Consider the following 70,389-nt stretch of genomic DNA (forward strand, 5'->3'; position numbering starts at 1 on the left):
AAGCCAAATAAAAACAAACTACTAATTTTTGGGAAGCAACTCTCAGATAATCATCACCAAATCAGATATCAGATCAAATCATCTCCCCCACCAAAATAAAGATCTACAAATTGTACCATTAATTCAAATACATTTTTTTTTTTTTTTTTAAGATTGGCAACTTAGTAGTCCCATAAATTCTTCATGCCACTCCATGCTGCTATTGGTTAGCCAAACTTCAAATGTTGCTTTCCCTTCCCCACACACCACCCCCCCCCCCCCCCCCCCCCCGGCCCCCGCGGGGCGAAACCGCCTATAATTTTTGTTTAAATTAGCAATATTCCAGTGTATAAAGACGTAAAGTAATACAAGAGATAGAAACTGCAATTGCAGACAACTCTCAAGTCTGGTTCTCATAAGGTACGTGCATATTGAAAGTTTAAATAGCCATTGATATTTCTTGAAAATAATTAAAAGTGAAGCAAGTTTAACATTCTTTGTGACCTAGGAAGCAACAACTCCATCAGCATATAATATAGCATGCCAACCACACAAGTCCCATAAGAAAGGGAAAAAAAAAAAAAAAAAAAGATTAAACATTAATATACATAGAGTTAAAATTCTGCAAGATTATTACATTACAAGGTCGATCAAGGCTTACCGTATAGAAAAATGCTCGCACTTTCCAGCATCACTATTATCCTTAGCAGTGCCGAGATCTATTGATATAGAGTCAATTTGAATAAAAGATCCCTCAGCCTTGGAGAGTACAGTATTAGAATTGCTCTTATAAAGGTTCTCCTCCTCCACAATACTCCTCTCCATGTTAGTGAATAACCACAGCACGCAAATACACGATTTCCTATGCAAAATAATAATAATAACTGAATGGCATCAATCAATATAATATGCTGAAAGTAATCCTTATCAAACTCCAAAATTAAGATATAGGGTTAATATAAGTGATTGAAACACAAAGACTTCAAATTTCTAAGGTACATATCACAGGATCTGAAGTAGAGTCCCAAACCAACAGATTAGGGTTTTGCACACCCACTAAGAAATCAACAGTAGACAAAAAAATTCCATGTCGAAATGGTTATAGAATGAGTGAGAAGCTAAAAACACTATATGCAGTGATCATTTGGCGCAAAAGATAACAACTTCTGGAAATATATACAAGTATATGACATATTCGGGTAAGAAATTAATAAATTTTAAACCCTAGTTTTCCTATCCATAAAAATAAAAAAAACCATAAAGATGTATGTAGTCTCTAATTTCGCGCTTCTCCGAAAATTAACGAATCAAGTAGTTAACCCATCCACACAAGGTTCAAAGCAAAACATAAGCCAATACCCATAAGACAATTAAAGCACGCATTAGGGTTTTGTCTTTGTGAATTTCAGACATATCTCCCAACATCAAGAAAAGCTGCGTCGATGTACCAAGATAGGTAGGAATTTCCACAAACCCACCTTTAGTTTCTACAAATCAAACAACAAAACCATTTACAAAAACTCAGCAATTAATATTTTTTGTATTTAATTGCTTACCCATTTCACCGTTAGGGAACAGCTAGCGTAACTTATTATCCAGAAAATCAATCAAAATAAACATAAACTATCACAAAAGTGCTCAGATTCATCCCCAAACAAAACCCAGATAAGAAAACAAAAAGTAAAGGCCGGACTTAACGTCCTACACACAGTGAAATGACCTAAATATCTCAGACAACCCATCTCGACCTCAGCTAAAACTCGTGCCGATCAAAACCAAACCAAACAGCGACTTGCAAACCAGATCAGTAAAGAGAAATTGAGGCATCAAACCCACCTTTAACTCAATCGACAACTAGCAAGGACGATACCCCATCTGTCTTGCTCCGAATATTCTCCACGGCGCATCGAAGAAATGGTACTAAAAGATAGAGCATTTGAAGAAGAAGAAGAGGGACTCAGCTTCGCGATGGGATTCGAAGCTCGCTGAGTAGAATTTGACCGCGAACTTTGGAGAAACCCTAGAGAGAGCAACAGAGGTTTTCGATTCTTTAGCGCGAGAGAGAGAGAGAGAGAGAGTGTGTGTTTTTATCCTTTGCCCTTGAACTGAGGTTTGTTGTATTAAAATCATCCATGCCTTGACATGTCACAGCGACACATACATACATATAAACATAATAAATAAATAAATAAATAACAAAGTTAAATTCGAGAGAGACTGAGAAGGAAAGTGAGGAGAGAGACTGTTTCCAACCAATGGGAGATCTACATGTGGTGAGAAGGTGCGGTTCTTATCACAAACCATTATATAATATTGTTGTGATACAGGAAAGGAAACCCTAGAGAGGAACACTGTTAAAAAAGAATACAGTGTACTTCAAAAAAAAAAAACAACCATAAAAAAAAAAAGTAAGTACTATGTACTGTTCCTCCACCTACGCGTTGTTTACACGCTCTGTTAGGAGGACAGTCATTTCTTTATTTGTGCCTGTCGTGTCAAGTAGGGCTGAAGATGCCCATGCCTTTGCACATAAACTAGTTGTGATTGGTGCGTGTGATGCACATGCCTTACAGGAGTTCGTAGTAGATTGCCTTGTTTGAAACCCTAGGTTTCTCTGATGTGTAATGAAGATGGTATCTAACCCTAGCAAATTATAAATGTTTAACCCTAATACTACTGAGAGTAATCCCTCTGTTTAATTACTTATAGAAGTCCCAGTTCAGAAAAAGCTGTTAAAAATTAATAGGCTGAAGAAGAGGAAAGAAGAGTGATATAAACTTTAACATACAAATTTTTGGAACAGTTAGGGCATATATATAAATAATATTTATAATAATTGGTAAGTCATGTAATAATATATATATGTAAATAATACACATGCAAGTTATTAATGTTGAGGTTGTCTGGTTTAAATTTTTAATGTTGTTGTTCCCTATATATAGCTTGTTGCAAGATGACCACAAAAAATTAAAATCCCTGCAGGCCACCACTATCTTATAAATTAAAGACCACAAATTCATAAGAAGATCATTTAATATGGATTGAGTACATGAATCTGCATGAAGCAGCCGTTCATGGCGCCCAGGGAACCACAAATTCGAGGGATATTCTAAAATAATCAATAAAAGTTAACAAATTAAGCAGTCCAGTGTATAGTAAATAGAAACCCTAGCTATAAAGCATGCATATATAAGGCCGGGACCTTATAATTCCCTGCGGCCACTTTTGTTTAATTTCGACGTTACATGGTGATCATCGATCCATGGGTACTGATCATGAGTTTACCCAATGGGATCTTTGTACGCAATTGCCAATTGGTTTTCTTTTCTTTTCTTTTCTTTTTTATTCCAGGCCGGATTTAAACAGAGATCGATCTGTACGTGTTGAATTTTTACACTGAAATAAGATCACACGAATCTTCAGAATATTTAAAAATCTCAAGCTAGGCTGAAATGGGATCGATACTAATTCAGTAGTACCCCTCTCATTGAGAGGGCCCGTACTCATGACGCTTCAGAATTTCTTTAGTCAAGCATCTATATAGATCCAAAAGATCTCTTAAGGAATTGTACGTGAGTGAGGTATTTATCAATTAAAGTGCTTCCATGACGACCCCTATATATATATAGATATAGATATCCCTGTCACCCAGTAGAGATCACGTTTCTAAGGTTGATATGCTTACAGCTTAGAGATACATATATAATCTGCACACACGTACGCATGATCGATACACACGACACACACACATGTATTATATGTATGTAATTACCCATCACGTACGAGCTAGCTAGCTATAGCTAGGATAAAATACACTGAGCATATTGCATATTAATTAATACAATTTTATCCTAGTATTTAGCAATTGTAAATTAGGTGATTATTTCAATGATGTATCAGCTTCAAGTCAAATACAAAATATTAGCAGTGCAGTTAATTGCTAGCTAGCTAATGATTCAGAAACTTTTTATCTTCTACAAAGTTGCAAATTAAACATGTAAAGCACGCATGCATCACCGCCTACGTACTTTATATATTAAAAAATTGCCGCCCCCCACCCAGAACTCCCAGATTTTTATTTAATTAATTTCTAATATGACTGATCGAAACTCGAAGTAATTATTAATTAAAGGATATTTCTAGAGTTTCTTGAACATGACTTTCTAGTACTGTATCTCCCCGCGCGTCCAGGTAAGTGATTTGCCTGCCAGCTTTGAGATTCAAGCAAGCAGATCGAATGCGTTTTCTTATTCAAAGTTCGTGAATTTAAACAATCAACTCAATCCAAAAAATATTTGATTTCCAACTAGGACTTGGAGTACTACGTACGTTGTTGGCCAATTAATTGCCTGGTTATCTCCACCTCAGACGTCCTCCCGCTTGCTCTAATATTATACGTACCCAGATAATCTAATTTGCTAGCTGAAATATCTGCATATATATATATATATAATATATACATGGCATCTTGTTTTTTAATTGCCCAGGCTCATTTTCTTCGTAGAATTAATTCATGAACTGATCACTCATGTTAATTAGCAGTACTCGATCGATGCATACCTACATACGTGCATGGGCCCCCAAGAATCTTTTGTGCAGAAATTAATGGCCCTAGCTTACTGCATGCGTATTATGCATATATATATATATATATATGTAATTGATGGATACGTACGTTTTGCATGCACTTAATTAATTTGTTAGTAAAGGTTTCCTTTCACATATATAGTGCATTCCTCAAAATCTCAAAAGGGAACATATATATATATATACATGATTGCGAATGCATGTATATGATACTGAGTTTAACAAAGATAAATTAAGTACATGTCATGTTGCGATATATCGTACGTGGAACATCTGCGCCTGCACTAGGCCAGAGGCCCAGACCCTATATATTTTCATGTACTTATCGATGCCCTATATATTCATATTCAAAGACCCTATCATATTCGATTACAAATGGATAAATGGATTTAAAGTTTTTTGTCATATATATATATATATATATATATATAATATCATAAATTTCCTTTGCAAATGGATCAAGTACTTAATTATCAGGCTAGGCCCTTTTCCCATTGTTCACGAGTTGAATGGATAAAGATATTTTATGACAGAATTAAAAAAAAAAAAAAAAAAAAACAATATGACCTGATCTAGCACCAAACTATAGTCTATATATAGCTGAAATGGCAATGATTAGCCATCATTAATTTGCTTTGCATTTTTAGAATATACGAGTGGTAGGTGCCCCTTCCATTGGATCGAGACACACTTTGCAAAGTAAGAGGCCGGGATCAGTTTGAGCAACGTACCCAACAAATTGAATGAAATAAAGCCATGTGGGAGCTAGCTTATTAATATAAGACAAAGAAAGATAGCTAATCAAGAAACGAACCCGGTAATTTCACCAATATTCTTTGGGCAACCAACCCCCGAAATATTAATATATACAGATCATCGACATAACATTAATATAGAACAACATGAAAATAGTGAACATCCATACATATATATAGAAGAAATTCATATTATATATATATATATATATATATATGTCTTGTACTCGATCCTAGTAGCACTGCAAATTAATTAAAGACGTACAGTTTATGATCATCAGGCAGATCTATTAATTGTGCATTTCTTTATTTAATTTAGTAGTAATGGCACGTTTTGGATGCCCAAGATCATGGCCTTGATCTATATATAGAGAAGAATAATGGCACAGATCTATAGTACCCTATTCATGCCTAACGTATATAGTACATGCTCTATGCATGCATGATGCATGCATATATAATATTAACTGTTTCGAATCATGTACATGTCTAAGGTTAATCATAACCTACATGTGTTTTTCACGAATAATATAGGACATGGACCCGCGTCATTCAAGGCTTTTTGGCTATTTGTAAAACTCCTTATCATGTGCTGGCCGGTAGCTTTTGAAACTCATCCATCGAGATTCAGACTTTTGGACCCTTACAAATTGAATTTTTCGTACATGTGTTTGGACGTAACTGGTTGATCATATCGCCAGTACTGCATTCGATCGAGGAAATGATCGATACTCTGTAATGGATGATGTAAATGATGTAGATTTTTTTTTTTTTCCCCTTAAATCCGCTATTAATTTTTTCCTCAACCACCGACAATTTTGGCCTTGTTGTTGTTTTTTTTTTTTTTTTTTTTCCTTGTTTGCGCTGCGAAAATCCAATTATTTATTTATCCTGCTGGCCTCATGCTTTTCATTATTTTCGATCTTTTCCAGCTTTGGCCAAACTTTTTGTTCCAAAGACTCTACTAGTAGTCTTTCAGTGGTCTTATTAGTTTCATCAGCAGTTCCGAAGTATGCATTGTTAATTTCAACCATTAATGGAATGATCAGGATCGATTTAATTAATTATTTTACGAAGGGAAAGATCATCACACTACAAGAAAAACGTATTCGTTTTCTTCGGAAATAGTCATTTTGATTGTAAAATTTTAATCGCAAAAATTCGTTTTTCTTGTAGTGTCATATATAGGCCGACTATGAAACTTTGAAAAGTAAAATAATCGTGAACTGATTAATTTTGTAATAATGAGTGGTAAAGACCTTGGGTTTAGGGGTATGCTTTCCTAAGTCTAAGGTTCAAATCATTCCCTTAAGTGCAAACAATTTTTAAAATCATCGGATTGAATAATTTTTTTCTTGAATTACCTAATGTGTACTTGTGAAAAACTCCTAATCAAGAACTTGTGCACCCTCGAAATTAGTTAATATGTTGTTTCTAAATACCCATTGCTAATAAAAAATATAGTCAATATTAAAAGATCAAGTAATTGATACAAGGACTGATACTTTCTTTTTTCCCCTGTATGTTCTTTTCTTTTTAGTTTGGTTCGTATCGTTGATCTAGGGGTAATTATATATAAAATGAGACTGAGAAAAATTCAATAGAATTGATCATGAAGAAACTAATTCAAAAAAATAAGTACTAATTAACGCGTCCGGCCATGTTTTATTTTCCTGGCATATAATCTCATGCATGCGTTCATTAATAGCTAAAAAATATTAAAAATAATTAGGTTTAAATTACGTATAAGATATTGAGAATTGATACTTTATTATTATATTGATATAAAAAAAATATTGGGTTTTACGCACACGTAGAACAAAATATTGAGCAGTACTACTACTACGTACGTACGTGCGTATTAATTAAGATCGTGTTATTTACACATATATACTCATTATATATATATATATATATATATATATCAGCAAAAGATAATTACTTAATTTTTTGTTTGATATATTTAACGTATGGGCTCTACCAAGTTCGATTAATTTAGTCTTAAAAAAATACAATGGTGTTTTTCAAAGAGAAAAATATATCAATGAGGCAAAATTTAAAAAGTTTCATCATCAATTGATCATCAGTTAGTAGTTGGTCATGATCAGAATTTATTAATTAAGAAGTATATATATATAAACATCAGTAGAACCGATATTGCTGATCCCCGAGGTGGGCCAGTCAACATGAAAGATATCCTCGCCCGATTCCGCCATGTACATTTATAACAAATTAATAATAGGTCCCTAGCTAGTTACATGTTTTTATCTTCTCTGTAACTTTTCCCAATACTGGCAATACGTTAAAGCTGATCACCTCTGATCTACCTAACATGTTATATGGTACAGATCATCATCATCAATATTATTCTCTTATGCCAACTACTTTCATCATTGATTTCAATATTAATATTAATTAAGGTTTCTTGCATGTATATATCATGTGTTTTCAGATAACTTATAGCTAGGCTTTAGCAATATTGACTATTCTTTCTTCACAATATCCCTAGCTATATATATATATATATATTCCACAAAATAATATTTCTGGAATTTTCTTATCGGTAGTACTGATCTCTCTCTCTCTCTCTCTCTCTCTCTCTCTCTCTCTCTCTCTCTCTCTCTCTCTCTATATATATATATATATATATATTCAGCATGCCTTATTCGGAATAGAGACCCTGATAATAATGTTGATAAGATCATGATCAGGAAATATTCACTAAATATTTTGGGAAAGCAGATCGATCGGAATGAGTGAATGAGATTTGATCATGTGAAGGAAGCAGTACATCATGCAAAGGGCATGCCATGCATGGTGCGTCAGACGCGGAGGCAGACCATATTATATATATATATATATATATGATAATCACTTGTAAACGTAACATTCTTGATCATGATCTACTTCACCGCAAATATATATAATTAATTAATATAAGTAATACTATTTCCACAAAGAAACAATTAACATGATTATCATGCTGCATGCTAGCTAGCTAGTAACGATAAGTACTATTAATATACTTAATTTTGGTCATGATGATGATTGACTTCTGTCAAAGTTCCTCGATTGACAAAAACACAGGCCATTAGCAACATGAAGCTGCTAGCTAGCTAGCTAGGTTTTTAATCACAAAATTAATTTAAAACAATAAAACATAAATACGAAATCTACGTAAAAATAAAATTAATTTTTTAATAATAAATTTTACTATTTTTCAAAACAAACTCAATATTACTCGGCGCACATAATCATATATATATATATATATATATACCGCCTGTGGGAGCTGTGGGGTACGTAATGATATATAGATGAGCATGGCAGCATGGTACTTCAACAAATTAATATATAATTTGCTTCTTAATTTGAGAGCCAGGAGCAGAGAGGCGGCCGTACGTTGGTGCGTTGGATTGCGACCAGGCATAAACGAAAATAGTTGAGGATATATACCATGCATATATAGATGAAGAGGCATTAATAGCACTGCTTCGAGACGAATCTATTTCAAAGAAGTACTTAAATGTGTTGTTCATTTCATTTTATACATATAAATACATATTTATATATATATAGTACGCAGCTAGCTAGCCTGCGACGCGTTGGCCGGAATAATGAGATATTGGATATATAGTTTTGGTGTTAGTGGTTGTGAACAAGGAGGGCATATGTATTGGGGGAGATAATAGATAGTTGTGTTTGTGAACTGGGAAGAGTTATTACAATTATGTTTATAATCATATTTATAGTGGAGGTTGCGGGGAACAATTAGAAGGTTTGGGAAAATAGCAAGCCCAGGGGTTTTTGAGCTTATAATTTGTTTGCATACTCTTTTTTAAAAAGTGAGTAAATCTACCATCCACATGAAAAAATTATTTTTTATATTTTTAAATAGAGCACACGAAAAGTGCACACTTTAAGACTATAATTTATATGTAACATTACCATATATATATATATATATATGTGTGTGTGTGTGTGTCTATTGATCACCATGATTTACTCCATCATCTATTGAAAAAGATAAAACCCTACTTTATATATGGGAAAGGACAAGCATGAGTAGTGGCCTGAAAATAGCAAAACGCACATTATGTTTAGTTGGACTAAAGATATATAATGTGTCTTGCTCGCTATGATGACCACTTAAAAAGAAATTGGTTAATTATATATATATATATATATATATATATATTATATTCGATCAATAAAATTAAATTTGAAAAGAAATTTGTCAACTATGAAAGCAGTTCATCCAATCCATATGGATAGATACTTTAATACTAATATTTTCGGGAAAAAAGTTTAGAATATTCTTAAAAGAATTTATTCCGACATTGAAGAAATAGTCTTAAATTCAATGATAGAACATATATAGTTTTTGTCATATATATATATTCGTTAAGTTCCACTATCCAATCATACGAGTAGATCGAAGAGCTGTCTTCTTATATAATGTTATAATGTCGTACGTACTGATCATTCACTCATGAGAAAAACAATTTTTTTACCTCATCCGCATTTTAATAGTTAAAATATATGAGAGATGCGCGCATGACTTGAGTCAATTTTAAGATGTATATGTAATCTAATATCTCTTATTTAATGGATCCACTTTTTAACTTCTCCATAATTTCCGATCGAGTTTGGATTCTTATATCGAGAGTACTTGAGAATAATTAATTTTTTTCAATTAAAATCAAAGGAAGGCGTGGCGTGTTCTCTCAAAATCTCAATAAATTGATTACAAGTTAATTTATAAGACTTTTTATAAATTAAAGATTAAAAAAAATTAATTTGACCTTTTTATTTATAATTTTACTCCATAGTTTTATATTTATTTATGAATAATAATCGGTTTATTACTCTCTTACCACTTTTTTATTACTTTTTTTTTATTTTTTTTTGTTTACTTAATAGTTAAGAAAATGATTATTAATAAAAATGTATATTTTTTTAATTTTTATCTAATGATTAAAAATATTTAAAAATAATAATAATTAAAAAAATTAAAATCACAAATATACCAGAATAATAAAAGAGTGATAAAAATAATAATAGGTGTATCATCTTTTATTTATTCCGTCCATTCAAGAGATAGTCAAAGTTCTTGGTCGAGTCAAACACTTCCAAATTCCAATTCGTTCAAAATTGTCATTATTTCTGTTTTATTTGAAGACCTAGCGTCCATCAAAAACTGCCTTGTCTAATCACCTATTTTATTTGGTATTTATACTTTCCGTCAATTCACAACCCGAGTCAAGTCAGAATCCATTCCAACCGTACACGTGTACAACTAACTATAACCCACAGCCCTCTCGGGCTCCATTACGGCGTTACCGCCAAATTCCTTCCTGTCCCGTTCCTGGGAAAAAAAGCCTCCATCTCTAAAATCCAACGGCTACCGACTCCTCGTCTCTCTTTTATGAAATATCAGCCGTCAACGAATTGTTTTAGTTTCATCCGTCTGATCGCCCACTCTTGCTATCGTACCGTATAATATTATCTAAATTCAATTTTTCAAAACCTCGAGAGGGAGAGAAAGCAGGCTGCGAAGCAAAAAGCCTAGCTGCTGCGGAACTGGTGCATCTTTCTCTCCCCGTTTACATCCGTACAATTCCACGTTTTCCGATCGAATCCGTCAAATTCCGTCGGCGTGCCTCAGATTTGGCACTATCAGTATCAGGAACTTCCGGAACGACTCTGTTTTCCTACCAGTCCATTCGAAAGACGCTTCCGGTGACGCATGTTGGTTCCCGGCAACTATTTGACAAGAGGACGGCCGCGTTTGATCGTTTTAATGTTGTTCTCTGACTTATAAAACTTACCTGCGTATATAAATGGAGGTGAATTGTCTATTTGATTTAAAAGATTTGGATTTATATTCGTTCTGTTTATGTGTGCTTAGTTTTATCATTTTTACTGGTTTTACTTAAAAAAGAAAGTGGAGCAGGGAGAACAGAATTCGGATTCCGGATCAAAAAAACTGGCGAGACAATTGGATTTCACGGACGCTTTTAGGGGCTCGATGAATGTATCTTCGCCGGAATGCCAAGATTCGCAGAAACTGTTGGAATCTAAGTCACTGTCGCAATTGCATTTGCAGTTACAGTCACGTTTGCATCCGCAATCGCAAATGAAACCACAGTCACATTCGCAGCCGCAACTACAACTACAACTACAACAGCCTCACTCACCGGCTCAATTGCACCTGCAGTTGAAATTACAGCCAATGCCGCCGCAATTGCCCCGGCCTCAGCTGGGGCCTATGGTACAACGGTCCCACCCAGTGCATAAACTTCCGACACCGCCAATGCAAGTCGCGTAAGTGTTTTCGCGGAATATTTATATTCTGTGTAGTAGTTTTTCTTTTAGTTACTATATAAAGATTTGGTTTGCTAGGTGAAAATTTTCTGGTTTAGAAAAATCAGTCAGTTTGAGAGCTAAATCTATCGTTTAAGCTCAAGATTCTAATGTCTACGGCTTTGTTGATAAATTGACGGCATGTACTAACGACAGTGTTGTCGTTGAAGAAGGTACGTTGTGCCACCTTAAGTTCGAACATGTAGATGTTGATTTTTCAGCCAAATTTTTATTTTTTTTAAACGAAAATATCAAATAGGTATGGTATGTTTATATGGTAATGATGATCGCTAAGGAGTATTTGTAGCACATTCATAAATATAGTATTTAAAGCTACAAAAAATATATATTATTTAAAGTGTTAAATACATTAACAAGGTGAATTACAACAATTAACAATTTGGAAAAGCTTATTACGAGTTTTCATTAACAGTTGCAGAAAATGTTGAGATACTGCGGAAGAAAATGGAAGATTTTCATCAATAACGATGCAGTTGTATTATCTTGTTTTTTAACCTTCATCCTTGTGTTTGCCTTCAGGAAGCAAGAGTCCCCTAGATCAAGAGCACGGGCTAACAGCGAGGCAAAAGATGGGACTCCAAAGAAACAAAAGCAATGTAATTGCAAAAGTTCTCGATGCTTGAAGCTGTAAGTACCTTGAATTCTTTTGATGCATTTTCATATTTTTAGCTTTGCTTTTGTGATTTTGCAACCCTTGCTTCCCTTGAAAAGTTCCTTTAGATTTTATTCCAGGCACAGACACCTCAATTCCTCATCTATAAGAGGAGGATATCTTAAACTCTTGTCCAGAGGATGAAGCTGAAATTGGTGTACTTTTTATAACTTTTGCTATATTGGACTATTGCGTGTCTCATAGATACAATGAATCATTTAAACTAGAAAAACAATCACACCATTTGTCTTTGTTTTAACTTGTTTCCTCAAAGAGGGATAGTTGCCAAATTGCTCGACAGTGGGGTCACATAGGATAGAGAATGTATATAAAATGTTTATATGAGTTTTTCCCTTTATGGAAGTATCATATACATGAGCAATGAGTTTTGCAGGATTTCCCCCCATCAATGGCCTCCATCTCTCCTCTACTTGTCTCTTCTCTTCATTTTCTCCATTAAACCTTACACCCTTTTGTTTTTGTTCATTATGATTGATCTTTTTTCAGCCCATCAACATGTGAAATGAAAAGATACATGCCAAGTCTTCTTGGATGGGCTCATAATGAGCCATGAAATAATTCTCAGAGAACACCGTGTAGTTGTAATCAATTCCTCCCTTTAACTTCTGGGCGGAAAGTCACCTTTATTCCTCATCTTTATATGATCTTTTATTGCAACTTTGTCTCGGAATGGGTTTACTTGGTTAAATTAGTGGTGACATTGCCGAATTCACTTCCAATACTACTTAATGTAATTTGTGCATGACTGCTCGGTCTTTTAGTAGTTTTTTTCGATTACTTATTGGCCTCATTCTTTCCATATTACTTTATAATTTAATTTGTGGGGTGGTTCCCCCATCGTAAAAAAAAAAAAAACAAAAAATAATCTAATCAGAGTGTAGCTACTTGAACTTCTATTAGTTTATTGCCGATAACTTATTGAGTTCATGCTTTACATATGTGATGCATCATATTTTCTTCCTACTTATATTAGAGCTTTAAGAAACAAAAGTTTTCAATTGTTAGGTATTGTGAGTGCTTCGCAGCTGGAATTTATTGTGAAAGTTGCAACTGCATTAATTGTCAGAATAATGTGGAGAACGAGGCTGCTAGGCAGGAGGCAGTTGGAGCAACCTTAGAGCGCAATCCAAACGCTTTCAGGCCAAAGATCGCTAGTAGCTCACGTGAATCTCGGGATAGGATGGTACATAGTCTGGCTTCAACTTATGCAACCAGATCACTTGCTCAGTGCTCATCCATTGACATTAACTGAACTAAATGTTGACAACATTATTCTTCTTATGTAGTTTGATATATGCTTGACAGGTCATTTATGTGGATTTGTGCATAGATTTTGCATTTCAGATTTTTAGTAATGTTTTCATTATAGCTTTTAGTGGTCTGGTCGGTCCTCTGTTACATTTTGCAAACTGTTTTAGTTATCTTGTTTACTTCAATCAAGCAGATCAAGTGCAGATATTATTGAAGATATCCATCTTAAATTTTCTTGCACTCCAAGGTGAGGGAGGGTCTATCTAAAATTATGCTTGAGGCTGCATGGTTTTAAAATATGCCAGACTAGTGCTCTGTTTAGTCTTCTCACATAAAGACGTGAAAAATGAATTCTTGTAATGAAGATCTCTACTTCTTACAAATGCAATCTTCATCCATTGTCACTACTTTTCTATGCCTAAGAGCTGCAACCTTACAACGATCTACAAGCCTACAATAATTCCGACACTAATCTAATAATATGTCTTCACTTATGTTCAGGAGGCCTTGTTTCCTTTAACCAAAGGCATTTAGCTTAGGTGATGCTTTGTTCTGCGGTTGTGTGACTAAAAACATAACTTTTTATAATCTACAGCATAAACTTGAAAATACAAGGTCAACTAAAATTTGAACAGCTTTAATTAGTCAGATAGACCAATGTTTCCGTTCTACAGCTGATGGTTTGGATTGATTTATGAAAGCTTTGTCACATCACTTCTGTTAGTGCCCTTCAAATTTGAATACTTCTAAGAATCTGGTTTGATTATTGATGTGGATGCTTTTGGTAGAGGAGGAAAAAGGAAGGGCAAGTGTTGATTCCTTGTGCAAAGAAAACTTGCCAAAATTTTATTTAGAATTTTTATGTTTTAGGATCAAGCATATTATCTTTTGTAGCTATACTTGGCATGCAATGATTATGTCTTCAAAAATTTCCAGGAAGATGCAGCAGAAGCTCAAGTGGTGGGAAAGCACAGCAAAGGATGTCACTGCAAGAAGTCAGGGTGCCTAAAGAAGTATTGTGAGTGCTTCCAAGCCAATGTGTTGTGCTCTGAAAACTGTAAATGCATGGACTGCAAAAATTTTGAAGGAAACAAAGAAAGAAGGGCTCTGTTTCAGGAAGACCGTAATGCAATAGTCTATGTCCAAAATGCAGCTAATGTAGCCATTAGTGGGGCCATTGGGTCCTCTGGGTATGGGACCCCACTGGTATCCAAGAAGAGAAAGAGGAAGGAATATTTTTTTGGGATAGCAGCCAAGGACCAGTCCAATCAAAAGATCACACCATGTCAACAGGTACTCTTTCTTAGGATCCTAGAATACAAGAGTATCTATGCATTTGTTATTTGTATGTATTTCTTAATCTATAAAGTTGATCCTTTTTACTGTGAAATGTGTATTTGTTTTTTCATGTCTTCAATCATTTGATGACTCTGGATCAGTAGCCTTTTTTTTTTGTATCCCCGCCAATGCTCAAGGGACACAAGTTATTTGAATTCTTTTACCCTCCTGTCAAGTAATTCTAGTTCCTGTGAGGCATGTTTTAGTCATCCAAATTTAAATATGATTTACTAAAATTGTGCCCCCGTTTTGCACATTTTACTTCTTGCAGTTTATCAAAAAGATGGGAAAAAAGGAACTCTTAATTTACAGCGAACTCTCTAATCTCATTTTGCTATTAAGAGTCCTAGTTTTGCCCTCTCCCCCTCCCTCCCCCCCCCCCCCCCCCCCCCCCCTTTCTCATATTTCGTGCAACTTCCAAGGGAACAAAATGCTATTAAGATTCCTAGTTTTTTTTTCTTCCTTTTGCTTTTTCCTCAATTTTCTGAGTGAGCAAAATGGAGTAATTATTTTTAAAAAAAAAAAAAAAACTTCATTCAGGACAATCATCCAAAAGCTTCTGTGACCTCTTCTCTGTCATCCATCCCTGTTTCATGCACTATGAATGCTGCAATATCAGGATCTTCAAAATTGAAGTACAGGTAGGCATATTTTGTCATGATTTTGCCCATAGTTAATGACATGTTTTCTTTTCTCTCTCGCTTTTGACAAACTAATTGTCATAACTGCTCATGATTGAAGATCTCCATTGGCCGACATCCTCCAACTACAGGATGTGAAGGATCTTTGCTCACTTTTGGTCATTCTTTCAGAAGAAGCTACAAAAACACTTGCAGGTTGCAAATAATATACAGAATTGGATAGACTTTTGCTGATACTTTATGTTCGGGACTACTTGAATTTTAGCTTATTATTTGACTGGAATGGCTATGATGACTATATCGTTATATGTTTCTATGCCTACTTTTCTATTTGATTATCAGTAGTAATGTATAAAGTAGTTTTCCTTGACATTATTGGTAGATTTCAAAATTCCTCTTTACGATATTATTTTATTCCTTGCTGATATTTTAAAATCATGTTTACTCGTGCATTGGAAATGGAAGTCTCTCATTAAATATAGAATTACGTAAGATTTTGTGATTTGTTATATGGTTGTTTCACCCTCTTCGGCTTGCAAAAAATATGAAGGTTAAATGTATGCTTAGATGTGGTTATTAAATGATTGGACAAAGGGAGATGAGAGAGAGTTTTAGACAGAAGGGAAGTGGAGAATGGTTGGACTGAGGATAGAAGAGTACATATGGAGGGAGGAAAGTCCCTGGATACTTGAGCCAAAAGCTTTGGAATTTCTTCCTTAAAAATTACTTGGAGTGTGTGAAACACATCTATAACAAATTCTCAATCTGTTACTTACGGACTTTTTAACCCAAATTGAAGTATATTTCCTCATCATACCATTGAATGAAAAGATATAGTCGTCATAACCATTTCAGATAAATAATAAAAGATCTTCCAGTTTGAGTTGTACTTTCTGTGCAGAAGAAACCCTACAGTGGACTGGTAGGAAACTTGATCAAGATAAGCATTTAAAAGATCTAATTCTAAGCATTCCTTATGTTTGTGTTTGTAGATAAGAAGTAGATTATACTGAAAAGAGATATATCACTCTGCCCGCACCCCACCCTCCAAATCAAATATGATTTGCTTCTAAATCTGCAATTTAACATTTCCAGAAAAAGGAGGCAAAATGGATGGGCATACGGAGAGGGGGAATGTTGAAACTTTTGTTGGTTTATCCACTCAAGAGAGAAAAGAGAGTAGAAAAGGACATGATAGTCAGAACACTACTCCTGATGGCAGTTTCGGCAGGAATCAAGTGGATAGAGTTGGAAGCAATGATTCTGGATCTGATGGAGTTGATATGGATAATGGTAGGCCAATATCTCCCGGAACACTTGCATTGATGTGTGATGAACAAGACTTTATGGCAGCTGGGTCACCAGAAAGGGTGGTAAGCCATGGTGAGAACATCAATCAGAAGTCATTGGATGGTCATGGCTTTACGGAACTTTTTGCAGAGCAGGAAAGGCTTGTCCTGACAAGGCTCTGGGATTTTCTTAACCGGCTCATAACTTGCGGGAGCATAAGGGGTAAGTTTCTTGATTTTATATTTCCAAACTTTCAGTTTTTTCAATATAATGTGAGAACTTCTGTATGGTTTTTCTTCACTGCAAAAGAACCATCATACAAGAGGTTCAGTTCCATCATGTAATCAGTTGGAAGTCTTGTGAATTAAGAACACCCGATAGCCAAGCTTATTTGGCTTTGTAATAAAGAAGGCCACGCACTATAGCTCATTGTCTCAACTGAATCTTCCCCTAAAATGCTATTGAAGTCCAGTATCAACATCCTTGTGCACAGATCGAATGAATGCATGGAAAGTAGGCCTCCGTATAGCCATAGGTCAGAACATTTAGCCATTGAAACTTTGTTGTAACTTGAATACGAAAACAAAAGATCAGGAATTTCGTTGTATTAGAAGTTGAGGCTTAACAGAGGGGGAAACCTTTCTTGAACAGTGAGCCATTTTGAGCTATGATAAAACTGTAACCTAGAAACTTATAGTTATTACCTATCTTGTATAAACTGTTTCATTTATATCACTTTGCAGAAACCATGCCCTCACCATTAGCCGAAAACGATACAGGAAGCGAACAAAAACCTTCGGAGAATGGCAATGGCATTATAAAATCTGGAAGTGAAATGGGAAGTCACAAGGAAGCATACGGCAATGGCATTATAAACTCTCCTGTTCCGGAAGCGTCTCCAGGAGCCACTGCAGTCACTTCTTGCAATGAAGACTTGTCTTTAAAGGTTGGGTTGCCTAATGGCAACGGGGAGATAAAATCACATATCGACAGAGAGTGGAAGCTAGATAGGAAATAGTTAAGAGTGGAAGTTTTAACCTAGCTCCTCTAGTTAGATGATATGTTCTTGTTTGAAGCTTTTATATTCCTGCTTTTCCGTCACATAACAATTGTTATAGCTATATTTTTCTTACTTTACGTGCAAATAGAAAGTTGCTTAAAATATAATATATGAATTTGTGCGATGGGAGATGATAAAATTAAAATTAAGAATAATATTTTTTTTATTGTTTTTAACTCTTTAACCATGGAAGGATCTTGAGACAATGCTAATTTGAGTAAAATCTGTACTGATGATAAGAGTTCCTTTGGAGCTTCGTTGCACCTTCCTTTCTTGTTATTCAATTTTATTGTATCTGTTTATGGGTGCTTTCCTTCCACCTTCGTTTCTTGGTCATTTTACATGCAAACAAAACTTGTTTCGATTGACAGTTGGCCCAATCTGGATCTCATATTAGACGTAAAGAGCCCTCTTCTCCTTTACATCCTGACTGACTGGTTAATTAATAATTATTTTCAAGAAAGTCATTTCAATATGAGACTTTTTATTAAAAATAAAAGAGAAATGATTGACACACAACATATTTTATAATAATTTACACAACAAATATTATAAAATTGTGTAAATTATTATAAAATAAGGGTATTTTCATAAAGTAATGTTAATTTTATAAGGTAATTTATAAAAATAACCCTCCTTTTAAACATTATTGTGTAAAATGTAATGTGTTTATCATTTTCCAAAGTAAAATGATAGATCTCTTCGATTCTTATATTGTATTGCGTTACAAATAAATATTTAGAGAAAATATTAATTTTTTTTAACTGTACGCATTGGTTTAATTAGTTAATAAATTATAAATACGTGGCACAGAGATGTATTATTGGCAGTGCAAGTTAAAGCGCACGTGCCACGTTGCCGCAGATGGTTAGAAAATAACGTAACATATATATCTAATATGTTTTTTCGTCAAAATAAAAAAGAGAAATAATATTTATAATTGTGATTATATAAATAATACGTATTTATTTAAAAAAAAATAAATTAATATAAAATTTACATAAAAAAAAAATTAATTTTTTAATCATAAACTTAAACGATAAATAGTCCCCACTCCTACGGGCACAGTCCATCCCAGTTGGTTTCCGTTTATCAGTTTAAAAAGGAGCGAATGTTGTCAGTCAATGTTCATCGGCTTCCACATCGAACACCATCATCCCTTCTGGCCCATCTCTCGCACGTGCGTGTTGCACTTTTCCTCACGTGTGTTCGCCACGCTCCTCGCTTACGATCCTACCTGCCACGATCCAGCCTCTTTGGCTATAAATGTCAGTCCCTGATCATTACCTCAGCTATCGCTGGCAGTGCAGCAAGCAGAATGGAAGAATCCATCGATGTGGAGAAGCTCCGGTTGCATTTCCTCCAAGTTCTCCGTAGCAGACGATCCACTGAAGGTAAAACCAATGCTGGTTTTAGAGTTTTAGTGAAATTTTTCTTTCAATGGTATGAGATTTCAAGTTATTGGTAATTTGAGGTTCAGTGTTACGTTCCTGGTCAACGTTGGGATTTAATTGGTTGCTGAGGAATTGTAGCCAAAAAGTCAAAATTTTAAATTGGGAATTTGTGTTGTTGATTCTCTTTTTTTGCTGGTAAATATTTCCAGTTCCGCTATCGGTGGAACTTGCAAAACCTGTGGCTAATCCTCTGTATCAAGATGCTACCCCACCTCGATTCAGTGAGGTTGAAATCTCTATCATTTTCTTGAAGTATATGTTGGTCCATGTTCTGTTGGAAATTTCTGATTATACTCGTGTACTTAATGCCAGGCGATGGAGTGTTGCCCAAAGGCAGACATTGATGGGTTCAAGGACTTACTGAGAGAGGAAAACCTGTACTTGATTACCGAGGTAATTGGAGCTAAAAACGGGCTTTCAAATTGAACTGATTCTGAAGTTCCATTTTAGTTGTGGAAATTGTGGTTCTTGACTTTTCTTAGTAGAAGGACCAAGTATTGTGACAAATTGAAGTTAAGCGGTGCCATAAACAGACGTGATCCATGTTAATTGAAAGTGAAATAATTTTCCTGAAACCAACTTCGCGCTTTGTGAAGATCTTCAAGTTCGATTAAGTTCCACCTCACCAAAGTTCACGTCTTATTTATTGTGGAATTTTGTCTATTTCTTTTTTTTTTTTTCCATCCCCTTACATTAGGAAGCGGGGGCCACCAAGGTGGACATTATTTACTTTAGTTCTTATGGCATCCCATTTGCTCATTTCTAGCGTCAAAGGAACTTATTGTGAATGATCATTTTTAGGCAGGAGACCAAGGGCGCTTGCCTGTGTTGATTTTAAGCATGAAGGAAAGCAATCCTCAAAGAAGGCCTGCTGTTGTTTTTCTTCATAGTACACATAAGTGCAAGGAGTGGTTGCGGCCATTGCTTGAGGTAGCTACTCTAATGGTCGTTTTCTTGGTTTGTAGTCTTATTTTCTTTTGCATTATCATAATTTGGCATTGGTCAACTTTTTATGCTTGTCTCAGGCATATGCTTCTCGAGGATATATAGCCATCGCCATAGATTCTCGATACCATGGTGAACGTGCCAGCAGTAAAACCACGTACCGAGATGTGCGCATTTTTACCCCTTTATTTTGTTTTTCTTGGACCCAGTTCAATTATTTTCACCAAATTTTCTGAATATGCACAACATCCGTTTCTCTTTTGTACGGCCTTTGGGCTTCTGAAGACAAGCTTATGACCATAACATTTTAAGTCTGTCTCTTTCTCATAAGTTGGAGAATTAGTCCATAGCTTCTCATGTGTTTCTGACAAAAAAGTAGTGAGCTGAATTAAATGTGAAATCCTAGCAGCCGTTGGGCATTGAAACCATATTTCATCTCTACTCATGTTATTTGTATTCAAATGCAGGCTCTTATTTCATCATGGAAAAAAGGTGATACAATGCCGTTCATATTTGATACGGTAATTCCTTCATTTACACTCAACTCTTACCTGCTAATAGGAGATCTAATGAGTTTTAGTTAATAGAACCTTTGAGGCTCAGTTGTCTGATGATTTTGGTCCCTAAGAAAGCATAAGCTTTTGCTTCTTGCAGGTCTGGGACTTGATAAAACTGGCAGATTATCTAACCCAGAGGGAGGATATAGACACCGCAAGAATAGGAATCACTGGTGAATCACTTGGAGGTTGGTTGAATGAGGTCTTAAAAAGATGGGACATTAGAAATGATCATTTGACGTGCAAACTCATGTTGGCATTACTGAAAACTCTGAAAACGTGCCTATTTAAAAAAAAAAAAAAAAAAAAAAAAAAAAAAAAAAAAAAAAAAAAAAACAGTACTGAAAAACTTTGAAAACGCAGGTATGCATGCATGGTATGGTGCTGTTGCTGACACTCGCTATGCAGTGGTTGCTCCCATAATTGGTGTTCAGGTGCTGCCTCCTCTTAGAAATTTAAAAGTTTACTAGTGTAGCTGATGTTTTTAGCAGCTAGCTGAATTTTGTGCAATGTGAATACAGGGGTTTCGATGGGCCATTGAGAATGATAAGTGGCATGGTCGAGTTGACAGTATAAAGCCTGTTTTTGAGGGTAAGAGATAAACGGACTATGTGGGCTACAACTATCAGGAGCAAATTGTGGATTTTGTTTAGTTTAAATAAGATCTACATATGCTAAATGCATATAATAGTCAAGTACTGAGCTTCCTAAAGCATACTTGAGCTGGATGAGTTTCTTTTGCAACTGTGGTGGTACATGTTGATCTGATGCCCATATCTTTTTTGGTGCAGAAGCACGGATTGATTTAGGCAAGAATGAGATCGACAAAGAAGTAGTGGAGAAGGTTGGCTAGATTATTGTCCAAATTTGTACAGTATACTTGCAGTCCGATTGTTGTTGAGCCTTAATGGCACTTTAGCTTTTTAATTTTGACTGTTTGAAGCACCTTTTAATTTTGATTAATTTTGCTACTATGCATCTATATACATTATTGGGTACATCTACTTTAGTACATGTATAATTCGAGTTGTACTACTTAGAATTGGCATTCGATAGAGTCATACATATCACGTTCATTTGCTATGTTCTGTCCTTCATAAACTGGCTTCCCTGTGGAAGTTTTCTCATCTCACTCTGCATTTTAGATTTAATTACATCCTGCTCTTCTTTTTTTTGGACTGACCAGGTCTGGGATAGGATTGCTCCTGGTCTAGCATCTCACTTTGATTTAGATCACACCATTCTGGCTATTGCACCACGTCCTCTGCTGATTGTCAATGGTAACATTTTATCTTGCCCCATGTGTGTGTGTGTGTTGGCTTGTGCACACATATGGTGCCTGGGTGTCTGGAGCCAACCACCTGTTTGGTATGACCATGATTTTATACCTATGATCTTTTAAAGAATCTGGAAGGTCCAAATAACGCACTATATATGAAATAATGCACATGTTCCCAAATTCTGACACACAGTAATCCTTCCTGGCATCAATTTATCTGTTGATTAACTACTTTTACTTTCCTACAAAATTTTACTGGGCTAGGAGGCCATTGGTGCTCTCTGCCTGTTTGCCCTTCAATTGAATTCTCTTTGAGGTTGGTTATCTTTGGTAGTTTGTAATATTTACTTAGTTTGACGTGCTTCTTTTTTCTTTTAATTTTGAAAATTTAGGTGCAGAAGATCCTCGGTGTCCACTTCCCGGTCTGAAGATTCCTGAATCAAGAGCATGCAAGGTCTATGAAGAGGCCAATTGTTTGGATAAGTTTAAGGTTTGATCAAAGCACCTGGCAAAAGATTATATAGTTGAAAGCATATCAGACCATCTTCAAATTAGCTAACACTTCACAAAGATCTTTGAAAGGGAAAGAATTATTATTATTTCCCGTAACTGTTGTTATTATCATTGTGGAATATCCTTTGTAGAATGTCATTCAGAAAAACACGATCAAGTGTTCTCTTTCCTATTTCATTTTCATTGAACTAGACAAACAAAAATGTCATCTCACAATGTTGTCTTGGAAGTTCTCGTGCATGCATTATTTCAGTATATTTCTACTGTTTCCCTTTTCCTTTATGTATGCCCCTCATTTATAATTCTCTTATTGCATTTCTTTGACATGCAGTTGATTGCGCAACCTGGAATTGGGCACCAAATGACACCGCTTATGGTAAAAGAAGCTTGTGATTGGCTTGACAGGTTCCTCAAGCAATAAACTGTGTTGTCAAAGTACTTCTGTTTGTTGTATCTCATATTCCTCCTTCGACCTGTTTAAGTACGTGTTTGGTTCAAATGATGTATGCATTAGAGACCTCGCCCTCGTGTTCAAGTCTGGTATGGCATCTGCCACTTAAAGTTCAGTTATAAATAAAGCTGCATTTCTTTAAAAAAATGGTATTTCGTGTGAGGAATGCTGATGTTCATATAAAAATTACGCAGCACGGGTAATTCCTCTCTGCAGGCTGCAGCTGGAATTGTTGCATGCTTTGTGCATACCCGTTTCTATCAGAAGCTCGGTTCTCCACCTTATTATAGGCACCACTAGATAGTTTTGAAGTGCTTTAAATTAAGATCTTCAAAATTAGATGCAATGTTTATCGTTATATTTTCCCAACTCCCCTCCTGTTGCCGGAAAAAATGGGGGAAAAAAAATGAAACATGCCAGACCAAACACAACTTAATTGAGAAGCAGACCCCCTCTTTTCAGATTAGCCATGCTCTCCAGTTTCTCCCCGGAAAATATAGAGCTCATGATCCCAAACTTCAAGCTCAAAAGGAGACCAGAGGCTATCTCACCATGTATCTCCAGTTATTTTACATTTGAACATCAGTATTCCATAACGACCTTTCAGAGCGGATCAGGCCAAATTGCGCATTTAGGGTTGAGACTCCATAGCCAACTTGGCCATTGTAATGGCGGTAGAAAATTCTTCAAGAGCTCTTAGCCTTGAAAGTTGCAGACAAATTTAACTCACATTGTCTATTAATTAAGGAGGGATATACTGTCAATTAATTAAGGAGGGATACTATTCATCATCCCACATTATACACTTTATATATTTTAAAATTATTTTTATTAAATTAATTGAGTTATTCAGATACTTGTTATAGAAAAAATAAAATAAATGTGGTGTGTGAAGATAATAAGTAAAATTATTCTTAATTAAAATATGCCATAATTTAGAAAGAAAACAAAATGCTTCCATCTAATTGGAGGGGCAATAAAAGTGCAATCTCATTATCTCCATCCTAATCCAACGGGAGGTGTCCATTTTTTTCTTTTTTCTTTTTTTATTTTTTCTACTCTATAATGAATGTACAAGATCCCAACGCCAGATAACCAACAGAAATGCAGGCGAAAAGCAAATATTATATATATTAAAAAATTAGAGAAAATAAGCAAGTTAGCAAACCAAATTAAATGAACAAAATAAAAAGCACCAAAACCAGTCATGACTTCACATGCTACCCAGCTCTACCAGGAGTGGATTTCGTTGACTTCACTTTTGCCATATCAACAAGGTCCCCAAAGAACTTGTCCTCTGGCTTAGAAGGCTTACTAGGTGGGACATAAGATGAAGTAGAAACCTGGTAGGAGTTTCTCAAGCTATTGTTGTCACTGACTGATAATCCGTACATTCTCTGATCTAGGTATTGCACTCCTTGTGGCTGACCGTAGCCATAACCCGCATATTGGTTCCCATACATTTGTTGAGGGTACATAGATGCCATCTGGGCAGTTTGCATGGGCTGTGAAAACATTCCCATGTATGGCCCTCCTTGGATTGGCTGAGAGTGCCAACCAAACTGCTGGCTCTGACCAACCTGATTATTAACTGTCGACAAATGGCTGCTTGTAATTGGCTCGATATGCATACCTACCACCTGGTCCTTACCCGTTTGTTGAGGCACCAGAGAATGAGCCCCACTTGGCGCATGTGTGACAACCATTTGAGTAACTTGCACTGGTTGAGGGTATTGAGCACCTGTTACTGGACCACTGTTGTCCACTGGCTGAGCTTCCCAAGGCGGTGGTGGTAATGAGTCTAATGACGCACTGCTTTGAGCACCTGTTCAGAAGCAAGCATTGTAAGCTCCTCACATAACACCACGCAATTACATAACTAAAGCAACCAAGTAGGGCCCAGCCTGCATATCGCTACTAATTACAAATGCATAAATAATTTCTAGCATAATTGTGATTTGGCATTATGAAGGCGTTTCTGCCTAAAGATGGGAAAATTTGGTGAAAAGAATATGTGATAAAAGCATACACATTTCTAGCATGCAAAACATAGAATTAAGCAAGAAGTGCACCATAGATTGGCAAAGGCGGCTGCGGCTGCTGCTGGGCAATTTGGCCATTCCAGGCAGAACCAGCACCTTGCATGTACATTTGCTGCTCATATTGAGATGATCCAACGGTTGGGACGCTTCCATTCGAGTAAAATCCACCTTGGGGAGACTGAAAATTCTGCTGCTGTTCGATTTGCGGAGCCAAAGGATTGCCCTGTCTAGTCAAATTGGCAGATTGAGTATTAACAGGATTTGGAGTGTTGTTGGTCTCTGAAAACATGTCAAGAAGAACTAAGGCATTCTGCTGAGAAATAGGACTGGCAGGCTGTTGTCCTACCACAGGAACAAGAGCCAACGGATTTTCTGCCTTTGATGAGCTATAGTCATCACCACTCAGCAAGTCCATTTTGGGGTCAACCCTTGCTGGAGGAGCTGCACCATTAGTTGCAGGAGGAGCAGGAAGCAACAGCTGGTTCAGTGGCTGCACCTCCACACTAGTACTTGAGGAGGCTCTGAGGAAAAAAGTTCTGCTCTTACAGCTCAAGTAAACAGAAGGTATCTAATATTTTACCAAAAACTTATATTCTTTGATGGGAAAATGAAACTCATGTATTGTACACTGGACCTGTGACCTTCACCTCCATCCTTTATTTGTAGGAAGGAGGAGATGCCATTTGGTCAATAGACAGCAATAATTTTATTTTCTTTTACTTAAAAGGAAAAAATAAAATCTCTTGAATTAAAATCCAATAAATTTACATCATCTTGTGTGCAGTAAGAAGAAACATATTTGCAACAAAGAACTCAAAATCTATTAAGATTTTTTACTATCTTTATATCAGATTCCACTATTAAAAAAACATGAGGCCTCCTTACTGTGGAAGAAACCTATATCATATTTGCAATGAACATAAATTCACTATCTTGGTCTTCCCTTGGTTGCCTTCTTCAAGTCGCAGTCCATCTGTGACAGGACGTTGGAAAAAATGGAGCGGAAACTGGCGAGTTGGAAGAGGATTTATTTGTCCAAAGCTGGTAGAGTTACATTGATAAATAAAAAGTACTCTTTCCAATCTATCTGCCTACTTCTTATCTCTTTCTCCAATACCATACAAGGTGGTTTATCAGTTAGAGAAGTTGCAACGAGATTTCACAGGGGAGCTTTGTGGAGAGTTATCATAGATTTAAAATATGGTGGATTGTTGGGGAGGATGGTGCTCGAATGAGGTGAGTGGACCTCATGGGTTGGGGCTTTGGAAACACATCCGAAGAGGCTGGACAAACATCCATCGATACACACATTTTGCAGTTGGGGATGGTTCCAGAATTAAATTCTGGACTGATTTAGGGTGTGGAGATCAAGTCCTTAAGGAAGCTTATCCAACAATATACAGCATCGCATGAAGACAGGAGGCTTCAGTAGCAGAACTCATGGATCTGTCTTGTGGCTCTCTCAAATGGAATATCACGTTCCTTAAAGCTGCCCAAGACTGGGAAATTGACACATTTACATATTTCTTTAATCTGGTGTATAATTGTAGAGTGAACGGAGGAGCTGATACGATTTTGTGGTCACCATCCAAGAAGGGAAGATTTACTGTACAGTCGTATTATAAGTCCCTTATGAAACATTCTACAAAACCCTTCCCATGGAAGAACATATGGAGGACCAAGGCCCCCCTAAAAGCTTCCTTTTTTTTGTATGGGCAGCTTCAGTAGGGAAGATTCTCACCTTATATAATATACGAAAACGCCAACTCATCATGTTGGATTGGTGTTATATGTGCAAGAACAATGGGAAGTCGGTGGATCATTTATTACTGCATTGTGACGTAGCCATGAGTTTGTGGAATGATATACTTGCTAGAGCAGGGCTCCATTGGGTTATGCCATGTAAGGGTTGTAGATTTTTAGGCCAGCTAGCAAGGCATCCAACATACCACTCAAATTGCAGCTAGGTGGAAGTTGACACCGATCTGTCTATGGTGGTGCATATGGTTGGAGAGAAATGGTCAAAGTTTTGAAAATCTTGAAGGGACAATGGACGAGATTAGGACTTTATTTTTTCATACTCTACTCCATTGGTCGATTGTAATAGAATTTAATGGCATGAACATACATGATTTCCTTGTATCTGTAGCCACTCATGCATAGGTGTTTCTCTTGTATATGTCCCATGGCTTCGCCTATTTTAATAAAATTCTTATTTACTGATAAAAAAAAAAAAGATGAGGCCTCAAAATGTGGAACTCAAAGTCAAGATGCACATACCAAGTGCAAAAGCCACACATTTTGATCGAGTACTTTCAATACCATAATTAAACCTAGCAGTGTCAGACTATATTAAGACCTAGGCAGTGAATATACAACATAATTTCTTCATACAGCATTTTCTAATTGATTTTATTAGGTCATTCCCAATAACATGACATACCAGTGGATTTAGTTACCATATTATCAAAGAGAATGCAGTGAATGTGAACCAGCTCAAGAAAACTTAATTACCTCCCATCACGCTGTTTGCTTTTCTCTCCAGTATCAACCAGAAGACCATCAACATCAACAAGTCCTCTAACAGGTTCAGGGTTGGGTTTCTCTACTTGAAGAGAAGTTCCTGATGCAATTGCTTCGTGCTTGGCCAGTACACGCTGCAAGTCATCATTCAGTGCTAGTCCTTGACACAGTAGTGACTCATCCCTGAAAGAGATGAATGGAAATGACAAACCATGTTTAAAGCAATGTACATGACATGATAACATTTCACAAGCTTGGGAGATTTGCTCACTAATGAAAGGACTATTCATAGAAATTCATAGAAATAATGCCATGCTGAAAGTCCCTACATAATCTGGCTGGACATAAATGCGTGAATCCCACATACAGACAACCAATATGTATGTGCAAGCACACAATTCATGTGTACGTGCATGAGAGAGAGAGAGAGAGAGAGAGAGAGAGAGAGAGAGAATGCTAAATTTGACGGGAGAGGGTAACAGGTAAAGAACAAAGGCCTTACGAAGTCGAGTTAACAAGGTGCACTACTCTCCGCTTGTATGTACGACACTGTTCCACCAAGTCAACAATAACATCCTGTCTAAGCCCCTGCAAAGTGAAACAAAGATTATCCAGCATGCAAATAGAGATTGATGAGATTGGAATATACCAAAAAAAACAGTGACAAGTTATACATCTAGATAAAAATATTAACAGAAGTACTTGATTTTGATCTTTTTAAATTTCTTACCATAAAAGTTTTCAGTCGGCAGTAGTTTTTTTTATAAGCCATTAGCATTATAAATTAAATAGAGTATAACCCAAAGTTCCTCATAGCCCAGTTTTGATGATTTTTTAAAAGAGGTAATCAGCATCAATGTTATTAATCCATAGTTCTAAATTTTCTTCACATATACCTCTTTGTTCGCTGGCTCTATTGCGCTCAGCATTTCTGTAAGGACATCCATGATGCCACGTGCATTCTGGATTTCTGACAGGCTAGCAAAAGAAATTACAATTTATAAAAGAATATAATACAATGAATCATTAGTCAATAAAACTGACAAGAAAAGGATGAATAAAATTGTTCTGCAACCCTTGGCACCGGAAAGTGTTAGTTTATGCTCAATCTAATAACATTGAATACTTAAATCCTCAGATCCAACGAACATCCCTCTGCTTGTTCTCATAATTCAAACATTTAAACCATCAGCATAGCACAGTTTCAAGTCAACATTAATTGAGCCTAACAGACCAAATTTACTTCCTCTCCCTATGCTTGATGAATAATTGGATGTGGCAGGGTTTTTTTGCCACAGACTATACCAAATTCAAGAGAGGACCAAGGATACAACAATCAGCAGGAAAATCTAGGAAAAGAGGGAAGTGCATGTTTATATGAGATTTGATGACTGCTACAATTCCACATTCAATCACAGACAACTAAAGACAAAGTGCCATCTTAAACAGTCAGACAAATGTGTGTGCTGATTAACCAAATGATTAACAGGTTTGTCTCCCTTAATGACATCAGAAAAGGAGTTGCAGATGTACCTCAAGGTTGGAAACTCAGACTCTGCAGATGACTCAGTTGTCTCTTGCTGATTATCATGATTGCGTAGATTATGAGGATATGATGCCAAAGGATGTGTTTGTGGAGGTGTGAACACAGGTGCAGAACTTTCGGATCTCTGAGGGAATACTGCCCCAGCACGCTGAAACAAATATGAGCTCTGTCTCAGAGAATGACAAACAAGATGGTCTAACTATGATAGTGTCAGGGTAATGAAAAGGTAAAGTCAAGCTAAGTAACTATGTTTCTTCTCTAACTGGAAAAGTACTTCAAGAGAAAACGCTAGGTAAATGTACCAACAATTCTTGGTATGCAGCATAGTATTGGGGATATCTTGCCCTTGGTCCTCCAAAAGCTTCTTGCCAAGTATCTATCAGGATCAATATCTTCTCTTTGACATTAACGTCCGGCTACAATATGCACAAAAAATACTTATTATACCAAATGAGAGTAAATACAACATTGACCTGAAACAAAAATATTTGAGAAACATTTGTACCTTCTTCTTCACTATTTTCACCATCTCATGAAGAACATCCTTCTCTGCAACATGCATATGAACAATATCCCCACAATTCTTTATGACTGTCTCCAGTAGCTAGATACAGTGACCAGACCAAAATAAAACCAATTTTAGTCCTCTGTAAGAAAAAAGTTTGAAAAAATTGATAAGCAGTATGAAAATTATTTCACTGAAGCCTAACATGATGACATTTCAAGTAGAGTTTCATGCAGACTGCCAAAAGATCGTATGACTCAGGGATGAAGCAAATGCCTCCTGCATCCATCTAATCCATTATGTTTCACAATCGTCCTAGAATTCTGATATGCATCTATATTAACTATTGAGATATAGAAAGTCACAATACTTAAAACTTGAAATACTGAAATAATTAAAAACTGAAAAAACATTTCCAAACCAGCTAATTCGTCATATAACCCTAAGACACCATTTTTTTTTTAGGAAAAGAAAAATGGATTCCAAAAAAAATTTGGGAATTTGATGTCATCAAACGGAAACATAGTTTCTAACTAAATCATCCATTAGCGTGCTCCTTGTTTAGGGCAATGTTTAATATATATTTGTTGAATATATAACCTCAAAATGTTGGAATGTAATCAGGATATTCTATAAATGATAACTTGCTAAAAAATGTTGCCATATTTTGAAAATTGGATGTCATCAAATCCTAAAAGGGTTCTCCTACCTCTAGAAGTCCAGCTTGTAGCATGAAACAAAGCAGGCTCAAAGCAAATATACACCTCTTTCTCATTTTCCAAAATATGCACAAGATGCTTAAAAAAGTAATGAAGTAAATTTTAGTACAGGTGAGTAGTCCATCTATAAGAAGTTGAAGCACTAATGAAATTTAGAAAGATGAAGAATATTATGCTCTCGACATTTTTTGATTGGTAGGCAATTTTATTGATCACAAGAATGGGCAAGAGCCCAAGTATACAGGGCATTTTGTGAAGCAAAAGAAAGAGAGCCCAAAATCTTTTTTTTTTTTAATAGGGAAAAGAAATTTTATTGATCCTCGTAAATAGGCAAAGCCCGAGTACACAGGGAGTATACAAGAAAAGCCTAGTTACAAAAACTACGTGCTACGGATAGTAGCATACAAATCTAACCGCATTTAGACAAGTTTTTCAACTTCATATACTTGTACATGTGTGTTTGTGTGCGTGCATGTGCGTGTTCGTATTTATATCAAGTTCTATGGACTTACTGTTAGGGCGAGAAGTTGAACTTTTGGATTCTTACTGCCAAGGCGCTTCTTTATACCTTTAACAACATCCTTCGCTTGCCTGATCATATATAATTAACCAAGAAATCCAAATCTTAGAGAAACAGAAGGAAAACACAATATTAGCAAATTATATAAATCCATTTACCCCCTAAAAGGCACACCATGCATGTGTTTCCCTCGGTGGCCCCATAATTTGTAGGACACAAACTCATTATAAGAAAGAACTTGTGCATGCTCCCATTGCCAAGTTCTTAAGGCTTATCATTTCCCATTCCCAACCATCAGTGCATTACAAAAACACAATCAAGTTAAACAAGTTCATTCCTTAGTTTCTTTTTATGGGCAAAGTGGGTCCGAGAACAAAGTCCCGACTAATCAGGGGTACCTATAAAAAAAAAAAAAAACAAGGAGTTTTCTACAAGTGCACCTCGGGTGATTCAAGATGAAATTCCCCTAGTCCGATGGCCCCTAAAAAAATTGTTACCCAAGAGGATTCAAATCTTAGATCTGGAGGGAGCATACCACCAAGACCAAGGCCTTTACCACTTGAGGCAACCCCTAGGGATTACAAGTTTGTTCCCTAGTTATAACAAACAAGTCTATATTGAATTGGTATACCTCTTCCTAGTAGAAAAATAGTCTTAAAAACCAGTCAAATAATTGTAATGCTAATCTTTGAAGTGAACCTGCCTGCTATATGATCATTAATAACCAATCATAGGCTTCCTTTAATCACAAAAAACCACATCATTCAAGTAAATGGTACTACTATTGCTATTTGTATTATTATTATTATGACCCCACCCCTTTTCGTGTGGTGCAGGAGATGCCATCCATCTGATGCTAGAGCTCATTGGCCAAGTGCGCAACATTTAGATTACTTTTTTGGAATAAGTAAAAACAATTTCATCATAAGCGCATAAGGTGCAATCCAAGTACAACGATTAGTCTACAAGAAAGTCATCCAGCTTGGTAACATAAACAAAACTTTATAATTAAACTTAAACAAGTATAAAACTGGAACCCAGGTTTACCGAATGTGCTCATCCCTAAATTATCCAAAGAGAGATAACCACGTAATTGACACAAATTTATTTCACAAAAAAGATGCAAAAGTCCATTAAACGGAATGATAGTTTCTCACTAAATCGTCCAGATTACATTCTAGATCCAAACCATGACCCAAGGTACTTGACTACTTATGCAAGTTTGTGTTGCTCCATAAGTCAGTTATAAAACGCAATTTATATAAAATAAAAAATTCTTAAACTGACTATTTTTTAGGCATGAAAGCAACGAGCCGATCTCGTTGAGATTTAGCATTTTTCTATCCCCTCGGCAACAAAACCCTAGATAAATCATTTCAGACAATAAAATGATAAAGCTGCGACAATTCACAAACGTCAAATGTGTAAACAAAATACATAATTGAGTCCTCGATTCACAAAAGCAGTAGGGACGGTATCTAGCAAAAACGAGAGGGGTATTGGAATCAAGTGCAACGCGTACCCAGGGTCGTGATTGAGCATATCGCAGATCTCGATGTTCATGGCCCAATCTGGGCCGATCAGCATGTCGCTCGTCGCTCGTTCCACCATTGAATTCACCATCTCTGTTCACCGCCAAAAAAATCGATCCTACTAATGAAACCCGAATCCAGCTACCGAGAACACACTTTTCCCGCAAGATCGCAGAGATTGCCCGCAATAAAATTCCGGCGACTCTTTCTCGCTCTGCCTCTCGTTTCTACTTTTCTGTCGTGAAAAAGATTTTCGTTTTCTTTTTCTTTCCCCTCTTGTCCTTTCACTTTTATTCTGGCTTTCCGGTCAGAGAAGAAACTTTAAAGAGACAAACCCGCTCATAAAGGGCCGCATTCCTCTACTCGTGAGTCACGCCTGCCGGTACTGATGTGTACTCTCCCGTTACCGTTGGTTTGGCAGACGCTTTTCATCGTGTGGTCCTGAGCCCCTAAAACCCCTCTTACGGGGGCCACCCGGTAGGCTTGCTGCTTGAGTTACGGAGATTATCTCCTGCAGATTATTTTGCAGTTCACAACTATAACTACACAATTTAATCAAGAATAGAGTAGAACTAAATTAGTTGACACAAATCTCATTTCTGGAGAGGTTATATTTAAATACTAAGATCTCTCCAACTCATTTTAAATTAATTATTAATAAAATTTATTTTTTTTTAATTTTTTTAAAAAATGTTTAAATTCATATGAACATATTTCATACTTTTAACTATATATATCAATACATTTATATTTAAATACATCTCAATAAAACTTACAAAATATTATTATTCACGGATCAACCCAGATTATTTGAAACCACGTCAACTTCTAAACACAACCTTAACCCAATTATGTTCTAATCGTTCATTGTATTTTTATTTTTTTAAAAAGATAATGGTATAACAATTTTATTAGTAAGTCGTCGTTCCGAAATTTTGAGATTATATATATTCAAGATCGCCCAAACCAAGGGGCACACAGGTCACAGCCCATGGTACTTACAATGTTGTTTGGAATATATCTTTTTGGAATGAGGAGTTAGAAGAAAACAAATTCGCATCACTTGTAGCAAAGCAATGGCGTAGGCAACAACCGCCCAGCATATTATAAATTTAGATCAACGCTCCACTTGCTCTGTAAGTACGAATATGTATTTTCCCCGAAGACTACCAGTTCAATACATTTTTACGGTTTCTAATAGGACATATATAAATATTATGGTGAAATTAAAGCTCCAAAGATAGTGCAAACACAACATGTGAAAAGTTATCACCACTATGGTAGGAGGAATTATGAAATCTCTTCATTGATAAACACTTTGCATGAACTCTGTATGGCTAAGATTGCAAATTTAAAGCAATTAGTACAATCCGCATATTTGTTATTCCTAGAAGATGTAAACACAAAGACGCCATCTGAGAGGAATTTTTAGCATTGTATCATGCATGCATTCACATTAAGCTGTTACAGAAGCTTACTGTTATATTTCTTTACAAGTACAAGACCAAATAGATAGGCCGTCATCAAGCATCACATTGCCTGCCTTTCTGTAGTGGAGATAATGGGCATACGTCAAGAATTTAAAGCACTTATTTGTAGCAAAGCACCATGGATCTCTCAGCAATGGTTGAAAATGACAGAACTCCACGGTTCTCAACCATGATGGATTGAGTCTTACTGCGAAGCTGTGTCATGTAACACAAAGAGAAGGAATCAAGCAAGCTTAGTAGGGAACAGGAACTCGGACAGTAGGGGGACCAGATTTCATGTCCTCAATGATGAGACTCAAGAGATTGAGAGCCACAGGACCTTCTTTGCCTAGAAAGAAGCAAGAGTTGCAACTTGTCAACTTTCAGACGTCTAGAAGCAACATTAAATCCACTCAATAACCAAGCTTCACAGAATAATAAACAATGCATTACTTCTTGAAATTTCTTAGATAACCAGAATCGATGGAGTAGTGCAGTGCACAGGGAAGAAACTAAAACATGCATGCATAACTCTTTTCTTTAATATGTTCAAGCTCCAATATTGTCCCCTTAGTAAATTAGCTCCACCTGCACTGGACAGTGCCAAAATAGCTCCGAAGTACTTCTGATGCTTCTGGTAACTATTTTTGGAAGGAAATTATGCCTCCAACAACATACTTATGTTAAAAGAGAAGTGTTTTAATCACAAAAAGATTTCACATAAATAAACTCACAAAATATCTAATAAATCCCTTAAAACAAAACTAGCATTAAAGAAAGCACTCTAACTTTTGGTGCAAATGACATGTATATAACTGAGTCTGCTAAAAAACTAATGCGATTTTGATTTGTGACAAACATAAAATGCATATACCTGCATGTATTCACATATCTAAACAAACAACTATTTATAGGGGTGCACAGTGAAAGTAAATTGCAGAAAAGTTCTCACCATCACCAATGACCTGCTCATCCCACTGGATTACAGGCCGAACAAGAACTCCACTGCCAATGAGCATCATCTCATTGGATTTCTTCCCTTCATCTACAGTCACATTTCTTACTTTTACTCCTTGAAGCTTACCCTCCCTAACCAGTTCATTCGCAAGAGTCAATACCCTCTTAGCTGTGCACCCACTTAGAATGTTGTCAAAGTTAGGCATGAGAAGTTCCTTGTCTTTTGTAACAAAAGCCACGTTCATGTTAGGCCCTTCAGCAACTATCCCTTCACCATCTAACCAAATAGCTGCATATGCATCATTTTCCTCTGCCTCCATCCTTGAAAGCACATTTGGAAGGTAATTCACACTTTTCATGGTAGCAAATTGTGGGGGTTTAATCGGGACTGATGAAGTTATTACTTTAATGCCCTTTGAATCAAATGGTGTTTGATCTTGGATTACAACAGCATAAAGAGCTGGTTGATTGCAGCCAGATGGGGATAGTTGGAAATCGCCCGGTCCTGCAGAGAGCCAGTATCTCAAAGATCCTTTTCTACACTTGGAAGCACTCACAGTTTGTATCAGTATTCTTCTTATCCTTTCGCGATCATATGGGAGTTCAATTTTGGCCATGGATGCAGACCTTAAAATCCGGTCAAGGTGTTGGTCCAGCTCGTAGAGGTATCTGGGGTGGGAAGAAATACAGCAAGAACAGATGGCTTAAAACCAGACTAAAACTAGAATATAGTAAGGAGGTATCTGGATCACTCTTTCTTAATAGCTTAGTCTTTTAAGACAATTACTAGTTTATGAAGATAATAGAGAATACTATGCTAAGTTCGATCCTTGATTCCACTCTCCCTCCTATTTAAATTTAAACTTCTATGTGTGGGATCTTAAGTTTAGACATATTTGTCAAGGGGAGAGTTAGAATATTTTGAAGCAATTAAACTTGCCATTTTCTATCAACTTAAGCATTTGTAATAATTAGTAATCTATCCAATTTGAAAATAATCTAATACTTGAAACACTAAATACATACTGGTTGATTTCTACTAGCACTAACAAAAGTTCATTATATTATTCACCAGGTACAAGTAATTGTTTTCTATTTTAAATACCATAGATAAGATACGATTTGATTATGGTCCCTCTAGGAAAGATTTGTAAAGTTTCAAGTTCACAATGACAGATTCTGTCGTAGAAATGTTCTTATCTGATATATTCATAATATTCTATAATGATAATATTAAAACTGTACAGATCTTCTTCTTCTTTTTGTTGCCACAACCAAAATCACTGACCCGTCCATTATGGCTGCAGTATCAAAAACACCGTGCCCTCTGTGGACCATGTGATCATCAATGGGGATCACCATAGCTGCTGGATCTGTCGTTATTCCACCAAAAACGCTCGAGTACATGGCTAGGAATTTCTGCTTGCCCTTTTGAGTTTCTCGGCTTGTTTTTAGCCTTTCAATAGCCTTAAAAAATGCTCAGGTGAAAGTTGAAACACAGCGTTACTAACAGAAACAGTAATTCTACGAATTTCTGAAGTATGGCCAAGAAACGATGTCTAGGCCTTGACCAACACACGTGTTTATGCAGAGAAGAATCATTTCTAGTAATGTATAAGTTTCAAGAGTCTTCCCCATTAGATTCTGATTTTTCAAGGAAAATACAAACGATTACCCGTCAACTCATCCAAATGCAAATGCAAAATAAAAGCTAATAAAAAAAATGGACTAGGAAGATTAACCTCTAAACAAGACAATAGTGGAACATCCAATATCGGAGCTGTAGAATCTGCCAAAACAAAGTCAACCTCGCATTAGTTTTTGAAAGCCCAAAGACCGTATTAATTTAGATAACAAACCCATTTTATTTGTCAAATCACGGTTTTGGAATCTAGACAAGTCAATAACAGAGAATATGAACAGGAGGAGGAGGAGGAAAAGAAACTTGCCAACCAAAGCTTCGTTGTGATTAGAACTTCCCAAAATTCTGATTTCTCTTTGTGGCTTATGCTGTGAATTAAAAAACCCGAGTCCCGAAAATGAAATATTTCGGGAAATCACGTTTGACTTATGCGAATGATCATGGAGCTTTGAGAGAACGTGTGGGTTTTCTGAGGCGGTTTTGGTGGAAGCTGGTAGAGAAACCATGGAAGCGAGCAGAGAGGGCATTGAGAATCAATGAGATCAACCGCAGATGATTGGGAGTTTAATTAGCAAAGTGCCTCCAAAGATTCCCAAAACATAATAGACGAGAATAATACAAATCTAAAAACAAACAAACAAGACAAAACAAAGAGACAATTACAGTACAGGCCAACTACCGGCCCAGCGAGATTTCTAAACTGATTTGGGATGATGTCTAATTTTCTGTAAAAAAAATAAGAGTCCTTCTATACGTCCGCCTACACCGCACACCTGACGTGTAATATCTTTTTTTTTTTAGTTTGTTACTCGAACGTGCGTTTTGGTGTTATTTGGAAAATGTCCTCCATCCCCCCATTTGAAATCTTCTCCCGCCCCTGCCATTCGACATCTTCTCCAGCCCACCCCCCTTCCGGCGCGCTCCAGCATCCTTCATATGTGCTCCACTGCATCGGCGTACTCGTCCGTGTTCTCTTTGAACCGCCGAAGAAAGCTTCATCCCTGCCGACGATCTGTTCAGAGCATTCTCTTTCTCAAGGTAAATCTCTCAGATTGTGTGGCCCAACTCTCTCTCTCTCTCTCAAGGTAAATCTCTTTTCATTAGCTTTTGCTTCAAATATTTGTTCTTTTTTGAAAACTATGCCCCCAAAGATAATGTCTTTGCTTTAAGCTCTCTTTCAATGGCTTTCATTGCATTTGTAATGGTCCTCAATGGGTAAAACTAAGATCTTTATGTCTTATTTGGGATTTCGAGCAAGTCATTGTGAAAACTAGAGCTTCTTTTCTGTTTCTACAAATTATTATTTGGTACATACTGAAGCTTAGGGTAGTTACGAGTGTTGATGTTGTTATTTTGAATATCGAAGCTTGAGATGTTTCTCTACAGTTGAAGCTTATGAGGTATTTTTTGTGTCACGAGGTGTTATTTTGGAACGTTAGGATTGCTAGTTGTTCTTTTAGGGTGGGGGAGAGGTTCCAGATTTTTTGTAGGCAGAACCATTGCCGTGACTTATCATTGTAAAATTTCCAATACACGAGTATAGGTAGAATCCATTCGTGAGCTGTGCTGTGGTTAGGATTCTAGATGGATTGCCTTCAGGGACCAAGTAGTGCTTGGAGTCTTATGTAAAATCCCCTCCAGGTTTGTAATATGTATGAGCATTCATCTTCTTTTTATCCAGTGGGAACATAGAACAGACTCTATTTTCTTACATCTTCAACAAACAGAGTTTCCACATGGGTTAGACTCTATGATTTTCCATACAAGTAGATTGATTGTCCTTTTCTGCATCAATTTTCTAATTTTTAACTAAAGTTATAAGCTACAGAATGTGGTAATCATTCTCTTCCCAACATTTTCACCTCAGGACTTGAGGTTTGGATAAACCAAATACTCATATATTCTCTCATATAGTATAAAAAGGTACCACTTTAACAAGCAGGGTCGGTATACAAGTTTACAAACAGTCCAAAAGTAATTCTCTTTGCACAACAAAACTCACATTTAAATAGGTATGCAACCAACTCATTAACAAATGCTACTTCAAGGTATTTATATATTTAGGGGTGAAGCTGGTTATTCAGGGGTGAAGCTACTTTATATATTTATAAATCCATCAAACCTACAAAATATATTTGACTAATTACAAGCTGACAATATATCTTCAAGGTATTATGTAACATGTTGATTCTCTACCTCTCTTTATGTGCCCTCTCAATTTTAACTTTTACAGATTGCATAATTTGTTTGATTTTGACATGATCATCATGAGATTTGCCTTTACTTGTCATGCATTTACTTGGGGTCTCTCTCTCTCTCTCTCTCTCTCTCTCTCTCTCTCTCTCTCTCTCTCTCTCTCTCTCTCTCTCTCTCTCTCTCTCTCTCTCTCTCTCTCTCTCTCTCTCTCTCTCTCTCTCATAGACATGAAAGATGGCTAGACGATGGGTGTTTGTTTCTTTTGCCAAATGGTCATGGTCTTCCATCTTTGATGCATGACAGCAGCAGCAACAATACACTACCTTTCCTTTCGGGTAATCATCCTCTTGCCCTTATTTTCTACCCATATCTCTCACATGACTCACCTGTGTAATTCCATGGAGATTTTGAAAATATAAACAATGTACGGACTAGTTTAATTGTTAATGTGCTAGTCAGTTATTACTAAATTACTCGACATAATTATTAACTGTTAATCTGTTTGTGCTGTTTTCAGAGATGTGCTAGTAATGATCATTTGTAACTTAGGATCCGGTAGGTGCAAGAACTTGGTGATTGTTTTTGGCATAATCGTGTGACTGGACTTGGAAGAGTTTTTGGCAGCTTGGTTTTTGCCCAATTGTGCAGCTTGTGGATTATGTATGATGGTTTTGTGTGCAGTAGCTTGTTGTGTTGTGGAGATGCTGTTGTGCAACTTGTGTAGATTATGTATGATGGTTGTGTCCAGTTGTGGAGATGCTGTTTGTGTAGATTATGTATGACGGTTTTGTTTGCAGCAGCTTGTGCTGTGGAGATGCTATAGTGTAGTTTGTGTAGCTGATGTATAGCATGTGTGCATCCACATGGGAGTGTTGTGGAGACCCTACTTTGTAGCTTGTGTAGATTATGTATTTCCACTGTAGTGAAGAAGGTTACAGATTATGTATATGAACTTAATTCAGATAATCTCATTGTTATTTATAAAAATAATTAATGCACAATTTCTGGTGGGATTTGGCCTGTGAGATTGGCTACGTAGATCATGAGCATCGTCTAGAGATTCTAAAGCAATTCCAAGCTGCTTGGAATCTGTCCTAAAATACCTGGGTGCATCTAAGCTATAACTCTCTTCCTGAGCATTTATTGTCATCTCTTTTGAAGTAAAAACAAGATATTAAAGATACCCTGGTGTTTCTGCATGGAAGAAGCTCTGCATCATAGTCCCCATTACCAGTAAACCAAAGAAAAATCGAGTAGAAAGATTAAATGCAATCTTATCTTAATTAAAAACACAGAACATATCATTCCATTATTAAAAGCTCGGTTCTACTCTAAAGCTTTTCCATCCCTGCAGAACAGCTTTTGATTGTTCCCATCCTCTCCAATATTTCACCCCAAGCTACTTGGAATATGTTTTTTCTTAGGCTTTTTCTTTTTTTGGTTTGCTAGTTTGTGGTGAATATAAACCATAAAGAACAAAAAACCAACTTAACCATAACTGAAACGTTCACTATACCTTTTGTACATCAAAACCACAACAGCCTGCAAATTCACACCTAATCAGGCTTAACACAATTCATTTATGCATAAAATAATGACCACCTCAATGGCCAAGTGCTTTGCAGAAAACAAAGGGGGAGTAACATTACAGTTGATCCATACAAAAACTATCGAGAAAATACCCAGCTATTTACATGTGCCCTATATCTTATTCAAACCAAGTAGAAACTATTACAATGGATTCAACCCAGTACAAATACAATAATATTCATGCATTTCTATTCTTGAACCTCCGCAAATTTTACTCGACCTCAACCTTCTGAACATTTGTCTCTTTCTCTCTCTTAGTTTATCTTCCCTTTCTAAGCTTCATACTCGCGCAATAATACGCCATCCTCCCTCTCCAAACTGCATTCTCTCTTCTCAGAATGTTATCCTCTATCAATTGAAGTATCCGCTCATATGAAAAATTCACATCTTACTTCTCCCTACACACTGTACGAGCATTTCACATGAGAAAGTAGACCCCAGAAATTGAGAAGCAATACAAAATATTATTTTTTTGTTAAAAAAATGCACTGAGGGGCTAATTTTAATGAGCCCAAGTATGAATAAGATTTTATTATTTTTCTTTTTATAAGTTTATAAATGAATCGGAATTAAGGAGTTTATGATCAGTGTATCACCTATACAATATACTAGGAACACCTGTTACTTGTATCAAAGGAAAAGAAGAGGAAAAGCTAACTCTCTGATGGTCTTAATTGTATAGGTCATGCCCTTCCATTTGATGCTAGTTATTAACTAAAGCGATTAAAGAGTACTCTTATTCCTTTGATTTTAGTGTAGATGGTTCAAATCGTTAGCATCATCTGGGCATTGGTTTATGATTAATGAGCAATTCCCAGCACAAAAAACAAAAGAAAAAAAGGATGAAAAGATTGGTTTATGGTTCGTAACAATTAAATATATCAACTGGCTAATGGGGCTCATTAAAATGAAATGAAAAACATGTGAAACAAACAAAGTCACAAACCCAACATGACCCATAAATGTTTGATGACCAGTGCTTTGAAGTCTCAAGTAGGTGCACTGGTAGTTATGGTTCTGGGCATTGTAAGTCTGCGATTTTATCGAAACAGATCCACCTCAACTTCATCAAACTCTCTCCAGCACCACTTTAACTAACTTGTGTATATCCCCCACCAAAAACTTTTCAAAGAATAAAACCATAAAACCCAGTCTGATTCTTATACGGGCTACACAATGTCCATTTAGCTTGGTAATTCCATCAAACAGCTGAAGGGCACAAGAAAAATTCAAAAATTCATGCAAAAGTTTACAGAAAACAACCTGCATATAAAAATTACACACAATCACATACTCCAATCACGCCTCACCAACAAAAAATCAGTGTATACCATATAAACTAGTTTACCCCGTCACTTTACTGGAGAACCAAAAACCAAGTTTCGGTCGAAAACTTACCGTGGCGTGGCCACAGATCTGGTCCCTGGATGCAGGCACGGTCTCTCTTCGACGTCGACTTGAATTTACAAGGGACAACTGTGCCTTAGAATCACAGAGAGGAGCACGGGAGAAAGTGAGAGAGGAATACGAGAGAGAGAGAGAGAGAGAGAGAGAGAGAGAGAGAGAGAGAGAGAGAGAGAGAGAGAGAGAGAGAGAGAGAGAGAGAGAAAGCACGAGAGAGAGGGGCATAGGAGAGGAAGGGTTTCAGTGATGAAATCAAGCATGAGGAGAGGCTATAGCTTGTTTCAATGGAGGATATCGGAATCGGGATCGAGGATTTCCTGCAAAGCTAAGAACCGTGATGTGGCGCCAGACCGGGTTCGCCACATCACGTGTGCGGTGTAGCAATTTTAAACCGGATGCTAAGTAGAGTTTCTCAAAAAGTAATTATGTTGTGAATCGTTAAAAATAGAGATAGTTTTAAAGATAAGAGAGAGAGAGAGAGAGAGAGAGAGAGAGAGAGAGAGAGAGAGAGAGAGAGAGAGAGAGAGAGAGAGAGAGAGAGAGGTTTTCGTATTATTGATATATAAATTTAGAAAATATGCCTATATATATAGGAATACAAATGTCTTAATTAATGGTTAAGACCTAGTCAATAATGACAATTAAATGTGGTCATACAATACAAGTTGGTTTATAACACTTCTCCTTTGAATGACCATATTTAAAGAATATGTCTTGTTAAAACATTGTCAAGGAAAAATCTTGTGGAAAAAAACTAATGGCGAAGAAAAAATAATACAGTATTATTCATGTGTACCGTCAAGTATTTTACGATTGACTCATTAAAACTTTGCAAAGAAAAATCCAGTGGAATAAAACCTTAGCGAAGGAAAAAGAATACAATCAGCACAAGTCTTCAATACATTACTTCCTTTGAAAAGTGCATGATAATAAGTCTTCAAGTCTCCGCATTCTAATATTCTGCATAATCTTTTTAAATGTTGCAGTTGATAATGCTTTAGCGAATAAATTTGTTAAATTATTACTTGACCGTATCTACTTGATATCAATGTCACATTTCTCCTTATGAATTGCAATGATCTTCTTGTGTGGATCTAAAAGATAATCTGTATCTGCATATTCAATTAATTGAGAACTTGATCCATGTTGATAAAATAATCACATATTCAGGACTTCAATTGCACTGAGATAAGGTATTTCAGGACCAATAATTTTTTCATTATCTTCACAATGACGAAATGGATCTTTCTGGTCATCAAATAATCGAGTAACCATTGGAGTACTCAAGGGATGAGTTTTGTCCATATAAAAGTACTTCAAGACTTTATAGTGAAATTCATCATATTGATTCAAGATCATTTTAATATTAAATTCACTACTTGTTGAACCCAAGGTTTCAAGTTTTGTGTAATTATATATCTACACATGAATTTTGATGATAACAGATGAATTCAAAGAATAAAGAAGTCTCAAACTCAAGTTGTCTACACAATGGAGTCAAGCACATCAAGCAAATAAGCATGAGCAATAAGGGAACAAGTTCACATTAAAGTTATAGAATAATGTTGTAAATCTCTTCAAAATTAGAAATTATGATTAATGCTCAAAATTAATATTTTATCATAAAGTATTAAAATACATTTTCCACATGTGCATGAATATTTTTAATTTGAATATTTTTGAAAATTTTAAAAGATGATTGATTGTCATCTTTTATATGTGCATGCCTTGATTAAAGGGTTGAACTTTGAAAATATTAAAGATGATTGATTGTCATATTTCATATGTGCATGTTTTATTTGAATATTTTCAAAAGTGATTAATGATTTTTTAGACTTATACAAAAGGTAGATGATTTTGTTTGAAATATTTGAAAAGTGAAGTGTGCTCCTTTTGTCATATACAAAAAGTAAAAGATTAGGTTTGAATTTTTTGAAAATGAAAGTGTACTCCTTTTGTCATATGCAAAAAGTAAAAGATTAGGTTTGAATTTTTTGAAAAGGAAAGTGTGCTCATTTTGTCATATGCCAAAAGTAAAAAGTTAGGTTTGATGTTTTTGAAAAAGTGAATGATGTTGTCTTTGAGATGTGAATCTTTTTAAATTTGAATATGAAGTCTCATATGCCTATAAATAGATCATTTGAGAGCTTCACATTCACAACACCAAGAGCATACAACATTCATTCAAAGCTTTCATTCTCTCTTCTCTAAGCATTGAGCCTTAATCCTTGTTTATTTTGAGAGATATAGTTTGCGCTGTATTGTTCTTATTTCACTCATTGAGGAGTGTTTTCTGATAACCTACCCACTATCAGCTCTTGTATCAGAAAAATGGTGTGTATAACCCTTGTGCGTATAGAAAGTTTCCTACACAGAGAATAGTTAAATCACCACGTGTAAGGTGATTGCAAGTGTAGAGGGTGTTCTACACTGATCCTTTATAGCAGTGTTGTTCAAAGGTGTAATAGGTTTCTATCTCCACCTGAAGGAGGTTGAATAGTGAATTTGGAAATCCTCAAGGGGTAGCTTAAGGCGAGGACATAGGCAGTGAGGCCGAACCTCGTTAACATACTGAATTTGCTTCTCTCTTATCCTTATTCTTTATATTTATTGTTATTTCATATTTTGTTTATATTTTATATTATATATTTGATTTATAATTGTTATTTTTTAATACAACTCAATTCACCCCCCTCTTGTATTAGTCATCTGGGCAACAATACTCTTCTGGAGTTATGCTCTTATGGAATTCTTGTAAATAATACAGTTAGTGGAGAATTCATCAAAATTAAGCCGCTAACCTTATTTTTCAACAAAAACGGTGGCCAGCTTTTTAGACCAGACAAGTACCGCAGAATTTTTCAGTTCTTATGTAGCCGTCAAGCGCCGCAGAGCTATGATGCTACATCTCTTGTCTCTTGTAGAGAGATGCTTCATGAGAGATACTGTGAAGCAATAGAGATGTTTTGTCATATTTTTCTCTATAAAAGAGATATTCAACTCATCTTCATTCGCATATCATCTTCTTCACTTTTCTGTAATTAGTCTGTATTCTTACTTTATACTCTCTTTCTGCATTCTTACTCTGCAATGGCTCAGTAATCTTCTCATGACCAATATATGAGGTATTCTGCACGTCATTCACCAGTTATTTCTGTTCTACAGTAGGTGCTATAATGCAATATAATAATGATCTGACTAATAAGTCAGATAATGAAACTATCTACGAGCTTGTGAGTCTCGGTACCCGATACTCGTCATCCATTGTCGCATTTTCTCAGCGACTATAATTCAAAACTTGTGGGGTTGACAAACTTCACGAGAATATTTCTATCTTTCAGCGACTTCTGATGAAGTCCAATATGAAGATATGAGCAATAAAGTAAGAGAATATGAATTTAAAATCATTACTTAAATCTTCTTTTCGATTGCCTACTCCTTTAAATAAGGATGTCATGCAGATTCTTGAATAACAAGAGTGTTTAAAGAAATGAGGCAAAGAGCCTTAAATTTCTGTAATTTTGTTTCAAGATAATAAAATAATATTTCATAAATATTCATATTTGTGTTTCTATCTTCTAGTAGATGTTCTGTGTACTCCATTTTATTTCTTATTTAATAATGCACACTTCTTACAAAACCGTAATATGAATCTGAAATAGTAATTGTATTTAAGAGATGGTATTTCAGAACTAATAATTTTATTCATCTCCCCCTTGAAGTCACAAGGGTTTCAGATTTATATTTTAAATATGTGCAAATTTCATGAGCTCTTTTTAGAGCCTCAATGATATTTAAATCATCTATATAAACTGCAATAACTTAATATGGATACTAAAAATATATGAAAATAGCTTATTCCACGTGCGTTTGGATTGTTTTAGATTATATAAGAATTTTTGAAACTTGATAGAATTCATATTTCTGTTTGTATTCAGATTAGAAGTTTAAGGCATTTTATATCTTTTAGGGATTTTCATATATATATATATATATATATATGTCATGATCCAGTAATCCATATAAATATCCAGTTAATTATGCATATCCAAACTCTTAGTAATTTTCAAACTAATAAAAATTCCAATATAATTTCAACCACTTTAAAAGCATATCAATATTGTTTTTGTGAGAAACCGACTTGTGATTTATATATCACATTTTCAGATTAGAAGTTTCAGGCATTTTATATCTGTTGCCCAGATGATTAACACAAGAGGGGGGGTGAATTGAGTTGTATTAAAAAAAATAACAATTATAAATCAAATATACAATATAAAATATAAACAAAATATGAAATAATAATAAATATAAAAAGTAAGGGTAAGAGAGAAACAAACTCAGTATGTTAACGAGGTTCGGCCTCACTGCCTACGTTCTCGGTTCAAGTTACCATTTGAAAATTCCCAAATTCACTATTCAACCTCATTCTGGTAGAGATAGAAACCTATTATACCTTTGAACAACACCGCTGCAAAGGATCCGTGTAGAACACCCTCTACACTTGCAATCACCTTACACATAGAGATTCGACTATTCCCTGTGTAGAACACTTTCTACATGCACAATGGTTATACACACCCTTTTACTGATACAAGAGCTGATAGTGGGTAGGTTATCAGAAAACACTCCTCAATGAGTGAAATAAGAACAATACAGCGCAAACTATATCTCTCTCAAAATGAACAAGAATTAAAGTCCAATGCTTAGAGAAGAGAGAATAAAAACTTTGAATGAATGTTGTATGCTCTAGATATTGTAAATGTGAAACTCTTAAATGATCTATTTATAGGCATATAAGATTTCATATTCAAATTTAAAAAGATTCACATGTCAAAGACAATATTATTCATTTTTTTCAAAAAATTTAAATAAAAGGTTCTTCTTTTTCAATTGTCAAAGACAACATCATTCATTTTTTAAATACTTCAAACCTAATCTTTTACTTTTAGTATATGACAAAATGAGCACACTTTACTTTTCAAAAAATTTAAACCTAATATTTTATTTTTTGCATATGACAAAAGGAGCACACTTTACTTTTCAAAAAATTCAAACATAATCTTTTTACTTTTTGCATATGACAAAATGAGCATATTTTATTTTTCAAAATTTTCAAACAAAAGCATCTACATTTTGCATAAGTCAAAAAAAGTATCAATCACTTTTGAAAATATTCAAATAAAACATGCACATATGAAAGATGACAATCAATCATCTTTCAAAATTTTCAAATTTAATTTTCAAAATATTCATACACATGTGGAAAATGTATTTTAATGTTTTATGATAAAATATTAATTTTGAGTATTAATCTTAATTTTGAATTTTTAAGCATTACTATATCACTTTAATGTGAAATTGCTCCATTTTTGCTCATACTTATTTTTTTGATGTGCTTGACTCCATTGTGTAGACAACTTGAGGTTAAGACTTATTTATTCTTTAAATTCATTTGTTATCATCAAAATTCATATGTAGATATATAATTATACAAAACTTGAAATCTTGGCTTCAACAATCTCCTCGTTTTTTATGATGACAAATACTTGATAGAACCTAAAACCTGTATTAATACTTAAGTTCCCACTGAGAATGTGCGTTAGTTTTTCAAGCAAAAGTATGAATATAATTCCAAACATATATAACAAATTTAGAAATTCAAACAATGTTAATGTTTTAGTCTAACACTTCTCCCCATTTTGGTAACATTAAAAAGGATCAACAGCAAGTAAATGGACTGAAGAAAACGGTGCGTTAGTAGAAACTGTAGATAGTTGAAAAAATGGATCCGTCCATGACTCGACAAGTGTGGCTGGAGATAAAAATTGGAGATAATTGAAAACTTGTATATAAACTATGCGAATAAAAATTGACAACAGATATAATTAAAATGTAAATTATGAAAATTTTAATTCACCATAGATATAACTGAGATGTAAACTATGTGAATAAATATAGAATTTTATCAAGTAATAATAAAAAATATAATCTTTAATACTCACCTTAAAGATTGTAAATAATATATTGAAATACTTACTTGAAATAGAAGACCACTACCTTCAGAATCATCATAACTTTCTAGTCATCAATTTTTACTCGTCATCTTCCAGCAACCCATTTTTGACTTTTTTTTTTTCCCTCCAATCTGAAGGCAGTCAAACCGAGGGAGAGAGACATGGGTTCTGAACAAAACGACGGGACGAGCTATCATGAATCTTTGCTCCAAGTGCTACAGGGATTACCGGTCACGAAAGCGAGTGACAGGATTTCCAGCTCTACTGCCAACCCTCAGATCTCGATTTTCCCCTATCTGGCGTGCCATGGTGAACGAGAACCACCAATATTTCCTTTCCTGGTATGGGGTTGATCTCTTATTTCCTCCATCGGATTCCTTGCCGGATCCAGATCGAAAGGAGAAAGCAAAGTGCTTTCAGAGCTTCTTGAGGCCTTCATCAGGCTGCGGATCGGCGATGGTGTCTTCCCACGCTAGTGAACAATGATAGAGCCCGGTTTGGCAATCTGGTCATCGTAGATCTTGACGCCGGTTCCGAACCCAAGAACTTATAAATCATCGTCGGATTTTCATTTACTTGAAAGATCTGTTAAATCCTTTTCCCTCTATTTTCTTCTTCATACATTACGATATGTAAATCAAATCCAAAGCTCTCATTTTCAGTCTCTCTATATAAATCTTTTTTTGTCTGTTTGGAGTAAGAGGAAGAAGAGGAGGAGACACGCTTGTTTCGGAACATCATATATCCGACGGGCAATACAACTCCGATCATCATGATCGCTGCTCCGATTATGTCTCTTACAAGGCTTGGTGGTTCCACCTCCACCAGCCTCCTGAACAACATTTTTGGATGATGAAGCTACAAAAGCGAAAGTTTCAATGCGGCCACATTTGTCCTAACACGGAGAGATCTCCGTGGATTCTGTTCTCTCCTATGAGATCGGTTCGGTGGCGGTGAGGTTTCTTGAACGCCCGCGTTTCGGCAGCATACCAAAGGTTGGACCGAATCAGGCCTCCTGGAAGAACCTGATGCGGGTTTTGGCTGTAACAGGGATGATCAGGCAACCCCACTCCTCACTGTTCTTCGACGCTGCGATCATCTCCAAGACACCGAATTACTTGGGGGCAAGTGGATAGCTGATCGGGCACTTGTTTTTCGTTCTTCAGCGACACAGAGCAGGAAGATTCAGAGGATTTCATGACCATTTACAAAGAAGCATAAGCATAACCGTTTCTGGGTATTGCTAAATTCACGGTTGCAAAGCTTTCATGACCCATTGGTTCACCCCGAACCCACTCCATGGATGACGATCTCAAAGCGATTTCTTGGTGTGGTTTTCTTTGTGAGAAAGGAAGAAACATGAACATGCGATATTCACGATTTGTCCTCTAGTGGAGTTGGCCTGGTAGGCGGTGGAAAAAATCGCATCGTTCTGATAACATATTGTGAATCAATGAAAATAGAGAGAGTTTCAAAGACAAAAGAGAGAGAGGTTTTCATATTATTGATATATAAACTTAGAAAATATGCCCATATATATAGGGATACAAAAGTCTTAATTGACGGCTAAGATCTGGTCAATAATGATGGCTAAATGTAGTCATACAATACAAGTTGATTTATAACAAATTAGAAATAATTATTAGTTTTTTCATATTTCTGGCTTGTCTCCTAACAATAATTATAATTTAAACATGATTTTTCGGGAGATCATGCTTAAAAAAAAAAGGAAGAATGGGAGAACCAATTTATTTGAAGCAAATCCTTTTTTTTTTTTTTTCCATGTTTTCATCCCTTTTTGGTACAGGTTATCCATATATCTTTGGTAAGAATTTTGAATTATTTTTAGACATTGTAAGTGTTATATCGATGTACTTTTTTTTTTTGGATACATTATATCGATGTACTTGAATCATCGGTTTTAAAGTGATGTACTTAATCATTTTAAGTATATTAAAAGAGATTTGGATAGTGAGTTGAGATGTAATGAAATGAGAATTGAATATTGAATAAAATATTATTAGAATATAATTTTTTATATTATTTTTATTTTAAAATTTTAAAAAATTAAATTATTTATTACATTTTATTTAAAAAATTATAATAATTAATTATATTTGTAAGCGGAAAGTGATTTACACACAATATATTTCACAATAATGTGTTAAATGATAGGTATTTTTGTAAGACACCTTATAAAAATAACATTATTTTATAAAAATATCCTCTTATGATATTATTGTAAAATATATTGTAAAAATATATAGTGTATGTATCATTACTCTTTGTAAGCCGCGTCCTAAGTTTGGGCCATTGGAAATCATAGTTGTAACCACACTAAAATACCCGCCAAAATGTTTGCGGAAGTGTCCCTCTCTAATTATCCTTAACTATTGGATGACATGGGTGTTATCAGAAAAAATCTGGATGCAGTCGATGGGGGTAAGCGCCATGTAAGCGGCCGCTGACGTGGATGAATTCTTAATACACCATTTTGTTATGAGTTTTGCTACATATAAGCACAGTTGCGCACTAATCTGTGTACCAACACTGATTTATTCATACTTAAAATTTAAATTAACACTGTTTTTAATAAAATATATTTTTTGACCAATCACATCACATTGGTGCACAGATTAGTACACAATTGTGCTGCAACTATACTTTTCCTTTTGTTGTACCTCTCTCTGCACCGTTTTGTTTTCCTCTCTCCTCGAGTCCCTCCTCTCTTTGCTTCCCACTCGATTTCACACCATTCTCCACAAAAACCAGTTCTTCCATTTCCTTCCTCTCTTTGCTTCTCTTGAGAACGACCTAATCTTATATAAACTTAGAACCCAAAAGGAAGTCATATGTTCGATCCCCTTGCCCTCGGTTAAGTCGAAATATAGTTGGACTATTCGTTGTCTTTTTCTTCGTGGGTGTTGCTTTCGATAAGCTCTGGACTCTGAGGAATAGAAACCAAGCAGTTGGTGCGAAGAGTAGGCGTGGTGGCACCAGCTTTGTAGACTGGCCACAAGTATCAAAGAGCTTTTCCTTGAAGTGGTATCGAGAATTGGATCATTGGGTTGCTTCAGCCAGTTATTGATGACTTGAAGAAGCCTGATTATGTTGACAGGGTTGAGATTAGGCAGTTTTCATTAGGAGATGAACTGTTGTCGGTGAGGAACGTTGAGCGCCGGACTTCGTGTATCGTTGATGATTTACAATACGCTACCCTTTTGAATTATTTGGTTGAATGGAAGTTCTATTTTTCATAACTAATTTTTTTTTTTTTTTTTTAAATATAAGCTGACTGCACATCATCTACATGAGATAACTGTGCATAAAAAAAGTGGTGTTATAATTATCTTGAACAGACCTCAATCACGAAGGGCCCAAATGTCATTCCAAACCCCGTCCGAGCCCACTAGCCTGATCGATCTGTTTCTCGCAACTGACGAAGAGGTCCAAATTCCATTCCAAACCCCATCCGAGCCCAATAGCCAGATCGATCCGTTTTTCGCAAAACTAAACCCTAAACATCCCTCTGTCGTCTCCACTCTCCACTCCTCTCCTCTTTTCTCCACTCCGTCCCGGTCGTCCTCTCTCAGCTCCTCGCGTTCATTACTATTGCTCAATCATAGCCTTATTTCCAAGTCATGGCGAGCTTCGATTACGAAGACGCACCAGCCAACTCGGCAGCTCCAGCTTCATCTCAATCCCATGAGGTCCTCGGGTACGACCCGAACTTCGTGCCGGACTCGGTGAAGTCGTTCGCGGTGCACCTTTACAGGCACATCCGGGAGAAGAACGTATACGAGATCCACCAGATGTACGAGACGTCGTTCCAGACCCTCTCGGAGCGGCTCTTCAAGGACACCCCGTGGCCCTCCGTCGATGCCGTTGCCCACTACGTCGACAACGACCACGTGTTCTGCCTCCTCTACCGCGAGATGTGGTTCCGGCACTTGTACGCGAGGCTTTCCCCAACGCTCAAGCAGAGGATCGATTCCTGGGACAATTACTGCAGCCTCTTCCAGGTGGTGCTTCACGGGGTCGTCAACATGCAGCTGCCCAATCAGTGGCTCTGGGACATGGTCGACGAGTTTGTCTACCAGTTTCAGAGCTTTTGCCAGTATAGGGCTAAAATGAAGAACAAGACCGACCAGGAGATTGCGCTTCTCAGGGAGTATGACCAGGTGTTTTTTCTATTGTTTTTGTTTTATTTATGCTTTCCGAGAATAGTAGGAATATTCTTCCATTATTTTCCGGTTGCTGGAGAAAAGCTAATTGAGGGTAAATTTTGAATATCCGGAATGGGTAAAAAAAGAAAAAAAAGAAAAAGAAAAAGGAGCTCATGCTGTGGAACCTGTAAGCTTTTGTTTCCGATAAATGTGTGGAGAGAGATAAAAGAAGGAATTAAAATTTGATGTTTTCCTTTATTATTATTTGTTTGGTTTTTCTCAATAGTAGATTTATTATTTTTATAATAGGCTTGGAATGTGTATGGTGTACTCAACTACTTGCAAGCGCTTGTTGAGAAGTCCATGATCATTCAGATTCTTGAGCAGGAGAAGGAAGGTCTAGAACAGTTTACTGCAAATGACGGATATGATTACGATGGTGGAAGTAATGTATTGAAGGTGTTGGGTTATTTCAGTATGGTGGGCTTGTTGCGAGTTCATTGCCTTTTAGGTGATTATCATACTGGTTTAAAATGCTTACTTCCCATCGACATTAGTCAACAAGGCGTTTACACAAGTGTGATAGGAAGTCACATCACTGCCATATATCATTATGGATTTGCCAACCTTATGTTGCGGAGGTACGTTAGTTAATTGCCTCCTCCATTATGTCTTGTTATTCATAGTAACTATTTTGATCTCATTTCAGTATCTGCCTTTAATGCTGCTCCTCTTCAGTATGCATTATTCTAGTTTTGTTATTTCGATTTTATTTTCTTTTTTAATTTATAGAATAAAATTTTGGATTTTCACCAGTCCTTTTTAGGATCGTATAAGCTTGAATGATAGGTCGTAGATGTTTTCCCTATTTCTTGAAAATTATTTAGCCTAACGATAATTTGGAATATTCCCTTGTAGGAAGAGTTCAGAGTTGCATGTTAAAAAAAAAAAAAAAATCAAAATAACAAGGTTGGAAGCGCTATCAGTTGACAAGTAGAGAATTTTTTTAGTATGTTTATGTTGGAAGTAGAAAACAAGCCTTGGTTGGTGTTCTTGCCTCCGCTTGAACATCTTCACCTACTGGCCGGTCTATTTGAGAGAAGGAAATAAAAAAAATTAAAAGGAGGAAGGGGGTGAGCTATAATAAATTAGCATGCCAAAGAAACCTGAAGCTGGTGCTCTTGAGGCCTGAATAACAACCCCGTTGTTTTAAATATCATCAAAGGACGTAGAACTTTTTTGTGTTGTAGTAATAGTCCCTGCAAGCTTTGGTTTCATTGGAGCCAAGAGACAAGGTTCTCCTTATCAATTAATGAATAAGAGTCATTCAGAGTATGAAAAGGTTTCAAGTGGTTTATTGGAAATGTGGTTAGCAGGAAATCTTAGATTGGGATCCAAGCTTAACTCGGTCAATTGTGCAAATAAATTTTGGTCACTTGCCAAATACATTGATTCCCCCCTCCTAGGCTAAGCCTCTGTGCTATTCATTGAAATTTTCGATTACCCATAAAAAATAATTTAATACTTTCCCAAAAGCTATTCCTCACCTCTGTTATCTCTCTTTTTTTTTTTTTCAAATATTTCACTGTTACGTAGAGCCTCACCTAATCATTTTCGGATAATATTCCTTCAATCGGGCGTTGTTAGGTAAATGGTTGTGAAGGTATCATAAAGAACCTGAAGCCCTTTGGAAGATGGTAATAGAGAGCAAATATGGGGAACTATGGGGGGGGGGGGTGCACAAAAGAAGTGAGAGGAGCGAACAGAGTGGGTTTGTGGAAACATAGGGTGGGAGGTGTTCTCACGCCATACTCAATTCTGTCTAGGAGAAGGAAACCGTATTAAGTTCTAGTATGACACTTGGTGTGACCATGTTGCTCTAAAGGAATCTTTTCCTTCTTTGTTTAGAGTAGCAAGAGATATTGATGCCTCAGTAGCAGATGTAAGGGTAAGATCAGGGGAGCAAATCCAATGGAACATCAACTTCAGTAGGGCGGCACAAGATTGTGAGATGAGCAGTTTTGAAGCCTTTTATAGCCTCCTGTATTCTTGTGAAGTGGGTAATTCACAAGATAGTCTATGGTGGATACTTGCAGCTAAAGGTACTTTCTCGGCGAGCTCTTTTTATAAGTCTCTTACTCAAGAGACACCTATCCTGTTCCTTTGGAGAAAATTATGGAGACATAAGGCGCCTCCCAAAGCTGCGTTCTTTGTGTGGACAACATCCCTAGGCAAGATTTTTACTGCTGATAATTTGAGGAAGCGTAGGGTGATCATCGCAGATTGGTGTTGTATGTGCAGGAAGGGGGGCGAATCGGTGGACCACCTTTTAATACATTGCGAGATAGTGAGAGGGTTATGGAATGAGGTTCTGGGTAGAATTGACTTGGCTTGGGTTATGCCTTGTTGTAGTAGTGGTGGCTAGTTGGACAAATTTGAGAGGCAACCAACAGATAAAAGAGGTGTGGAGGATGATACCCATATGCATCATGTGGTGTTTGTGGCAAGAACGCAATGCAAGGACCTTCGAAGACAAAGAGAGATCAATGGAGGAACTGAAAGTTTTCTTTTTTAGAACTCTTTGTAATTGGACCATAGCGGTTGATTTTAATGGCTTAGAGATACATGATTTTCTGATGTCCATCGCTCATACCTAGCTATGGAAACTATACTTTGTACTGGGCTTTTGCCTATTCTTTGATAATATAATTTATTTACTTATAAAAAAAAAAAAATCCTTCCCACTATTTTTTCACAGATATTTGCAACGTGTTTCGTTGACATGCTAAATATGGGCAAACTCTCCAAAACAATAAGAAATTATGAGAGTAAGGAGTTTCTAACTGTAGGTGGAGCTTGTTCTGAAGCTACCCCCCTAAAGAAATAAATAAATAACAGAAAGGGAGGAAATGATTGTATTTGGTTGTCATATCACCATATTTATTTTCCTGCTACTGAAATTTAGATCCATTGAAATTTTCCCTCTTTATAAGAATGTAGTGCAAGGTTGGATTGTGGGTTCATGACCCATGGGCGCATGCGTAATTACCAATAAAACAAAAAATGTTAAGATTTCATTTTTTTCTTGTTCTGCTTATTGAGCTCAATGTCTATGTAACTTTTCTTACAGGTATGTGGAGGCAATTCGTGAATTCAATAAGATTCTTTTGTACATTTACAAGACCAAGCAATATCATCAGAAGTCTCCACAGTATGAGCAGATACTAAAGAAAAATGAGCAGATGTATGCCTTGCTGGCAATTTGCCTCTCACTTTGTCCCCAAGTGAAGCTTGTTGATGAAACTGTGAACTCTCAATTACGGGAGAAGTACGGTGAAAAGATGATCAGAATGCAAAGATATGATGATGAGGCATTTGCTATTTATGATGAGCTATTTTCTTATGCATGCCCAAAGTTCATTACCCCTTCAGCTCCAAGTTTTGAGGAGCCACTTGTAAATTACAACCAGGTATGTACTATCCTTTTTTTTAGCCCATATACTTGGAAAAGATTTGGATTTATCATTTAAGATTCTATTTCTTTTAGCGGTTCTTTTTCCAATCCCTGTTGTCATGAGCTAATTTTTTAGAATAGAAACAAAGATATTTGTTTGACTAAAGAAGTTGCCAGTTGAGCTCTTAACCAACCATTTCGTAGTAAATTTTTTTAAAGCTAAAAAGGGGTTTTCCGGGGAAAGTTGAATAGCCAGTGAGAAGATTTATCATGAAAACCAGTTGTAAAAGTTTTGATTGTTGCTATTCATAATAAACGGATCAAGATCCCAGTTGTTAGGTGCTCCACAAGGTGGATCTTAACTCAACCACTGCTTTCAAAGTCATTGGTTTGGAATTTTCCATATTAATCATTCTATCACTTTGAAATTCAAATCTAGTGTGCTAAACATGGATAATAATGAAACGAATTTTAATTCAATCCAAGCTATTGAATTTGAAAGCAATGGTTGAGGTAGATTTGGTAAAATTTACCTCGTGGAGTAGCCCAGGAACTCTCAGGGGATCCTAACCCGTCACAACAGTGTACAATATAAGTTGGGAACTAAGTTTAGATTCAGGATTCTTAAACTCGTTAACTAATTCATCCTTAAAAGCTGTTGTATTTATAACATCATGATGTGAGCATTCATAAATTCACAAGTATGCAATATCAGACATTTCTGAACAAGGTACCCACTTTTTTCACCATTTTCAAGCTGCATCTATGGTTAAACCATCACTTTGTGGAAGCACAATGTCGTTAAAATTTCCCTTTCATTTGTTTGTGGGAATAGCTAGAAAACTCTTTTGAGGTGGTGCTGGTTGTTATTTTCCTGTCCTTCCACATTGGGGTTACCAAAAATTCAAGAGTTGAGGGAGGGAGGGAGTTTAATTTTTTTTTATAGGCAACCGATTATATTAAAAAGAATAGGCATGGTCCAAGTACAAAAGGGGTATACAAGAGTTTACACCTAGTTAGGAGGAAAAAATAGAAACGAGAAAATCATAAAAATCTAGGCCATTGAAATCTACAGCATTTGCCCAAAGGAATAAAGTTTTCACAAAGAACAATCTAATCTCCCTCCAATGAGCGCTCTTTATCTTCAAAAGTCCAATCATTTCGTTCCTTCCATAGGCACCATAGAATACATGTAGAAACCATCTTTCACATACCTATGATTTGTGGAATTCTGCCTAGATTCTTCCAACTGGCTAGGCGCTCAACCACAATAGCAGGCATAACCCAGGCTAATTTCAATCTTCTGAACACATCATCCCATAATGATTTGGCGACCTCACAATGCAATAGAAGATGATCCACAGTCTTACCATTCTTCCTGCACAACAGAACCAGTCCACAACAATCACCTGGCATTTCTGTAAGTTATCCATAGTCAAAATATTGCCCAAAGAAGCTATCCAAGCAAAAATATAAGCCTTGTGAGGCTACTTATTTCTCCAAGTACTTTTCAATGGAAAGTGATTTTGCTGCGGATTTATGAGGGTCTTATAAAAGGAAGGAACAGAAAATGTACATTTTCTAGCGGGTATCCACCACAACTTATCAGTTTCTGAGTTATAAATCTCATGGCGTACAAGAGTCTGAAAAAATCAGCAACTCCTTATCATGGGCCGCCCTCATATGGTTCACATTCCATTGGATTGAGCCGCCAAACATCTCCATGAGGTCCACCACAAATGCTTCTTGTTCACATAGAATCCTAAAGACTGTAGGGAATTTGTCCTCAAGGGCTCGAAGCCTCGATCTACGCACCATAAATCATGCCAGAATTTTATTCTAGATCCAGTACCCATCACAATTCTAGTGTGTCAAGCAAACACGTCAAGTAAACACCCCACTCCATAAAACCCTTGTACCTCCCTAGTGCTCCGGGGGTAATTAATTAATCTATATATTTGGTTGCATGTTTGCTTTCCCTCTGACCAAATACATTTATTTCTTGCAGGATGCCTATAGGCTTCAGTTGAAACTGTTTCTTTATGAAGTGAAGCAACAACAGTTATTATCAGGTGTCAGGACCTTCTTGAAAGTGTATTCAACCATTTCTCTCGGGAAGCTTGCAAATTATATGGAAGTTGACGAGCCTACATTGAGGTAGTTCATGAGTACAGTTTTGGCTGAAATGTTTCCGTTTCTTTGTGCAATAATATGTGAAACCAATATCTTGAGCTTTTCTGTCTTATGCCTCGCAGGACTATTTTGATGACATACAAGCATAAGACACATGCTGTTGATGGTGATGGAAAAATCACATCCAATGCTGATGTGGATTTCTACATTGACGATGTATGTCTAGATTTCTTCTGTTATCTTAATTTCTTATGTGTTTTTTTTTTCTTACTTGGTACTTGGTATCTTCTTTTGGTATCTTCTCATGTTTTTTTAACATGGAGGTGGATCATTATGAGTGGTGATTACTTGCCCATTAAAGAGATAAATGATTAAAAAAATTGACAAGGCCGTGGAAACTGTCGGTGGCTCTGCTTTACCTTCTATTGTGTTTGGTGACTCTTAAGTACTTATATATAAACTAAACATAGAATTCCTAGAGCCAAGCAAGATTTGGATTATTATAAGTGGTAATTGCTGCAGGACACGATTCATGTTATGGAATCCAAACCAGCTAAGAGATACGGGGATTACTTCCTGCGTCAGGTTGTCAAGGTATGCCTGCTGTGTTGCTGTTAACTTATTTTCTTTGGCGCTATTACCAAATGTTTTTTCCTTGTTGTTAATGTAATCAGCCATGGTTTCTATTTGGTAACAGCTTGAAGGGGTGATCAATGATTTGGACAGGATAAAGCTGGACTGAGTTGCACATCACCTTTTCGTATTGACCCATGTGGTCTTGCCATGTGTTTTGAATTTTTGTAGGTCTTTCGGCTGCTGCCCATTACGTTATTGCCTTATTAAAAAAAATACATTATTGCCTTACGACAGGTATTTTAATTTTGTGTCCCTGCCTTCGCTGTTTTTGTAAGGTGTCTTGCCCGAGTATAATTGATGAAGGTGATGTTGAAATGGTTGTTTCCACTGTCTCGGTATTATTATCGGACGATATTAATTAAAGAGAAGTGTTATAGACATTAAAAAAAAATTATATAAAGGAAATTTATAAACTGATATGATTTTATAGAATCTGTTAAATTTACTTTATAATAAAAGTAATTTTATAATTTGATATAGCATATCAAGTTATATCAGTTTGTGTGTTTATTTTTATTTAATGATTAAAGTATTTTCCTTAATTATAATATGCCGTGTGTTAAATTGTCGCCTCCGCCCTCAAAAAGGCAAAACAACGTAAAGGAAAAATAAAATGACCACAGTGGTACAGGACTGATATATAATCGAAGATTCAATCGACAAGTATAAATGTATTTTTTAAATTATTTTTTGTATAGTTTTAAATATTTTTAAAAAATAAAAATAAATATGAATTTATTAATATTTACTTCTTTAACTATTAAACAAAAAATTAAAAAAATTAAAAAAAATTAATCGATCATTTTTATAACTCATTTTGATCGGATCAAGCGTATGCAGAAAGACCCTTCTCTTCCATCCCGAGTAACCATAGTGGCAACTCTGACATCTCTTCGTTTGCCGTGCGAGGGGTTTTGTTTTGGAGAAATGATATTTACAGTTGTAGTTGTGTAAGTAGTGTGTAGTTGCTTTAAAAAAATAAATTAATATGAGACTCACACGAAAAAAAAAATTAACTTTTTAATCGTAGATTTCACTCTTTTTCAAAGCAATTGTGCAGTTTTTACAATTTCACGACTGTATGTAATATTACTCTTTGCTTTGATAATTTTGTTGTTTGATTATTTTTCTATTCTTTTTGTTTTTCTAAAGTTTGATGACTTTTTGGAAAGAGAATACCTGGGGACCGGTTGGGCTGTTAACCCTCAAATATCAGCCCTCCAGTAATTGGCTGCCACGTACGCGTCTCATGTTCTTTATGTCTAAACCGCGATTCACCCAATCTTTTTATTACTTCTCTTTTTTGCACTCTCTTTCTGTTACTTGGGGACTCTGTCAGACCCAATCAAAATGGAGTTCACCGGGCCCGGGCACCGTCATTGCCGTTCACCCTCCTCCGACCACTTCCTCGGCGTTTTCTCCCTTCCGGCACCATCATCCACTGAATCTCCCGGAGAACACGAGCTCAACGAAGCAGAAGTCTTCTGGACCGCTGATTTTACCGAACCTAACCACTCTGATACCCACCATGATCACCATCGCTGCTTGAATTTCGAGCAATCGATGGAATCCGAAATCCTCTCCGTGCTACCCCAAGCTGATCAATTGCACTACCAGACCCTCCGTGAGGGACCAGTCCTGTGCCGCAAGCCTTTAACATCATCCACGTCTTCGTCGTCAACGAAAGCGATTCCATCGATCCCGAGACCGCCAGAGAGGGAGTACTCGCAGTCGTTGTAGGGCAAGAACTTGCACCACCATCAGTCTGCGCCGATGAAGGTGCCGGTAATTTCGAATGCCATGGCGAAGAGGAGTAACGTATTGCTTCTCGACGTGGACGAAGATGACGGAGAAGAAGCCGATATGTTACCACCTCACGAGATCGTTGCCAAGGGCTCCGGGGTGTCGCCTAAGACGACGTTTTCGGTTCCGGAAGGTGTTGGTAGGACTCTCAAGGGAAGGGATCTGCGCCAGGTTAGAAATGCTATCTGGCGCAAAACCGGTTTTCTCGATTGATTTTCCCTCATCTTTCTCGGTATAAGTTATAACATAACTGACTATATGGTTTGGCCACTTTTTCTTTCTTGTTTGAGAATTCCTCAAGACCGGTTAGGAGGACGAGAACAAAGATGCAGAGGAAGCAGCAACATGGACGACAATAGCTTCTGTGCCTCTTCTTCGGTGTGAAAGATGGCAGGAGGGCCGGTTTGCAGGGCGGCGGTGTTTCAAAACGATATTGTTAAAAATAGAACAAGCAAACCATTGATGAACAAAGAAAAAGAAAACTTTTCGGCTACAAAAACTAATGAAGTAATTGTAGGGTTCTCAAGATTGATTCAAACTCAAACCCAGAACCTCAACTTTGCATTGAAAAAAAAAAACTCGAATTAAAGTTGATAGAATCTGTTTAATCCGTTTCCAGAGATATTAAGTCAACTTTTTCACCGGGTCAAGCTTATGGTAAAGGACGCCATGAGAACCAGCGGAAAATCCAGTTGAAGAGCTTGACAGTGGCGAACCGGAATGTAACAACCCGCTAGAAATTCAATTGTGGAATTTCTTTTGACCTTAAGAACCTCGTGAAAATTTCCGTAAGTTTACACGAATCGACTAATCGCATAGGTTTTAGCCTGTCAACATAGTTAGTGTTATCACTCACTATGGTGCCAGAAATGCGATTTTAATTATTTGAGATAGTTAGAAGTGTCAGAATACATTATAGTCTACACCACTAGGCTTAATTGAATAGTTAGGATTTTTCAGTACTAAATTTATTACGTTTATTTTTAGAGTGAATAGTAATCTCGGTAAACGTACTAAACCCAGTGTTTTCAAAATCACAGTGTGAAATGTCCAAATTAGGTTAGCGAAATTTTATTTGGATACTTGGCAAGATCTTAACCACGCATAATGAATAGTATTAGATACTTAGCACAAAGAGAAACCATTAGATGGAATTGTGAAGGAAATCAAGGTGTGAGATCATGACACCTAAGCAAAATACACATTTAGAAAATATCTTAAGAACATAGATTTAAAATACACATGGAAAGATTTTAACCACCTTACTCTTCCAAGTCTACTCCACATTTAGAAAATATTTTAAGCTAATTTCGTGAATATTATTGGGTAAAAATATTTTGAGTTGATTTTTGTAGATATTATTAGGTAAGAGAGTCCTACACTCCACTCTCACTCCGGTAAGAGAGTCCTACACTTAACTCTCACTTCGGGTAAGAGAGTCCTACACTTAACTCTCACTCCAGCCTCATCTCTTCCATATCTTATCCACAAGTATCTCCAGCCACCCCTCCCCACGAAATTATCTTCATTTATGCTTTCCATTGAAAGAATACCAAACACTCTCTCTCGGACAGCTTTTAGGAGTTCTTTTGCACACCCATTTCGAAGCTCTTGTAAGTGTTTTATCATAAAGTCTCCTTCATATAAGTTGTTCCTTTTTGAGTCTAGTTTCCGTAGATGTATTTTTCGTATCATTCCATGGTCATTTGGTCAGTCAAAAGTATTTTTAACCATGGAAAGGTCATTCTGGGCGTGAATCTGGAGAGTAAGTTATAGTTTGGAGTTTTTGACCAAGCTAATGGATAGATATTGATCCAAAAGTTTTATGGAGTATTGTTAACATGTATATATGACTATTGGTTGAGGATTTTTGCATGATTAAAGGTTTTGATGAAAGATTTTCTTAGATTTAGAAACTTAGAAACTGTAAGAGGAAAAACAGTTTCTGTTTTGAGAAAGTTTAACTCTTTAGTGGTCTAAACCTATTCTAATGACTTTAATAATTTTATTGGAGGATACTAAGTATCTTATATACATGTTATATTATTATTTTGAATATATTTGATGTTAGTTTCAAAGATATGAAATTTTATGCAAAGAGATATTCAAATAAGCCAAAGTGTGGATATTTTTGGCTAAATTTATGTTTTGGTTAATTTCTAACCATGTGATCTTGAATTAGAAGCTTATATATGTTTTAGGACATCTTTTTAAACCATGTGATGGTATGGTTTGAAGATCATATAATTATAAGTCATAGATCAAGAGATTTATCAAAATTAGTTGAGGAAAAAGTTTATATTTTTGGACTAAGTGTAAAACCCAAAACTCCAAATGTTATGTTGTGATTTTGGTGACTTTAGTTCGATGATTTAAAGCATAGTTGATGTTAGGATGATATTATTAATATGTTAGAAGTAAGATTTGATTTTTGAAATTCTTGGAGATGTTTTGATTTAAGGTCAAAACTTGTGATTCAAGTGCTTGGACCTTTTTACAAAAAAGTTTGGTGTTAATTATTAGCTTTTTCTAAATGGATGTTTTAAGTATGGTTTTGAACTTAGAATTGGAAGATGTTTGTTGCAAAATTTTGGTTTAAGCATGAGTTTTGAAGTTGGAAGGAATTGCAACAAAAATCAAGGGAAATGGCCTATGGATGTTTCGGCCATAGTGTGTTTTTCATAGTTGTGTTTTGTTTTAAATTTTTCTGAGTTGATATTTAAGTTTAGAACAAAATTTACATGAGGAATGTAAATTTTGGAAACTTTTGGAATTAGTATACAAAATCCTTAAGTTATGGGTAAAAATGTCATTTTCCCACATGTAGAGAGTAAAATAAAAATTTTACTCTTTAAGTTAGTATTTTCCATATTTCAAATTATTAGTGATTTAGTTCTAACTTTTAGAATCACTAATTACAGTTCCTCGTGATCGCACTTGAAGTTTTATAAGAAACGCGGAGATCGAGGTAAGTTAGCTTTTAACTTACTAGCAGTCTACTGTGTATGTGTGCTAAGTAGAAGAACTACAGTGTATGTATGTATGTTATCATATGTGTCATGCCATGTCAAGTTATCATGTAATTGTCTATTATACAAAATTTATTCTGTCATCAATTTTTATCTGTTACATAATATATTCTGTTATGTATTACTGTACATTACAAGTACGTCATGCTAAGTATGTCATCTATTACATGTAAGTCAAGTCATGTAATATTCACTGTTGCAAGTATGTCATGTTAAATATGTTGTCTATTATATGTTATGTCATGTTATGAAATGTTTCTATCTCAAGTTGGTCATGTATTCTAAGTTATGTTCAAGTCACGTTATGTTACGTCAGGACTTCAGTCCTTTCGTATTCCAGTCACATTTCATCTTGAGTACATTATGATGTGTAGAATACATGGGGCCACAACAACTGTGGAGTATGTATTTTTCATATTAAGTCAAGTTTGTGTAAAATACATGGGGCCACAACAACTGTGGAGTATGTATTTTTAAATGTTAAGTCAAGTTTATGTAGAATACATGGGGCCACAACAACTGTGGAGTATGTATTTAACTACAATTGTGATGCGTAAAATACATGGGGCCACAACAACTGTGGAGTATGTATTGTTCATGTTAAGTCAAGTTTGTGTAGAATACATGGGGCCACAACAACTGTGGAGTATGTATTTACACGTAGAATATATGGGGCCACAACAACTGTGGAGTATGTATTTTTCATGTTAATTCAAGTTTCAGAGCAAGTTTATGCTAAGTCAAGTTCAGTTCATGTTTCAATTTAAGTTATGTCAATTATGTTATATTGTACGCTAAGTTATTCTTTAATTACTTATGAATTTGATTATGCATTTATGCTTTTACTGTCATCCATGCATCATTAGTCTGTGTGGAAGTTTTTTGTTAACTTGCTGAGATTTGTAATCAAATCTCACTGTGGTAGTCCCAACTACCATTCCCCCCGAATGGTAGATCTTGTTACAGGACCTGAAGGAGGATCAGGAGCTGACCAACTAGACACAGTCGACTGAACGACGGTGCGTCGTTAATGTTAATATAGTAGTTAAATTACTACTTGTACGATGGAGTTGCATCTCCAGTACTATTGGATCATAACTATTTTGGAATAGTGCTGTGATTTTAGTTATTCAATGGATCTTTATGTATGAAGTATGTTTTAAGTATTGAGATATTTTCAGTTTGGTGCATAGTATTACTAAAGAAAAAAATTATCCGCTGCGAATATTGCATAATGTTAGATGCATGTTAGGATTATTGCATCTTATATGTCATGAACGGGGGCAGGTAACCTTGTGTTGCATGTCTCGACGCTTCAAATGTCCGTCCGATCCCAAACGGAATTTAGGAGCGTCACACGGAGTTCAGGTGGGAAGACTACTCGCGTCAGCGTCGAATTGAGACCGTGCCAAGGGATGCAGTGAGGAAGAGAGGGGTGGAAGGACTGGGCTATATACGATCGTGATTCTCTGTGGTGGAGTCCATTTTTTTAACAGTGTATTTTCTTACGTGGAGTTAGCTAAATGGAGGGCTGCTTTTGTGGGATTCTCAACCCGACCGATAGGAAGCGTTTCGCTTTTGAAAATCCATCGTGTTATGATTGATCATTATGCTTTAAATAAGACGCAACTAAACTCTATGGTCATTATGTTACAAATAAGACACGCGAACAGCTCTATTATTCTTTCGATTACATGACAAACGCGTCTTGTTGTGCGTGCAAGGATCATTATCATTATGTGAGCGATCATTTTATAATTGTTGGAAGAAATTTACTTGGGAGCCAATACCTAGGGATTGACTTACGTTGATTGTTTTTGCAGAACGTGATCATGCATTTTAATAGAAAAAATGTAAAACACAGAAATTTGCGTATTTACCCCTTCCCCGAAGAAGTAAAAGATAAACTTATCCGGGAAGTTAGATTTTCTGACTGAACCCAAAAAGCAGATTTCCAAAAACTTAAGGATTATCATGGCAAATTTCTTCATTTATTTATTGTTGCTGCAGATAGAGAGAGTCTGTAGTTCAAGCACTGCCTTTATGGGAGGGCCCTCTCCCTCTCATACACAGACACGCAATAGGCTCCTAAATCCTAATGCTATACTATTTGAGTGTGCAGTTATATGTCTTTATAATAAATGCTGTCCCGTCGTCTTTATAAGACTGTCCCCACCATATGTCATCGGACTGGTAGGTGGGCGTGTGTTCATATGCGTTGTTTCCGAGTACCAATTTCTCCCGATCTCTCTCTCTTTCTATCTAACAGTTTCACTGCCACGAGCACACATCAACCCCCGCCAACAGCCCACCACACCCATTGCCCACCATAAAGCCCATAAAATTATAATAAACATCTTCATTTGGAAGGAAAATGGTTGGAGTTATGGGGCAGAGGAATCTAACTCAGGCTGCAGCAATGCTTTCCTTTCCGGTAAATTACTGAATTCTGGGATATATGTGCAAAAAAATATGGAACGTTGCACGAGGTGTTGTTTGCACAACTCAATCAAGGCAGTGAACTTGGTTGTCACTATTTGCGGGGCTGGGATGATCGTTTACTCCCTCTGGCTTCTCAAGATGTGGCAAGATGGGGTTTCTGAGCTGCCTACCATTTCATCTCTACCCAGACCCTGGTAATTTTTTCCCCTTTTCAACTTTCGCGCACGCTGAGTCTCTCACCTTCTATTTTTTTCTTTTTTCTGCTCTCCATTTCCTTGTTTCATACTTTTGGGAACCCCTTACCTCCCCAAAGCATGAAAAAGTCAAAAAGAGATTGGGGGTCTTCATTCCCCTTTATATAATTGTCTGGCTCTTTTGATTTTGCAATTTTGAATTTGCAGATGATTCTTATGGCATCTCTGAGAAAATACATATGTTCTTCTTTTCCCGTTAACCAGGTTTATATACACATGTTTAGGCGTGGGAATTGCCGTCTGCCTGAGCACGCTCGCGGGTCATATGGTTGCTAATTGTATCAACAATTATTCGCTTTGCATAGTATCCTTCTCAATTTTGCTTATGAACTTTAATTTGATTGTATTGGCTTTATGTTTCATCTGTTTCCACGGAAAATCGATTTCAAAATGATTTGAATCTTGGGAGGAGATAAACTTGACGAAAACAGCTGTTTCACTGAGAATGATTCCCATGATAAGCCTGAGTTCCCATAATTCTAAAGGGAAATGGACTTGAAAATATTAGGAAATCTACTATTTCTGGTCGCAGGCAGAAATGACTCCTCTGGGGCCGGGGAAAATGTTCAGTTTTTTATTTTTTTTTGTCAAATGAATCTAGAATTCTGATTGTTTATTTAGGAATCCTTGACCAGATTTTAGTACATTGTCACCATTTGCTCTCTTGTTTTTCTAGAAGTTGCAGTGCTTGTGGCCATTTTATTCAACCTGGACTGGGAACGAGTATGCTTTCTTAATACCACTTATTACAGAGTAATTATTAGAATTGCAGAATAATTATTAGATAATTTTAACGTACGGATAAGTGATACTCTCTCGTATGATAAGATGGCATGTAAATTAAAATTGAAAAAATGATTTATACAGTTATAGAGTATTCTTATCTAAAGAATAAGAAATTTGAGATCCACGTGAAAAAAATAATTTTTTTTATAATAGATCTCATTTTTTTTTAAAATAATACGCAGAATTCACATGCCTATTACTCTACGTAACATTACTCTTAAAATGGATACTTACATATACAATTTTAATAAGATGACATATTGTAATAAGATAAGAGTACCATATAATTTTCTTAGTCAATGAATTTTTCATGCCACTATATTCTATGATTCTACTTTTGTCCTTGTCGAAATTCTCTTGACAGAAACTCATGGAGTACATTGATGAGCACCATCAAAAGTTCGAGAGTTTTGTGATCTTCCATCTAACCATGTGTCGCATGGTTCTAATCACGATTTTGGTAGCACAGGTATCTGAATCTGCATTTAAGATTATGAAAAATATAGGGAAACGGATGGATTCACAAGGAGAAAAAAGGGAATGCTCACATTTGTGTTACTATTCATTATTTTTTAATGAACAGTACTCAAATGTAAGTTGTCATTTTTCTGCTTGTGAATTCGTCCGTATTTGTAGCCTCACTCTAAGATTATCATGATCTTAAATCGATTCTATCAGAATGTTTGTTTTTAAGGAAATCTTGAGAAAAATTGTCTACCATGAATGTGATGTTGGATTCATATATTCAACCAAATATGGCGATTGGCGTTCTTCTCTTCATGTTAAACAACCCAATCATACAAATTTATCTGATTTCTAAAGAAAAACCAAAATGAAAAGGTCAATGCAATATATTTCAAATTGACTACTCTATTACCATTCATTATTTTATCATTACTTTTCACTTACTTTTAATTACTTTCTCTTATTATTCACTACTATTTAATATTTTATCATTACTTTTTCATACTATTCACAGAATATCTGAGATCACCTCACTACCTAAACGCAATCTATACTGCACCTACTAAGTTATATTGCAATCTATAATTGTATATAGCATTAATCTTTCTTTATGTATCGGAGAAAAAAGCTTGTTCTCTGCATTGATTTTTTTTTCCTCCCTCAAAGGGGCCTTAAGGCAATGTTTGGCTATTTTTTTATTTTTTTTTTAAATTCAACCTCAATCAAATCATCTTTCAATATTAAAAAAAAAAATTATATTTCAACTATAGTCCATTCATTTGCCAAGATTTCAACTTTATCTATCCATTTTCACAAACCCTAATATAAAGCATATTAGAAAAAAAAAAAATTCAAAATCTATTTATCTACTTCCACATAACTTAATAAACAATGCACCTCACACCCCCTCAGCCTTTAGGTTTGGTTTTTTTAATTATATCTGCATAAATATTGAGTTGTGGGTATTTTAATAAGAATTTCTTCTTTTTTTTTTTGGTCAAGTAAAAGTATGGTTTTGCTATTTTCTTTCAAATTTTTTTTGAGTAAATTTGACAAGGTATACAACTATCTTGCATTGCTTTCTGGGAAATATTTGATGTAATTGCAGAAATCATTTTACCATTCTGCTGGACATTAAATAAATAAATAAAGAGACCATTAATGCTCCAATAACCGTATCGATTACTTCTGGCATCTGAGTCCACTAATTAGAATGTAGATTAGATGAAAAGAATGAAGATTTATCCAAAGTGCAAGTTCTTCTCTCCTGGAAATGAAAATAATATACTTCAATAATCATTTTGCAGATCAATGTGGTTGTGCTTGCAATTATTCTTTGGGCCATTGGTACCGAGCCAAGGATTCAAGTCAGCCGTTCAGATACACATTATGATTTTAATCATTCATTTCTTTTGAGAACTAGCACGCCTATTCTCCATGACTTAAGACAAATATGCAGACAATGCCAAGCCTTATCCAGAGGAAATCCACGCCAAAGTCTCTTATCTTATATTAAGGACTTCCTTACAGTCCGAGTTCTTGGAAGAATCTCTAACACTTAATTGCCAATTGTAATTCCAACTAACCAACTTTTTACATAGGATTTGGTACTGTATTTTCCAATTACATTTCGGATTTAATTTCCAATACCAAAGGAAAAAAAGAATGTTCATCGTTTTATCTAATTGTTTGTATTGGGATATGGAATTCCTCGCTTTGACTGATTGGTCACACAGGTTTCATCCTTGAATGTATGGAATTGCTTGTGAGATGAGGACTTGATGAGCAATCCCCAGTTGTTTTGATCCTTCTAAATCAAATGTCACTTATCGTGATTTACTGTATAAACTATAATGACTTTAATGTATTTTAAGTTAGTTAGATGAGCAATTCTACCGTCCAGAAGAAGGGTCTCGAGAAAGTGTCTCAGATGTGCATTTTATTTATTTATAGGTATTTTTTTAATCATCATAAATAATTTTTAAAAAAAATAAAAAAACTATAATATTATTAAAAAAATTTCTTTAATCATTAAGTAAAAAAAAAAAAAAAAGTTTATCAAGACCGTATTGGGACCCAATATTCAGTAGATTTAACATTTTTCTAGTTAGATATAGTGTTTTTTGGTTAATGAATTTAGTTATTTATATCAATAATTGTTACAGTTATAAAGAGTTTTTACAAAAATAAATTTATAAATTAATATGATTTCATATGATATGTTAGATTCATTTTATAATAAAAATAATTTTATAATTTAATCTATCACATCAAATTAAATTTAGTTTTTAAATTTATTTTTATAAGATCTCTTTGTGCTTAAGGCATTTTTTATTTTATTTTAGAAGAATGTAAATTTAATCATTTCAATGCTAAATACATTGGAAATGCCAAAAATCATTGACATAAAGTTAATTAATCAATTGAAGTAAGTGTATTCGATGACCATATCACTTTTACAAACACAAATATAAAATGCACTTAAAAAATTTGTCTCAAAATTTGTATTACTTGCCTATCTCACCGAGGAAATTTTTTTTTAATAAAAATTTTGGGTTAAATACTAAAATGACGTATTTGATTTAATACCTCATATATGGTTTACAATAAAAATAATTTTAATAATTTGATGTATTATTTTAAATATAAAATTTTACTACGTATAAGCAAACTTACATACCAATCTGCATACTAATACCGATGGCTCATATTTAAAATTCAAATTGATACTGTTTTTAATAAAATCTATTTTCTAACCAGTCGCATTTGATAAATGCACGTATTGGTATGCAGAATTACTTACAACTAAATTTTTCCTTCAAATAACCAAAATATGCCATCCACCAATTGGACTACAAATTATCGTTTTAAACGAGCATCCGCTATTCAATTAATAAGGCAACTTTTTGTAATTTTTTTTTTTTCCAGTTCAAGAATCTCCTTTTCATTTATTATGCTTTGTTTTCCTTTCATTTCTTATGCTTTTTCCATCGTGTTCTATTTCATTCATTTATTTTTCATTAAATTCTATTCTATATAATATCAAACAATAAAGAAAAAGATCTTTTAAGGATATGTTTCACAGTTTCTCACACACGATCACCTGCAACTAAAAAATATATGTTGTTTAGAGGTTTGAGGGAACATCTCTAATGCCTAAGTCAATAATAACAATAAATAATTTCTCTCTAGTCAATGAATAAGATGTGTTCTATTGTCATACTTAAATGGTATAAATAGAGCCTATGATGTTTATATTATTAATTGATGACTATTTTATCTGTTATTTGAAATTTAAATCCCGAGATATTGGGAGCTTAAATCGATAGCTTCCCTTATCTAAATTAATCGATGGTATTTGAGATGAAAAATTCTATTTACAGCCTCCAATTAGAGACT

At 35.7% G+C, this 70,389-nt stretch overlaps 8 protein-coding genes across 15 annotated transcripts in view; 4 read left to right on the plus strand and 4 right to left on the minus strand.

The window, feature by feature from the left end:
• LOC122315778 (protein EMBRYONIC FLOWER 1) overlaps window positions 1–2,126 on the minus strand; it is an 8,122-nt gene extending 5,996 nt beyond the window's left edge. Inside the window, exons 1-2 of one of the 4 annotated variants that reach the window (XM_043131930.1) lie at window positions 1,816–2,126; window positions 641–841 (exon numbers count right to left, since the gene is read on the minus strand). In XM_043131930.1, the coding sequence (XP_042987864.1) occupies window positions 641–804 (164 nt within the window). In that variant the 5' untranslated portion in view covers window positions 805–841; window positions 1,816–2,126. Of the gene's footprint in view, window positions 1–640; window positions 864–1,815 lie in introns of all 4 variants that reach the window. The other 3 variants (XM_043131928.1, XM_043131929.1, XM_043131931.1) reach the window with 3 other exon arrangements.
• An 8,706-nt stretch (window positions 2,127–10,832) lies between these two features.
• On the plus strand, window positions 10,833–18,085 carry LOC122316758 (protein tesmin/TSO1-like CXC 5). Of its 4 annotated transcripts, XM_043133527.1 has the most exons (10): window positions 10,834–11,170; window positions 11,266–11,648; window positions 12,228–12,335; window positions 13,387–13,564; window positions 14,569–14,650; window positions 14,786–14,925; window positions 15,511–15,611; window positions 15,712–15,806; window positions 16,707–17,123; window positions 17,645–18,085. In XM_043133527.1, exons 1-10 carry the CDS (start codon window positions 11,165–11,167, stop codon window positions 17,917–17,919), a joined length of 1,785 nt encoding a protein of 594 aa, XP_042989461.1. In that variant the 5' UTR covers window positions 10,834–11,164; the 3' UTR covers window positions 17,920–18,085. The 4 variants fall into 4 exon arrangements, with proteins under 4 accessions (XP_042989460.1, XP_042989461.1, XP_042989458.1 ...); XM_043133526.1 differs by having other exon boundaries at window positions 10,833–11,170; window positions 14,569–14,925; window positions 17,681–18,085; XM_043133524.1 differs by having other exon boundaries at window positions 14,569–14,925.
• A 944-nt stretch (window positions 18,086–19,029) lies between these two features.
• LOC122315239 (putative hydrolase YtaP) lies at window positions 19,030–23,307 on the plus strand. Its single transcript, XM_043131054.1, has 13 exons — window positions 19,030–19,355; window positions 19,565–19,641; window positions 19,728–19,808; window positions 20,217–20,345; window positions 20,441–20,527; window positions 20,828–20,881; window positions 21,015–21,105; window positions 21,281–21,351; window positions 21,439–21,508; window positions 21,709–21,761; window positions 22,104–22,197; window positions 22,589–22,686; window positions 23,041–23,307. The coding sequence occupies exons 1-13, from the start codon at window positions 19,073–19,075 to the stop codon at window positions 23,128–23,130; spliced, it is 1,278 nt and encodes a 425-aa protein (XP_042986988.1). The 5' UTR covers window positions 19,030–19,072; the 3' UTR covers window positions 23,131–23,307.
• Window positions 23,308–24,265: 958 nt separating this feature from the next.
• LOC122315238 (TOM1-like protein 9) lies at window positions 24,266–32,985 on the minus strand. 2 transcript variants are annotated; one of them, XM_043131052.1, is made up of 10 exons: window positions 32,538–32,985; window positions 31,008–31,086; window positions 29,777–29,875; window positions 29,574–29,687; window positions 29,259–29,419; window positions 28,622–28,703; window positions 28,228–28,313; window positions 27,717–27,908; window positions 25,233–25,723; window positions 24,266–24,985 (listed from the first exon to the last, which is right to left on the minus strand). In XM_043131052.1, exons 1-10 carry the CDS (start codon window positions 32,636–32,638, stop codon window positions 24,381–24,383), a joined length of 2,010 nt encoding a protein of 669 aa, XP_042986986.1. In that variant the 5' UTR covers window positions 32,639–32,985; the 3' UTR covers window positions 24,266–24,380. The 2 variants fall into 2 exon arrangements, with proteins under 2 accessions (XP_042986986.1, XP_042986987.1); XM_043131053.1 differs by lacking the exon at window positions 32,538–32,985 and having other exon boundaries at window positions 29,777–29,918; window positions 31,008–31,092.
• An 843-nt stretch (window positions 32,986–33,828) lies between these two features.
• Window positions 33,829–37,289, minus strand: LOC122316993 (D-amino-acid transaminase, chloroplastic). Its single transcript, XM_043133867.1, has 5 exons — window positions 36,923–37,289; window positions 36,716–36,762; window positions 36,262–36,440; window positions 34,969–35,642; window positions 33,829–34,365 (listed from the first exon to the last, which is right to left on the minus strand). Exons 1-5 carry the CDS (start codon window positions 37,140–37,142, stop codon window positions 34,271–34,273), a joined length of 1,215 nt encoding a protein of 404 aa, XP_042989801.1. The 5' UTR covers window positions 37,143–37,289; the 3' UTR covers window positions 33,829–34,270.
• Window positions 37,290–48,410: 11,121 nt separating this feature from the next.
• On the minus strand, window positions 48,411–48,665 carry LOC122316410. Its single transcript, XM_043132927.1, has one exon. The coding sequence runs from the start codon at window positions 48,663–48,665 to the stop codon at window positions 48,411–48,413; it is 255 nt and encodes an 84-aa protein (XP_042988861.1).
• Window positions 48,666–51,315: 2,650 nt separating this feature from the next.
• LOC122316583 (eukaryotic translation initiation factor 3 subunit L) lies at window positions 51,316–58,538 on the plus strand. Its single transcript, XM_043133221.1, has 7 exons — window positions 51,316–52,003; window positions 52,298–52,629; window positions 55,119–55,458; window positions 57,451–57,599; window positions 57,698–57,791; window positions 58,098–58,169; window positions 58,273–58,538. The coding sequence occupies exons 1-7, from the start codon at window positions 51,464–51,466 to the stop codon at window positions 58,315–58,317; spliced, it is 1,572 nt and encodes a 523-aa protein (XP_042989155.1). The 5' UTR covers window positions 51,316–51,463; the 3' UTR covers window positions 58,318–58,538.
• Window positions 58,539–65,084: 6,546 nt separating this feature from the next.
• LOC122317146 (tetraspanin-19-like) lies at window positions 65,085–68,675 on the plus strand. Its single transcript, XM_043134082.1, has 5 exons — window positions 65,085–65,679; window positions 65,944–66,043; window positions 66,382–66,462; window positions 66,890–66,994; window positions 68,298–68,675. Exons 1-5 carry the CDS (start codon window positions 65,087–65,089, stop codon window positions 68,550–68,552), a joined length of 1,134 nt encoding a protein of 377 aa, XP_042990016.1. The 5' UTR covers window positions 65,085–65,086; the 3' UTR covers window positions 68,553–68,675.
• Window positions 68,676–70,389: the final 1,714 nt, after the last annotated feature.

This window comes from Carya illinoinensis, chromosome 7 (genome assembly GCF_018687715.1).
Source record: "Carya illinoinensis cultivar Pawnee chromosome 7, C.illinoinensisPawnee_v1, whole genome shotgun sequence".
NCBI lineage: Eukaryota > Viridiplantae > Streptophyta > Magnoliopsida > Fagales > Juglandaceae > Carya > Carya illinoinensis.

Excerpts from the sequence above, each read along its gene's own strand:
- LOC122316758 (XM_043133524.1), top strand. Across the intron at positions 15,612-15,711 it reads TCTTCAAAATTGAAGTACAG|ATCTCCATTGGCCGACATCC; the intron begins GTAGGCATATTT and ends TCATGATTGAAG. Across the intron at positions 15,807-16,706 it reads AGCTACAAAAACACTTGCAG|AAAAAGGAGGCAAAATGGAT; the intron begins GTTGCAAATAAT and ends TAACATTTCCAG.
- LOC122315239 (XM_043131054.1), top strand. The coding sequence starts at position 19,073 with ATGTTGTCAGTCAATGTTCATCGGCTTCCACATCGAACACCATCATCC. Across the intron at positions 19,356-19,564 it reads TAGCAGACGATCCACTGAAG|TTCCGCTATCGGTGGAACTT; the intron begins GTAAAACCAATG and ends AAATATTTCCAG. Across the intron at positions 20,528-20,827 it reads GTAAAACCACGTACCGAGAT|GCTCTTATTTCATCATGGAA; the intron begins GTGCGCATTTTT and ends ATTCAAATGCAG.
- LOC122315238 (XM_043131052.1), bottom strand. The coding sequence starts at position 32,638 with ATGGTGAATTCAATGGTGGAACGAGCGACGAGCGACATGCTGATCGGC. Across the intron at positions 28,314-28,621 it reads TAGAGCCAGCGAACAAAGAG|GGGCTTAGACAGGATGTTAT; the intron begins GTATATGTGAAG and ends TTCACTTTGCAG. Across the intron at positions 27,909-28,227 it reads CACCTTGTTAACTCGACTTC|GGATGAGTCACTACTGTGTC; the intron begins GTAAGGCCTTTG and ends CATCTCTTTCAG.
- LOC122316993 (XM_043133867.1), bottom strand. The coding sequence starts at position 37,142 with ATGCCCTCTCTGCTCGCTTCCATGGTTTCTCTACCAGCTTCCACCAAA. Across the intron at positions 35,643-36,261 it reads ACTGCAGCCATAATGGACGG|ATACCTCTACGAGCTGGACC; the intron begins GTCAGTGATTTT and ends TTCCCACCCCAG. Across the intron at positions 34,366-34,968 it reads TGAGCAGGTCATTGGTGATG|GCAAAGAAGGTCCTGTGGCT; the intron begins GTGAGAACTTTT and ends GCTTCTTTCTAG.
- LOC122316410 (XM_043132927.1), bottom strand. The coding sequence starts at position 48,665 with ATGTTGTTCAGGAGGCTGGTGGAGGTGGAACCACCAAGCCTTGTAAGA.
- LOC122316583 (XM_043133221.1), top strand. The coding sequence starts at position 51,464 with ATGGCGAGCTTCGATTACGAAGACGCACCAGCCAACTCGGCAGCTCCA. Across the intron at positions 52,630-55,118 it reads GCCAACCTTATGTTGCGGAG|GTATGTGGAGGCAATTCGTG; the intron begins GTACGTTAGTTA and ends CTTTTCTTACAG. Across the intron at positions 57,600-57,697 it reads GTTGACGAGCCTACATTGAG|GACTATTTTGATGACATACA; the intron begins GTAGTTCATGAG and ends TATGCCTCGCAG.
- LOC122317146 (XM_043134082.1), top strand. The coding sequence starts at position 65,087 with ATGGGAGGGCCCTCTCCCTCTCATACACAGACACGCAATAGGCTCCTA. Across the intron at positions 65,680-65,943 it reads TCATCTCTACCCAGACCCTG|GTTTATATACACATGTTTAG; the intron begins GTAATTTTTTCC and ends CCCGTTAACCAG. Across the intron at positions 66,995-68,297 it reads TCACGATTTTGGTAGCACAG|ATCAATGTGGTTGTGCTTGC; the intron begins GTATCTGAATCT and ends ATCATTTTGCAG.